Here is a 60,948-nt window from a genome sequence, read left to right as displayed (position 1 = left end):
CATAGTTTTGAGGTGCTTGGAAGTAGGTACAGAGGAGATGCCAGGGGTAAGTTTTTTTTATGCAGAGAGTGGTGAGTGCGTGGAATGGGCTGCTGGTAGCAGCGGTGGAGGTGGAAACAATAGGATCTTTTAAGAGACTCCTGGATGGCTACATGGAGCTTAGAAAAATAGAGGGCTATGTGTAAAGCCTAGGTAGTTCTAAGGTAGGGATATGTTCGGCACAGCTTTGTTGGCCAAAAGGCCTGTATTGTGCTGTATGTTTTCTATGTTTCTAAACTAATTGAAAGGAAGACACAAGAGTCCAGGAATGCAGTTTACTTTAAGTGAGGCACGCATGCATCACATGATAGTGTGATGATATATAAATTCACATATTTGTACATACAAACCATAATGAATTATTTAAATGAATGAATGCTTAATAAAACTATACACACATTTATATATACACACAAGAATATTCAAATAATACTTAAATATTAAGTACACAGCAGCCACCTAGAGCAGGCCCAGATGCAGAGTGATTTGGGGGAGAAAGAAGCACTTGGACTAATCCCCTCACCTTTGCATTGGCACCAGAACATGGGAAGCTAGGAGTGACAACCTTACATTTTCCATAAGTAACACATACAAAATACAGGGGGAATTTATCAAGTCAACCAGCATCTATAGAGGGGGAAAAAACAGTCAACAGCATCTGCAGAATCCCGTGTTTATGCTTTTCTATACATGCATGGAATAGGCCATGAGATGGTTTCCAGGTGTGAACTTAACATCAAAAACTACTGGAAATCTTGAGCTGGTCAAATAGCATCACTGGAAGCACCCCTAGCAGGACATTCCACATACCCAACACCCTCTGCATAAAAATAACCTACTTCTGATATTCCCCCCCCCCCCCCCCATACTTCAATAACTTTAAAATTGTCATCTTCTGTTAGCCATTTATGCCCTGGGAAAAATGGGGGGAAAAAATGAGGTAATGTTCATGGGTTCAATGTCCATTCAGGAATCTGATAGCAGAGGGTAAGAAGCTGTTCCTAAAATGTTGAATGTCTGTCTTCAGACTTCTGTACCTCCACCCTGATGGTGGGTTCCTTAACGATGTATGCCACATTTTTTTGAGGCATCACCTTTTAAAGATGGCCTCCATACTGGGGAGTATTTTGTCCATGATGGAGCTGGCTAAGTTTATAACTCTACTGCTTTTTCCAATCCTGTGCATTGGTTCTGCCATACCATGTCATACTATACTATATCAAGAATTTGGGTATATTTAAAGCAGAAGTTGATAGGTTCTTGATTAGTTAGGATGGCAAAGGTTACAGGGAGAAATCAGAAGAATGGGGTTGAATATCAAATCTCCCATGAGGGATTGTGGAGCAGACTCGATGGGTTGAGTGGCTTAATTCTGCTCTTATGTCTTGTGGTCAATTCTGACATAAACAAAAGGGAAATTTTTGTTGAAAAATTTTGCCTGAAACTGTTGAACTACCGGTAAACATTAAGTTGAGAAGGATGATGAGAGAGCTTGATCCTGTATTGAGACTCGATATAACAGTACACGAGACTACAGACAGGTAGTCTGCAGGAGAGAAATGAGGATTTAAAACAGCTGAACTCATTTGTGTCAACATTATGATATCCTCTCCAATGAAGCAAGCCAATATGGACTGAGAGTAGCCTTGTGGAGTAGGTCCACAGGAACCTTGAATAGGCTCTGTTCCTGTCCAGGAAATGTAACAAGACAACGACAGAACCAGATTTACTAACTCTACTGTTCCTTAACTGTAGCACGTATCGTGATGCTGGCAGTTCACAATCAAAGATCCTTCAGCTTAAAATATGTCAGCTGGTCAGGTAAGATTGGTAATAAATCATAGTAGAACGGTAAGCATGAGTGTATGTCGGAATCTCTGCAAGGACAATGCAATAATGGGAGTGAGGGAGGAGCAACAGCACTCCAACATACACCAACATACCACATTTCCCTAACACAGACATACATACACACACACTCACAAACAGAACTCTGCAAAAGTCTTAGGCATATATAAAAAAAAAATTCTGTGAAGTGAAACATGTCATCAAAATCCTTGCCAAACTTCTATAGATGTGTGGTGGAAAGTGTGCTGACTGGCTGCATTATGGCCTGGTATGGAACATCACTGCTTTTGAGTGGAAAATCCTACAAAAGTAGTGGATTCGGCCCAGTACGTCATGGGTAAAAGTCTCCCAATCATTGAGCACATCTACATGAAACATTGCTATAGAAAAGCAGCATCCATCATCAAAGATCCTCACCACCCAGGCCATGCTCTATTCTCGCTACTGTCACCAGGTAGAAGTTACAGAAGCCTCAAAACTCACACCACCAGATTCAAGAACAGTTACGTCCCCTGAATCATCAGGCTTTGTACAAAAGGGGATAATTACCCTCATTTATGGACTCTTTTTTTTACCTTGTCATTTTACACTCGGTAGGCTTATTCAGAAAGTCAGATGGCATGGGATCCAGGGAAGTTTAGCCAGATAGATTCAGAAATGGCTTGCCTGCAGAAAGCAGAGGGTCGTGGTGGAGGGAGTACATTCAGATTGGAGGGTTGTGACTAGTGACGTCCCACAAAGTTCTGGGACCTCTAATTTTTGTGATTTTTTATTTTTTTTATTTTTTAAATTAATGACCTGGATGTGGGGGTAGAAGGGTGGGTTGGCAAGTTTGCAAATGACACAAAGGTTGGTGTTATTGTGGATAGCGTAGCGGATTGTCGAAGATTGCAGAGAGACATTGATAGGATGCAGAAGTGGGCTGAGGAGTGGCAGATGGAGTTCAACCCGGAGAAGTGTGAGGTGGTACACTTTGGAAGGACAAACTCCATTTACAAAGTAAATGGCAGGATACTTAGTAGTGTGGAGGAGCAGAGGGATCTGGGGGCACACGTCAGATAGGCCTCACAGGTAGATAGGGTAGTTGAGAAACTATATGGGTGTTAGCTTTCATAAGTCAAGGGATAGAGTTTAAGAGTTGTGAGGTAATGATGCAGCTCTATAAAACTCTCGTCAAGTCACTTTTATTGTCATTTCGACCATAACTGCTGGTACAGTACATAGTAAAAGTGAGACAACATTTTTCAGGACCATGGTGTTACATGATACAGTACAAAAACTAGACTGAACTGCGTTTATATAAAAAAAACACAGAAAGCTACACTAGACTACAGACCTACACAGGACTGCATAAAGTGCACAAAAACAGTGCAGGTATTACAATAAATAATAAACAGGACAATAGGGCAAAGTGTCAGTCCAGGCTTCGGGTATTAAGGAGTCTGATAGCTCGGGGGGAAGAAACTGTTACATAGCCTGGTCATGAGAGCCTGAATGCTTCGGAGTCTTTTCCCAGACGGCAGGAGGGAGAAGAGATTGTATGAGGGGTGCATGGGGTCCTTCATAATGCTGTTTCCTTTGCGGACGCAGCGTGTAGTGTAAATGTCCGTGATGGTGGGAAGAGAGACCTTGATGATCTTCTCAGCTGACCTCACTATCCGCTGCAGGGTCTTGCAATCCGAGATGATGCAATTTCCGAACCAGGCAGTGATGCAGCTGCTCAGGATGCTCTCAATACAACTCCTATAGAATGTGATGAGGATTGGGGGTGGGAGATGGACTTTCCTCAGCCTTCGCAGAAAGTAGAGACACTGCTAGGCTTTCTTTGCTATGGAGCTGGTGTTAAGGGACCCTAATGCGTCAGGCCGCAATTGGAGTACTGTGTCCAGTTCTGGTTGCCTCATTATAGGAACGATGTGGAAGCGTTGGAAAGGGTACAGAGGAGATTTACCAGGATGCTGCCTGGTTTAGAGAGTATGCATTATGATCAGAGATTAAGATCAGAGATTTACTCTTTGGAGAGAAGGAGGATGAGAGGAGACATGATAGAGGTGTACAAGATATTAAGAGGAATAGATAGCGTGGACAGCCAGTGCCTCTTCCCCAGGGCACCACTGCTCAATACAAGAGGACATGGCTTTAAGGTAAGGGGTGGGAAGTTCAAGGGGGATATTAGAGGAAGGTTTTTTACTCAGAGTCATCGTTACGTGGAATGCACTGCCTGAGTCTGTGGCGGTGGCGGATACAATAGTGAAATTTAAGAGACTACTAGACAGGTATATGGAGGAATTTAAGGTGGGGGGTTATATGGGAGGCAGTGTTTAAGGGTTGGTACAACATTGTGGGCCGAAGGACCTGTACTGTGCTGTACTATTCTATGTTCTATTATAATTTATTGTTATTTATTTATATTTGCATTTGCTCAGTTTGGTGTCCTTTGATCCTGTTTACAGTTACAGTTCTATAGATTTGCTGAGTATGCCCACAGAAAAAGAATCTGAGTTGTATGTGGTGACATGTATGTCTGATAATAAATTTTACTTTGAATTTTGATGCTTTCAAAAATATTGGAATTAAAAGTTTCTAAATATCAAAATAATTTACTATGAAGAGCAGGAAATGCTAAAATAAATCAAATCAATACTTAATGTGACCACTCTTTGCCCTTAAAATTGCACCGATTCTCTTAGGTACACTGTTGTGCAGTTTTAAAAGAAACTCATTGAAACATTCCAAATGTTAAAAGGCCTGAACAGATTAGATAGAGCAAGGTTATTTCCCATGGTAGGGGATTCTAGGACAAGAGGGCACAACTTCAAGATTGAAGGATGTCCTTTTAGAACTGAGATGCGGAAAAATTACTTTAGTCAGAGGGTGATAAATCTGTGGGATTTGTTGCCACGAGCAGCTATGGAGGCCAAGTCATTGGGTGCATTTAAGGCAGAGGTAGATAGGTTCTTGATTAACCAGGGCATCAAAGGGTATGGGGTGAAAGCAGGGGATTGGGGATGACTGGATGAAGTGGATCAGCCCATGATTGAATGGTGGAGCAGAATCGATAGGCCGAATGGCCTTCTCTGCTCCTAAATTTTATGGTCTTATAAAATAGGCTGGGTAGTTGTTCAAAGCATCTTGGAGAATTTGCCACAGTTCTTCTGCAGACTTTGGCTGTCTTATTTGCTTCTGTCTCTCCAGGTGATCCCAGACAGCCTCGATGATGTTGAGATCAGGCCTCTGTGGGGGCATACCATCTGAAACCATATAAAAGATCTAAGGTGCCAAAGATGTTTGCACAGTACTGTACAGATTTTGGTGGGACTATATCTATGACCCTCCTACACTGTGACAGGACAGTGTCCATGGCCCCTACAACACAACACACACTGACACTCGATTTGGATTATCACCGTATTCTCTGCGGGTCTGGGCTGGGATAAAGAGATCAGTTTGCATCTCAAGACGTGTATTTTCTCACTGTTGTCTCACTGCCTTTTTCTCTTCTGCCCCTTTTCCCTCTCTTTCCCTTCACTCCCTCCCTGGTAGTTTCTGGATTTCTGAGTTCCCAGCAGAGTTTAACCTGGACAGTGGCCTGGCAGAGCAGGTTAAAGAGCTCCAGGAAACAGCGAGCCGGGAGGGACACCGGAGACACAGCCAGTTGGTGGACATCTCCCAGGTGTAAGCAAAAATGGGGCAGGTTGTGTTCTGGGAGGTCACTGGAAATGGGTGTTTGGGAAATCTTTGTTAGTAGATGAAAATATGTTTAACTGGAGTAATGGAAGTTTGCTTAAGAGGGGGCAATGCAGAAATTGATTCTTATTTAGAGACAGCGCGGAATTGGCCCTTCTAGCCCCTTTGAGCCACTCCGCCCAGCAACCCCCAATGACCCCAATTTAACTTTAAGCTAATCACAGGACAATTTACAATGACCAATTAACCTGTCCAGTACGACTTTGGACTGTGGGAGGAAACCAGATTACCTTGAGAAAACCCACATATTTCATGAGGAAGACATGGGGAAGTCCTTACGGAGGATATCGGGAGAGAACTCCAAACTGTGATAGCATCGCACTAACTGTCACGCTACCATGGTGCCCAAAAAATTGGGGGGAAAAGTTTCTGGGATTCATGAAGGAATGAAATTAGGGAGAATGTTTTCAGCTGGGAGGTGCAGAATCTAGGGAGAATACTTTTGGGGGTTGGGTACTAAATAAATTGGTGGAAGTGCATTTATTGAGAAGCAAATGCTGAGGAAATGGGGAGAATATTTCCAATGTGTGGAGGCTGATAAATCTGGTTGTTAGTGGATCTCTGTAAGGTGAGCTACTGATATAGTTGTCTCTTGTTCTGCAGTCTATATGGCTGATTTCACCACATTCAATCTCTTTGGTTGTCCTGTTACAGACCTTCATATGAGTGGAAGAGGCAGATCACACAACGCAACCATGTGACACAGAAGAAGAGGAAAATGTCCCTATTTTTTGACCATCTGGGACCTTTGGAGTTGGCCGAACACTTGACCTATCTGGAATACAGATCATTCTGTCGGATCCTGGTGAGAATCCATCTCTTTTCCAGGTCTGGAAATATTTTTTACCTGGAACAGCACATCCCGAGTGGATATGGAGGAAGTGCCATCACTTAACAGGTTACCAAGGCAAATATCATTGAGTGGTTTCATGCCACATCAATCAGTTTAACATCTCACCTGAAACACAATATTTCAGTCAGCGCAGGAGTACTTGTACTAGAAGTTTTTAAAATATCGCAGCATGGTGACAAGCTCTTCCAGCCCAATGTGTCTGCACCACCCAATTACACTCCTGGGACCAATTACCCATTAACCAGTGGAACGTGGGAGGAAACTGAGCACCCGGAGGCTACCCATGCAGTCACAAGGAGAATGTACAAACTCCTTACAAACAGCAGCGGGAATTAACCCAGGTTAGGCCAACTGTGGACACCTTCGTCCTGACAAAGGGTCTCGGCCTGAAACGTTGACTGCTCATTTCAACGGATGCTGCCCAACCTGCTGAGTTCATCCAGATTGTTTGTACATGTTTATTTGACCACAGCATCTGCAGTATACTTTGTGTTTACTATGGACACCACCGTAGCATAGCGGTTAGCATGATGCTAGTACAGTTCAGGCTGTCAGAATTCAGAGTTCAATTCTGGTATCCTCTGCAAGGAGTCCCTGTGCAATGCATGGGTTTTCTGTTTTCTCCCACAGTCCAAAAACATGCCAAGTAGATTAATTGTCCTGTGATTAAGTTTAGGGGTTAAATTGGGATTGTTGGGAGTTGCTAGGCAGTGTGGATTGAAGGGCTGAAAGAATCTATTCTGCACTGAATCTCTAAGTGAATCTATAAAATGTGGCTAACCTGTACTTTCACATACAAGTCTCTGGAGTGGGATTTTAACCAATAACTGGAATTGGATTTAAATGTATCCTGACACTGAGCCTCAGCTGAACTTAAGAAAGAAACTCCTTCTGCCCAGTTGCTTTGTTAGAATTTCCCAGCATCTACAAAAGAATCGGGGAATACAAGTCCATAATTCATCTGGGAATCTGGGAATGCAGAGGCATCTGGGAATACAGGTCCATAATTCATTGAATGTAGCGTCACAGGTGATCAGATTCAGAATCAAGTTTATTATCACCAGCATGTGTTGTGAAATTTGTAAACTTAGCAGCAGCAGTTCAATGCAGTACATAGTATAAATAAATAAATTGCCATTTACATATATTGAATAATTAAAAATTGTGCAAAAAACAGAAATAATATATACTGTATTAAAAAAGTGAGGTCGTGTTCAAGAGTTCAATACCCATTTAGGAATTGGATGACAAAGGGGAAGAAGGTGTTCCTGAATTGCTGAGTGTGTGCCTTCAGGCTTCTGTACCTCCTACCTGATGGTAACAGTGAGAAAAGAGCATGCCCTGGGTGCTGGAAGTTTATAATAATGGGCACTGCCTTTCTGAGACACCACTCCTTGAAGATGTTCTGGGTACTTTGTAGGCTAGTACCCAAGATGGAGCTGACTAAATTTACAACCCTCTGCAGCTTCTTTTGGTCCTGTACAGTAGCCCACCCTATACCAGACAGTGATGCAGCCTGTCAGAATGCTCTCCACGGTACATCTATAGAAGCTTTTGAGTGTATTTGTTGACCTACCAAATCTCTTCAAACTCCTAATGAAGTATTGTTGCTGTGTTGCATGGATAGGGTTGTAAAGAAAGCTTTTGGCACATTGGCCTTCATAAATCAAAGTACTGAGTACAAGAGATGGGATGTTATGGTGAAGTGGGATAAGGCATTGGTGAGACCTAATTTGGAGTATTGTGTGGAGTTTTGGTCACCTAGTTACAGGAAAGATGTAATTAAGATTGAAAGAGTACAGAGAAAATTTACAAGGATGCTGCCGGAACTGAAGGACCTGAGTTATAAGGAAAGATTGAATAGGTCAGACTTTATTCCTTGAAGTGTAGAAGATTGAGAAGAGATTTGTTAGAGGCATACGAAATTATGAGGGCTATAGATAGGGTAAATGTAGGCAGGCTTTTTCCACTGATGTTGGGTGGGACTACAACAAGAGGTTATGTGTTAAGGGTGAAAGGACAAAAGTTTAAGGGGAACATGAGGTGAAAGTTCTTCAGAGGGTTGTGAGAGTGTGGAAACATTGCCAGTGCAAGTGCTGCATACAAGCTCAAATTCAACGTTTAAGAGAAGTTTGGATAGGTACACAAACGGCAGGGATATGGAAGGCCATGGTCGCGGTGCAGGTCAATGGGAGTAGGCAGTTTAAATGGTTTGGTGTAGACTAGATAGGCTGAAGGGCCTGTTTCTGTCCTATAACATCTCCTTCAGTATAACAGTATAACATTTGCTCTCTAGACAGACTCCTTTGGTCCAATGATTCCAATAAAACAAGATAAGACCAAAAGTCCGTAAGATGTAGGAGCAGAAATAGGCAATTTGGCCAATTGAGTCTGCTCCGCAATTTCAACATGGCTGATCCAATTTTCCTCTCAGCCCCAATCTCCTGCCTTCTCCCCATATCCTTTCATGCCCTGACTATTCCAGAATCTATCAATCTCTGTCTTAAATATCCATATACAGCTACCTGTGGCAAAGGATTCCACAGATTCACCACTCTCTGGCTAAAGAAATTCCTCCATTTCAGTTCTAAAAGGACTCCCCTCTATTTTGAGGCTATGTCCTCTAGTCTTAGACTCTTAGACCATAGGAAGCATCCTCCACATCCACCCCATCAAGGCCTTTCACCATTCAATAGGTTTCAATGAGGTCACCCCTCATTCTTCTAAATTCTAATGAATACAGGCCCAGAGCCATCAAACACTCTTCATGTGACAAGCCATTTAATCCTGAAATCATTATCGTGAACCTCTTTTGAACTCTTGCCAGTTCCAGGATATCCTTTCAAAGCTAAGAGGCCCATACCTGCTCATAATACTCCAAGTGAGGCCTCACCAGTGCTTTATAAAGTTTCGTCCTTGCTTTTATATTCTTGTCTATTTGAGACAAGACCAAAAGACATAGAAGTCAGCCCATTGATTCTGCTCTGCCATTCCATCATGGCTGATCCTGGATCCCACTCAATCCCATACATCTGCTTTCTCGCCATATCCTTTGATGCACTGACCAATCAGGAAGTGATCAACTTCCGCCTTAAGTATACACATAGATTTGGCCTCCAGTTCAGTCTGTGGCAGAGAATTCCAAAGTCTGTGCCAAAATTGCCTTCTTTACCACAGACTCAACCTGTAAATTAGCCTGTTGGAAATCTTGCATGAGGACTCCTAAGTCCCTCTGACCTCTAATGTTTGAACATTCTCCCCATTTAGATGACAGTCCACACTATTGTTCCTTTTACCAAAATACATTATCATGCATTTCCCAACACTGTATTCCATCTGCCACTTTTTTTGTCCGTTCTTCCAATTTGTCTAAGTCCTGCTGCAATCACATTGCTTCCTATCCCTCCACCTATCTTTGCATCATTAATAAACTTTGCAACAAAGCTATCAATTTCATTATCTAAATCATTGACATACAATGTGAAAAGTGGTCCCAATTCTGACCCCTGAGGAACACCACTAGTTTCCAGCAGCCAGCCAGAAAATGCCCCTTTTATCCCCACAGCTCAAGAATGAAATTAAGATCTTTCCTGTAATGCCATAGTATTTTATCTGGTTAAGCAGCCTCATGTGTGGCAACATCAAATGCCTTCTGAAAATCCAAGTAAATGACATCCATTCTCTTTCCTCTGACCACCCTACTTGTTACTTACTCGAAAAACATCTTAACAGATTTGTCAGGCAAGATTTCCCTTTACAGAAACCATACTGACTCTGACTTTTATCATTACTCTCCAAATACCTCAAAATCTCATCCTTAATATTAGACTCCAACACGTTCCCAACTACTGAGGTTAAGCTAACTGGCCTTCCTCCCTCCTTAAAGAGTGGAGTGACATTTGCAAGCTTCCAATCCTCCAAGACCATGCCAGAATCAAATGATTCTTGAAAGATCATGACCAATGCATCCATTATCTCTTCAGCAACCTCTCTCAGGACCCTGGGATGTAATATATCTGATTCAGGTGACTTGGCCACCTTAAGATGTTTGAGTTTGCCTAGCATTTTTTCCCTTGCAACGGCACTCACATCTGTTCCCTGACACTCACAGACCTCTGGCACACTGCTTGTGTCTTCCACAGTGAAGACAGATGCAAAGTACCTATTAAGTTCATCTGCCATTTCTTTGTCCCCCATTACTACTTCACCAGTATCATTTTCCAGTGGTCAATATCAACTCTTACCTCAGTTTTACTCTTTCCAAAATGAAAAAACTTTTGGTTTCCTGCTTTTTATTATTGGCTAGTCTGCCCTCATAATTCTTTTCACTTCTTACAGTTTTTTTAGTTACCTTTTGTTGGATTTTAAAAGCTTCACAATCATCTAACTTCCTACTCACTTTTGCTGCCTTATATGCCCTTTCCTTGGCTTCTATGCAGTCCTCAATTTCTTTTGTTAACCACAGTTGCCTACCCCTGCCATTTCTTGTGCTGAACATGTTGTAGTAATAATAATAGGCATCCGTTAGTCTCGCGAGACCATGGATTTGCAACTTGGAAAGTTTCCAGGGCACAGGCCTGGGCAGGGTTGTATGGGAGACCGGCAGTTGCCCATGCTGCAAGTCTCCCCTCTCCACACCACCGATGTTGTCCAAGGGCCGATACAGCTTGGCACCAGTGTCATCGCAGAGCAATGTGTGGTGAAGTGCCTTGCTCAAGGACACAAGACGCTGCTTTAGCTGAGGCTCAAACAAGCGACCTTCAGATCACTAGACCAATGCCTTAACCACTTGGCCACATGCCAACTGAACATGTAACCTACTCTAGAAACTGCCTAGAATTTCCCTACTGCATAGCCCCCTATTTTTCTAAGCTTCATGTACCTATCTAAGAGTCTCTTAAAAGGCCCTATAGTATCCCGTCGTGTTAGTCATTTCAGCCCTGGGGAAAATGCCTCTGGCTATCCACACAATCAATGCCTGTCATCATCTTATACACCTCTATCAGGTCACCTCTCATCCTCTGTCACTCCAAGGAGAAAAGGCCAAGTTCACTCAACCTATTCTCATAAGGCACACTCTGCAATCCTAGCAACATCCTTGTATATCCTCTCTGCACTTTCTCTATAGTATCCACATCCTTCCTGTAGTGAAGTGACCAGAACTGAACATAGTACTCCAAGTGGGGTCTAACTAAGGTCTCCTATAGCTTTAATATTGCCTCATGGCTCTTGAACTCAATCCCATGGTTGATGAAGGCCACCACACCATATGGCTTCTTAACAACACTCTCAAGCTATGCAGCAATTTTGATTGTCCTATGAACAAGAACTGCAAGATCTTGCTGATCCTCCACACTGCCAAGAATCTTACCATTAATATTATGTTATTCTTATATTCTTCAATTAATATTCACTGTCCTCCATGCAGAATATGAACCATCTACACCCACCCTTCTGTGGGCAAGCCAATTCTGGATCCACAAAGCAAGGTCTCCTTGGATCCCATGCCTCCTTACTTTCTGAATGAACCTTGCATGGGAAACCTTATCAAATGCCTTACTGAAATCCATATGCACTACATTCCCTGCTCTACCTTCATCAATGTGTTTTGTTACATCCTCAAAGAATTTAATCAGGCTCGCAAGGACCTGTCCTTGACAAAGCCATGCTGACTATCCATAATCAGACTATCTCTCTAAATGCTCATAAATTCTACCTGTACCTCCTACCTGATGGTAACAGTAAGAAAAGGCCAGTCCTAGATGCTGGAGGTCCTTAATAATGGACGCTGCCTTACTGAGACACTGCTCCCTGAAGATGTCCTGGGTACTTTGTAGGTTAGTACCCAAGATGGAACTGACTAGATTTACAACCCTCTGCAGCTTGTTTCAGTCCTGTACAGTAGTTTCCCCCCGCATACCATACAGCGATGCAGCCTGTCAGTATGTATACTATATACAACTTTGAGATTTGTCTCCTTACAGGCAACCACAAAACAATTGAACCCATTAAAAAAAAGACCATCAAACACCCAACTTACAGAAAAAATCAAACTGGCCAAATAGTAGGTCGTTCTTCGCTCTTAGACCCAGGTCCAGCTGTTCAAAAAGCTCTCAGCACTGGGTTGTGCTGGCTCAATTTGGCCCTTTCCAGTTCTACCAGTGCTTAAATCTGTCAAACCTCGCTTGTTCCTTGCTTTCAGGCCCGGGCCCTCGGCCACTCGACTCTGCCTCGGCTCAGTTCTGTCACTTCAAATTGCCTCCAAGTCTGCTCCAGCGGACAAATGTGGGTTCATACCTCACTCTTAGACCCAGGCCCTGTCACATTGATTTGGACCATAAATGCCATGCTGCAACCATCGAGACTTCAATTCACACCGAGCATCTTCTTGTGGAGGGTGTAAATTATTCCTTAAATATATTGGTGAATTCTCACAGGGGCCAATATTTTACTCCCAAACCAACATTTTATTTTGAGGAGTACTGTTGCTAAGTCTTCAAGAGTGACCCAGAGCTTTTGGTTGGCTGCCCACTGTAATTTCCCACTCTGACCAAATGGGTCTGTGGCCTCCTGAACTCTTACAGTGTGGTCCACATTTGCCAGAGCATGTTGCAGTCTGCAGGGCTCAATGCTAAATTCTCCAACTTGAGGTCACTTTCTCTTTCTCTCTGTTTTTATCAGCATTGACCATTCAGTTTTGCTATTCAATCTGCATATTCTTATCCACTGGTATTGCTCCCCGGGTTAGATGAGCCATCATTACCCAGACTTCACAATATCATACTCTGTCTATTTAATGGTTTTGTTATTTCACCCTGCGGCAGACATTCTCTGTGTTCCGCCCATTGCCCTCCCACAACATGCCTGCTACCTTGCCTTCTGTCCTCAATTCTGATGGGCCTTCGACTTGAAAAGCTGACTGTACTTTTTCACAAATACTGCCTGACCTGCTGAGTTTCCTGGCACCTTCTGTTCTCCTGACAAAAGCAGATATCGGTATCTGGTCAAGAGCACACTGCTATCTATGGTAAGTTACTGTGGCCGATTTCTTTTGTTGACTTCCTGCAGTGTACAGAGAGCATATTTCACAGATGTACTTCCTTTGTTGTGAAGTGTTTGTAAGTTGGTGTACCTGGACAAGCAAGTCAGCTATTTGCAAGTTACCTTGTGTTCTATAGTCAAACACCATTTACAATCTGAAAGTTGTCAATTCACTCCTGGAAATGAGGCCAGAAGAGGTAAAATAAACCAAAAGCTGTTTCAATACCAATGAGCATTATCAATTTGTGCTGCTCCCTCGCTATCTCTGTACCAAACAAAATCCTGTTTCCTATTTTAGAAGGCATGATGAGAAAACAGTTGGACAATATTTTCTGCTTTTCCATAAGAAGTAATTTCATTTTGCCAGTTAAAAGGGACAGCCTGAACCTGTCACTGAATTTCAAGGGCCAAACTATGAGTTAACTTTGACTTCTTCCAAAATATTAATTCAATATTAAAAGTTTGTTGCTTTACAAATAGATTTTGGAGTTTTTCTACTCTACCTAACCCCTTCACTGCCATGGTGAATGCCTAAAAGAAAGGTAATCACAAGGTGGTCTGTGGTACCATATACATACTTTGATCATTTTACTTTGAACTTGATCTTTGAACTTTGAGCTCTGAACTTTCAATTTGCTGTATTCTGACTCTGGATTGCTGAGACCAGTCACACCTTAAAACAAACTGGATGAGCTGGAGGAGCAGTTGCTGGCAAATCGAAGGGAGCAAAGGTAGTTCTGAGGAGGGACGGGGAATATATGCAGCATGTGGTCCAAAGTCCTGTCTTGGGACTAGCTTGGGGCAAGGGAGTTGCATCAGCACAATCTTCAGTTTTCTGGACTCCAAGTGGACAAGGAGCATCAGCTCTTCACTTGCTGCACTCTGTATCAGGCAATATGAAGCTGCCCAGAAAACTCAAGAAAATCCAAGGTCGCTGATACCACAAAGATTTGTTTTGAGGAGGGCATGAAAGAAATGAAAATAGGTTAAGTCACAGGACTTACAAAGAACAGACAGATTATGATATGGTGGATCCACTTTGTAGGAGGAATAGGAAATCAAAAAAATACTCTGGGTGTTGGAAATCTAAAATAGAAATGGAAAATGCCAGGATGAACAGGTTAAGCAACCTCTGTGGACAGAGAAATTGTTCATTTTGCAGAAACAAAATGTCTAAAATGTCAAAAAATAAGTAACTGACACCCTTTTGGTGAATCTGTCAAAAGATAAATATCTGAGACCCCTTTGGTGAATCTGTTGAAAGTTAAATATCTGGGACCCTTTCAGTGAAATTATCACAAGATAAATATCTGGTACCCTTTTGGTGAATCTGTCATAAGATAAATGTCTGGAATCGTTTTAGTGAAGTTATCACAATATAAAAATCTGGTATCCTTTTGGTGAATCAGTTGAAAGATAAATATCTGGGAGCCTTTTGGTGAATGCACCTCTGCACTAAAAACAGCCAAAGTTGAAGATTGCATTGATAAGTCTTGCAAAGGAGCATGAGAAATTTAATTATATTCAAGACATCAGATGAACACCTTGATATGTATATTTTAACCAGTACTTGTCATCTTAATAACCTCAACTCACTAATTGATATTCCACAGTGCCATAAATTAACTTCAACACATTATTTCCAGTAAATTCATGAGGAAAAGTAAGGATTTTAATCTGTACAATATATTCCCCTTTCCTGACTCTCTACTCTCTCTCCATCCCCTATATCTGTATTGGCATAATGTATTCTTCTCATTCCTGACTGACTCTGTACTCTCTCTCCATCCCCTACACAGTTCCAGGATTATCACAGTTTTGCAAAGCACGGCTGTACCAAGGACAATCCCATCCTTGAGCGGTTCATCAGTCACTTTAACAGTGTCTCCCAGTGGGTGCAAATGATGGTTCTGAGCATGCACACTCCACAGCAGAGAGCTGAGGTCATCACCAAGTTTGTCCACATGGCCCAGGTAGGTGATGTAGGTAGGTGATGTTGGGAGGAGGTGGTCCAGCCTCACCACGATGCCCAGACAGAACTGCAGAGGTTCAGAGTGGATTTGTGTGACTCTACTGCAGGGAACATTTGTGATGTGAGAGTTTGAGTAATTTTTAACTTTGAATTCACAAAGATAAGATCCATTTGTACTGGGAAATAGGTTCTAAAGAAATACTAAAAAATAAGACGTGTGAATATGGTGGCCAGTTTCTGTGGAGTACGACTCTGTGTAAGCCATTCATTTCCATAGCTATTATGTAATCCAAAAGATAATAGATAAAGAAAGATTAGCTTTATTTTTCACATTACATCAAAACTTTGAAATATACAGTGAGATATGCTGACTCCTGCTGACAGTCCTTATGCTCTTATTGAACTGTGGAGCGGGCTCAACTGGCCAGATGCAGGTTTCTGTGCAGAGCCTTCCTCTTTCATTGGGACCTTACCCACATCTGCCATCTGGTGGAGAAGCGAAGTGAGCACCCACTTGGAGATCTCTCTGTGTAGGACACCCTTTCCATTGTGACCTGGGGTGGAGGGTGCCACACAGAGCAGTGTGAACAACAGGTTTATAAGTGGTCCATGGTCTCCAGGGCCATCTCTACATTTTTATGGCCTGGAGGAATCTGTGTTCTATGTGCTGAAAACAAGAGAGATTTCAGGTTAAATTCATACATTGATGTTTCAGGAGATGAGAACTTTGGCTGGAGACAGACATACTGTAGAACATAGACAGAAAGAGGCTTTTTGGCTGATGATATCTGTGCTGACCAGAATGCTAATTTAAACTGCACATCCTGCCTGCACCTGGTGAATATCCCTTTATTCCATCCTGTTCATGTGTCGTCTAAATACCTCTTAAACATTGCTATCAAATCTGCTTACACCACCTCCCTGTCAGCACACTTCAGACACCTACCACCTGTCTGTGAAACAAGAAATTACCATGTAGATCTCCACCCCAGACATAAAAGCTATGCCCTCTGGTATTTGACATTTCCACCCATAGAACTTAGAATAGTACAGCACATTACAGGCCCTTCGGCCCACAATGTTGTGCCGACCCTCAAACCCTGCCTCCCATATAACCCCCCACCTCAAATTCCTCCATATACCTGTCTAGTAGTCTCTTGAACTTCACTAGTGTATCTGTCTCCACCACTGACTCAGGCAGTGCATTCCACGCACCAACCACTCTCTGAGTGAAAAACCCTCCCTTAATATCCCCCTTGAACCTCCCTCCCCTTACCTTAAAGCCATGTCCTCTTGTACTGAGCAGTGGTGCCCTGGGGAAGAGGCGCTGGCTGTCCACTCTGTCTATTCGTCTTAATATCTTGTACACCTCTATCATGTCTCCTCTCATCCTCCTTCTCTCTAAAGAGTAAAGCCCTAGCCCATCATTTTATATCCATATCATATCATTTCTCAGCTTCTTGACACTCCAGAGAAAACAACCCCTCTTAATAACCTTTTATCAAGGCAACCTTTCCTTCACCCTCACCAAAGCCTCCACATCATTCCAATGACATGGTAACCAGAACACGTATACAATACTCCAAATGCTTCTAGGGTTGGGTGCATTTCAGAAAATGTCTGTGAAATGCATTCATTTTAAAACAAACAAAAAGACAGAGTGAATCGTGAATGAATGAGAGCTGGAGAAATTTTCCCAGGATGGAAATAGTTGATACCGGGGGCATCATTTTAATGCGAAAGGAAAAAGGTATGGAGGAGGCATGTCAAAGGTCATTTTTTTACAGAGTGGTGGGTGTGTAGAATGCTCCCTGCCAGGGGTGGTGGTAGAGGCAGGTAGATTAGGGACCATAAGACATAGAGTAGAATTAGGCCATCTGGCCCATCGAGTCTGTTCCAACATTCAATCTTGGCTAATTCTTTTTTTTCCCTCCTCCTCAATGCCAGTTCCTGGCCTTCTCCCCGTAACCTTTGATGCCATGTCCAGTCAAGAACCTATCCATTTTTGCCTTAAATATATCCACCAACCTGGCCTCCACAGCTGCACATGGCAACAAATTCCACAAATTCATCATCCTTTGGCTAAAGAAATTTCTCTGCATCTCTGGTTTGAAAGGGAGCCCCTCTATACTGAGGCTGTGTCCTATTGTCTTAAAGTCTAGACTCTCCTACCATGGGAAACATCCTTCCCACATCTACTCTGTCTAGACCTTTCAATACTCAAAAGTTTTCAGTGAGATCCCCCTTCATCATTTCTGAATTCCAGTGAGTGCAGACCCAGAGCCATCAAACATTCATCATATGATAACCCTTTCATTCCTGGAATCATCCTTGCGAACCTCCGCTGGACCCTCTCCAATGCCAGCACATTTTTTCTAAGATGAGGGGCCCAAAACTGCTCACAATACTCAATACCCTAGTCCTGACGAAGGGTCTCGGCCCGAAACGTCGACAGTGCTTCTCCCTAACCCTGCCTAGCTCCCTAACCCTGCCTAGCCTGCTGTGTTCTACCAGCATTTTGTGTGTGTTGTTGTTTGAATTTCCAGCATCTGCAGATTTCCTCGTGTTTGCACAATATTCAAGGTGAGCCCTCACCAATGTCTTATAAAGCCTCAGCATCACATCCTTGCACCTGGATTAGAGGGCATGTCTTATGAGGAGAGGTTGGACAAACTAAGGCTTTTCTCTGTGACATTTCAAGGAGCATGAGAGATGTCTTAACAGATGTACAAGATGATATGAGGCATCAATAGAGTGGACAGCCAGAAATTTTTCCCCCAGGGTGGAAATGGCTAATATGAGAGGGCATAATTTTCAGGTGATTAGAGGAAAGTATGAGGGTGGGATTTCAGGGGTAAGTTCTTTACAGAGTGTGGTGGGTGCATAGAACACCCTGCCAGGGGTGTTGGTAGAGCCAGATACATTAGGGACATTTAAGACTCTTAGATAGGCTCATGGATGATAGAAAAATAGATATGTGGGAGGGAAGGGTTAGATTGATCTTAGAGTGGTTTAAAAAGTCAGCACAGCATTGTGGCCTGAATGGACTTTACTGGGCTGTGGTGTTCTGTGTTCTATTTGCTATGAAAATTAAAAGAAAATACACATACAAGAGATTCTGCAGATGCTGGAAATCAGAGCAACACACACAAAATGCTGGAGGAACTCAGCAAGTCAGGCAGCATCGACAGAGAGGAATAAACAGTCAGCATTTTGGGCTGAGACTCTCATCGGGACTGGAAAGGAAGGGGAAAGAAACCAGAAGAAGAAGGTCGGTGAAGGGGGAAGGAGTGCAAGCTGGCAGGTGATAGGTAAGACTAGGTGAAGAGGAAGCCGGGTGAGGGGGTGCAGGGAGAAGCTGGGAGGTGATAGGTGGAAGAGGAAAAGTGCTGAAGAAAAAGGATTTTGATAGAAGAGGACACTGGATCATGGGAAAAAGGAAAGGACGACAGGAAACAAAAGGCAGTGATAGACAGGTGAGGAGAAGAGAAGGGATGAGGGTAACCAGAATGGGGAATACATAATGAAAAAAGGGGAAGGGAGAGAAATTACTGATAGTTAGAGAGAGATTGGTGTTCATGCCATCAGGTTGGAGGCTACCCATACAGAATATGAGGTGAGCTGAGATTAGCCTCATTATGGCAGTAGAGGCAGCCATGTTGGAATGAGAGTGGGAAATAGAATTGAAATGGGTGGCCTGTTCTGCCTGTTGTGATACGGGGGTGTTGATAAGTTTTTTGCTCCTCCCTCCCTGCAGAGACTCCTCCAACTGCAGAATTACAACACGTTGATGGCAGTCGTCGGCGGTTTGAGTCACAGCGCGATCTCCCGTCTGAAAGAGACGTACCATTATATCAGTGCTGATGTTATAAAGGTGAAAGGCAGAATTACCTACAGAACCACCACCTACATGAACAGCAGTGACCTCTCTCTAGCTTTAGTTTCAGTGTTGCTGACCTCTTTGTTTGTGATTCCAGATTTCAGATGAGCTGACTGAGCTGGTCACCACCTGTGGCAATTATGGGAATTACCGGAAGCATTTTGCAGAAGGGTCTGGTTTCAAATTTCCCATCCTTGGCGTGCACCTGAAGGATCTGCTGGCCGTTCACCTGGCACTCTCTGACTGGTCCGAGGAGGGCAGGGTCAACGTAGTCAAGATGCAGCAGCTCTATACGATTCTGAATGAGTTGGTCCAGGTGCAGGCCACGGCTCCACCCATCGAGCCAAACAAGGACCTCGTCAACCTTCTGACGGTGAGTGAGTAGTCAACATGGATCCAACGGCAGTGACGTTTACACGAGAGGAAAGGAAAGTGAGTTTTCCTGTGCTCAGTGTCCAAGCATCAGAGGACAGAGCAACAGCAATAGGGTATGCAAGATAAGATAGGATAAAACTTTATTTTTCCCACAGAAAATTATAGCTGCAAGGTTGCTCAGTCAGAAATAAATGCTTTAAAATATAAAATGTAAGCATTGAGGTACAAAAAAATACAAACCAGAAGAAGAGGGCCTTTAAAGATGGTGATCGGTTGGAGCTTAAAAGAGTTCAGAAGGAACTCAGAGTACAGATAAGGGGGGCAAAGGAGCAGTATAGGAGGAAGCTAGAACAAAAGCTGCAGAAAAAAAGCATGAAGGAGGTGTGGGATGGGATGAAGATCATCACCGGATGCGGTGCAAAGCGGGGGGCGAACATAAGTGGAGATGTGGAGAAAGCGAACCAGCTGAACAACTTCTTCAACAGGTTCGACAGCACAATCTCATCCTCACCGCAGAAATCCACACCAGGCTTACTTCCCTCACAGGAAAATAGCCTCTCACAGGAGACCTTGCCCACGCCCAGGATTACGGCTGCACAGGTGGAAGGTCAACTGAGGAAGATCTGTACCAGCAAGGCGGCTGGACCGGATGGAGTTTCCCCACGATTACTGAGGGCCTGTGCGACTGAGCTGGGAGAACCACTACAGCGCATCTTCAACATGAGCCTGGAGCAGAGAAGAGTACCCAGACAGTGGAAAACATCCTGTATTGTCCCGGTACCGAAGAAACCACAACCAAAGGAGTTGAATGACTTCAGACCTGTTGCCTTGACGTCGCACGTGATGAAGACCATGGAGCGGCTGATAATACAGAATCTGAGGCCACAAACCAGGCACGCCCAGGATCCTCTTCAGTTTGCGTATAAGGAGAAGGTGGGAGTGGAGGATGCTATCACGTATTTGCTGCACAAATCACTCTCTCACCTAGATGGGGTCAGTTGTGCTGTGAGGATTACATTCCTTGACTTCTCTAGTGCCTTTAACACCATCCAGCCCAAGATCTTAAGGCACAAACTAACGGAGATGGGAGTAGACTCTCACATGGTGGATTGGATAGTGGACTACTTGACAGATAGACCTCAATATGTGCGGTTGGGAGACTGTAGGTCTGACACGGTGGTCAGCAGCACAGGAGCGCCGCAGGGAACCGTACTCTCTCCGGTCCTGTTCACCCTGTACACATCAGACTTCCAATATAACTCGGAGTCCTGCCATGTGCAGAAGTTCGCTGATGACACGGCCATAGTGGGGTGTGTCAGGAATGGACAGGAGGAGGAGTATAGGAAACTGATACAGGACTTTGTGATATGGTGCAACTCAAACTACCTGCGTCTCAATATCACCAAGACCAAGGAGATGGTGGTGGACTTTAGGAGATCTAGGCCTCATTTGGAGCCAGTGATCATTAATGGAGAATGTGTGGAGCAGGTTAAGACCTACAAGTATCTGGGAGTACAGTTAGACGAGAAGCTAGACTGGACTGCCAACACAGATGCCTTGTGCAGGAAGGCACAGAGTCAACTGTACTTCCTTAGAAGGTTGGCGTCATTCAATGTCTGTAGTGAGATGCTGAAGATGTTCTATAGGTCAGTTGTGGAGAGCACCCTCTTCTTTGTGGTGGCGTTTTGGGGAGGAAGCATTAAGAAGAGGGACGCCTCACGTCTTAATAAGCTGGTAAGGAAGGCGGGCTCTGTCGTGGGCAAAGTACTGGAGAGTTTAACATCGGTAGCTGAGCGAAGGGCGCTGAGTAGGCTACGGTCAATTATGGAATTTAGATGCATATCATATTTTTTACTGAGTTAAGTATTGTATGTAATTAGTTTTGCTACAACAAGTGTATGGGACATTGGAAAAAAGTTGAATTTCCCAATGGGGATGAATAAAGTATCTATCTATCTATCTATCTAAAAAATAATAGTGCAAAATACAGATCTGCAATGAAACCATTTACTTATACTGTATACTTAAGGGGGAAGAGTTGTAGAGTCTTATAGCCACAGGGAGAAAGGATCTCCTTGGGTGTTCAGCGGTGCACCTTGGTAGAATCAGTCTGTGACTAACAGTGCTCCTCTGTTTGTCCAGTATGTCGTGGAGGGGTTGAAGGGGATTGTCCATAATTCTCTGTAACCTCTGCAGCATCCTCCTGTCAGACACAACCACCAGGGAATTCAGTTCCACCCCCAGAATAGAATCAGTCTTCCTGACGAGCTTATCAATCTTCTTGGTGTCAACTGCTCTCACCTTGGTGCTCCAGCAGACTACAGTGTAGAATAGAATGCTGGCCACCACTGAGTCATAGAACGTCCGCAGCAGAGTACTGCAGACATTGAATGACCGGAGCCTCCTCAGGAAGTTAGGTCGGCTCAGTCCCTTCTTACGCAGAGCCTCTGTATATTATCCAGTCCAGTTTATTATCCAGGTGAGTTCCCAGGTGTTTGTAGTCCCAGACGACTTCCACATCCGTTACCTGGATGGAAGTGGGAATGCATGGTGGTTTCACCTTCCTGAAGTCAAGATTGCAGTTGGGGGTGGGGTGGGGGGGAGATCAGGATCACAGAGGTATCAGTGATATTAAACAGGTTCACAATGATTTCCTTCACTTTGCACTCCTGTCCACTTCAGTAACTTTGCACGCTCCCTCTCAATTGGTTCAATGTGTACAGATGAGTGAAGTTGACCGCTCTGAGAGAGTGATGCATTCTTTATCTACACTCCTCACTACTGTGTTAAATTATAGCTGAACCTTCACGCAACCAGAGGATATCAATGCCAATACTTCTGACAAACAGTGCATTTCATTGTCTTTACAGGTCTCCCTTGATCAATACCACACAGATGACGAGATCTACAAACTTTCTCTGCTGAGGGAACCTCGCACTTCAAAGTCCACAGTGAGTATTGACTAAAATGCATATAACCATTTAACCATATAACAATTACAGCATGGAAACAGGCCATCTCGGCCCTTCTAGTCCGTGTCGAACGCTTACTCTCACCTAGTCCCACCTACCTGGACTCAGCCCATAACCCTCCATTCCTTTCCTGTCCATATACCTATACAATTTTTTTTTAATGACAAAATCAAACCTGCCTCTACCACTTCTACTGGAAGCTTGTTCCACTTATTGAATATTGGAATCTGTCTCCTCAATCAACATGCCCTGCAAAATCAGTAACAATGGATAATAAATTTCACATCACATGCCAGTGATAACAAACCTGATTCTCATTCTGATTCTGATACAAATCATCACAACAACCTTTGGAAGAAAGTAGTTTCTGGAGATTTTAATGGTCCTCTTCCATTTCAACAACTAGGTAGACCCTGTGTGGATACAGCAACACCTGAGCAATGTTCCACCCTGTGTGGATACAGCAACACCTGAGCAATGTTCCACCCTGTGTGGATACAGCAACACCTGGGCAATGTGCAATGTTCCACCCCGTGCTCACCAATGATATAACAATATTTGGGCAGGAAATGTACAATGTGAGAGAGCCTAACTACCCCTTGTCATTCCATTAGCTAGACCGCTACCAAGTGCCCATCACTGGAAATGTGGACAGTCACAATTAGAGTCACTAAGTAACACAGAACCGAAACATGCCCTTTCGCCCAACTCAACCATGCCAACCAAGTCTGATCTAAGCTAGAGCATGGAACAGAACAGGAACTGGCCCCTCAGCCCACAATTTTTATGGCAACCCAAATAAGTTAGTAATCAAATGGCCATGTAAACTAATCCCTTCTTCTTGCACTTTGTCCATATCCTTCCATTTTCCTCATATTCATGTGCCTATCTAAGCATCACTTACATGTCCCTAATGTATCTACAGCACCTGTACCACCACCCCAAGCAGCACATTCCAGGCACCCACCATTCGCTGTGTTTATATTAAAAAAAACCTTTCCCCTCACATCTTCTCTGAAATTACCTCCTCTCACCTTAAATGCATGCCTCTGTTATTAGACATTTCAACCCCTGGAAAGAGGCTTCTTTATCAGTGCCTCTCATAATCTTATAAACCCCTCCCCCATCAGCCTCTGCTGCTCCAGAGGAAACAACCTGATATGTAGCACGTGCCCTCTAACCCAGGCAACATTGTGGTAAACCTCTTCTGCAACCTCTCCAAAGCCACAACATCCTTCCATCCTTCCTATAGTGGAGTGACCAGAACTGTATGCAATACTCCTAATGTGGCCAAACTAGAGTTTTACAAAGTTGCAACATAACTTCCTGACTTTTGAACCCAATGCCTCACCAAATAAAGGAATTCATCTGCCCTTTTAACCACTCCATCAGCCTCTGTACCCACTCGCAGGGAGCTATGAATTTGGACCCCAAGATCCCTCTGCTCATCATCACTGTTAAGGGTCTTGCCTTTAACAGCATACTTCTCTTTACATTTTCCCGAATTTGGCCATGTCTATGGACCCCTACCATTAGCTGGACCCCAGGCTGGGATCCCCTGCTAAACCTTTAATATCTTGTGAATATCATTAACGTACCTGCCTCACCACTTCATCTGGCTGCTTGTTCCATATATGCACCATCCTCTGCATGAAGTAGTTGCCCCTCAGGTCTCTTTAAAATATTTTTCCCTCATCTTCAAGCCATGCCCTCTAGATTTTAGATCCCTTTCCCTGAGAAAAGACTGTGTGCATTGTGCCTGTCCACACCCCTCATGATTTTGTACACCTTTGTAATGCACTCTGAAGTCCTAGCCTGCCCAACCTCTCCCTATAACTCAGGCCCATGAGTCCTGGCAGCATTCTCAAAAAGTTTCCTTGCACTTTTTCCAGCTTAATGACATGTTTCCTTTAACAAGATGGCCAAAACTCCACAATGTTACTGTGAGAGCACCTTCACCACACAGACCACTATGGTTCAAGCAGCTAGCTCAGCCCCTATGAAGGGGTGATTAGAGAGGGGCAATAACTTCCAGCCATACCCACATCAGTGAATGAGAAACTAGAGTAACCATGCCACCCTCTGGGGTGAGCAAAACACCAGGATTTCACTGAAGAGATAAAATGTTCATCTCTGGGGAAAACAAACAGATTCATTTTCCAGAAACTTGTGCTTATTTCCCTTCATATGCCTTTGTTTCTAAATTATAAAATATTGGAGGGTGGAATTAAAGACACATCACTGGCAGTTCAAAATCATCAGTGGGTTTCTATAAGCTCCGGGGCATGGCTTTAGTGGTGGGACTGATGTTGGAAGCAGGAAGCAGTGATAAAGTTGGCAAATCAGCATGGAGTCCAGGATATTTCATGAACTCTAGAATGATTTGGTCACCATGAACTTCTGGATGGGTGGCAAATCAGCATAGATTAGTTTAATCATTCTATCACCACCAACTGAACACTTTTCAATCAATGCCTTTAAAAGGCATGGTTACACTCACCACCTGCTGACCTGCAGGAAACATTTTTAACTCACTGTAATGTCAACAGCAAGAATCAACAATGAGCCACATCAAAAGAGCGAGAGAGAGAGAGAGAGAGAGAGAATTCAATATGACTGAAGGAATAACAATTTGGCCAGACTTTGATTCAGGGTCATAGGTACCCGAGCTAACCCTGCAATTCTCTGTCCCAGCCATCCAGTCCGACTCCACCCAAACCCTCAGTGATCGATGAGTGGGCATCATCAGTCAAACCAAAAACTGACCCTGAATTAATTAATAAGCACATCTACAAGATGGTTGAGGTAAGAACACCTTCATACCAAGCCCGCACAATAACATTAACTGAATGTGGGAGCAGGGGTTCAAATGTTCAAGGCACAGGATTCTGGGTGATGAATTTCTTTTGCTTCCAAGGGAGGTGAGTATTGGGATTCAGAGGTAACAATTTTTAAGAGATTAAGAAGCAGTTTGTGAAAATGGATGATAGACTTCTGTTATGTGGAGAAAGTTGAGAAGCAGAGAAAATTGAGGGGTGATCGAGCGCCCAAAATGGAAGAATTCAGAAATGTTGAAGGAGGGTGTAGAGGCCAGAGGGGCTTACAGAGACAGGGACGAGGTGCAGGGGCCAAGCAGGGTTACAGAGACAGGGAGAGTGCAGGGGCCAAGGGGACATACAGAGACAGGGAGGGGTGTAGGGGCCAGAGGGGGTTACAGAGACAGGAAGGAATATAGGGTCTGGAGGGGGGGTCACAAAGATAGGGAGGGGTGTAGGGGTTGGAGGGGTTACAGGGACAGGGAGGGATGTAGGGGCCAGAGAGGGTTATGGAGATGAGATGTATAGGAACTGGAGGGGATTCCAAGGCAGGGAGGAGTGTAGGGGCTGGAGGGGGTTACAGAGACAGAAAGGAGTGTAGCAGCCAGAGGGTAGTTACAGGGATGGGGGGAATATAAGGGCTGGAGGGATATACAGGGATGGGGAGGGATATAGGGGCAGGAGGGGGGTTACAGAAACAGACAGGGGTGTAGGGACCGGAGGAAGGTTACCGAGACATGGATGTGTATAGGGACCAGAGGGGTTACAGAGACAGGGAGAGGTGTAGGGGCTGGAGAGGGTTACAGGGACAGGGGAGTGGTACGAGGACAGAGCAATTTATAGATATAAAATAGTTTGTAGGTGATGGGGAGAGAAGTGATAACAGAAATTGGAACGGGTATTGGGGATGGAAGTGATTCCAGGGATAGTGAGGGAGATAGGAAAGAATTACAGGTACAGAGAGTGTTGGAATGCTTCTTGTTTTCAGGTTGAAGGAGGTTACAAAGGGATGTAGCTGAGGAGTGATTACAAAGGGTTGTATATGATGGGTAGTGACAAATGGATGTGCCTAAGGGTTGATTACAAAGGGATGTGTCTGAAGGTTGATTACAAAGGGATGTATATGACGGGTAGTGACAAATGGATGTATCTGAGGGTTGGTTACATTTCAAAGTGTTCTTATCCGGTTTCCATTTGGTATTGTCTGATATTGTCTTTTTATCTCCTCATTTCTGTTTACTGGCTCCAGTCTGTCTTTAGGAACTTTGACGTTGACCAAGATGGCTACATCTCACAGAAAGAATTTAACATTATATCTTCTAACTTCCCCTATCTGGACAGGTTCAGTGTTCTAGATGAGAACAAGTGAGTCCTGGTTAATCTCTGTCACAGATTTGATAAGATAAATCTCCCTGCATTTTGCATTCTGTTAAGCAAAAACATTTGGTCAAGTACATTGTTAAAATTTTTCTGAAGTATATGGAGCCAAATGCAAGCAAAGTCCTGGTAGTCAACATGAGTGAGTTGGGCTTAGGGCCTGTTTCCACACTGAATATCTTATTACTAGAATCAGTGACTGGCATATCATCACTGATAAATCTCACTGGGAATTCAGGGAAAGCCTATTTCCCTAAAGAGTGAAGTAGGGAGTTTCCCTACTTCACTAAGGAACTCGCCCCCAGAGAAGATAGGTTCAATAGAAAGCTGAATACAGCAGAGGGAGAGAGAAATTGAGGGAGAGGAAGAAAGAGAGAAATTTGGGTGACTCCCACATAATGGAAGAGTTGTGTTCCTAGAAAACTGTGTGTAACATGAAGCCATGTCGTATGTGGATTGTCAAGAAATCTAGGGTGGAAAATGTGTTTATTTATTAGCTATTTTTCTCAGTAATCCCATGAACGTTATTTTTTCTCAAACTTTTGGGTAGTAAATTATGAAGTGTGTAAACGTGAATTTCCATTTCCTGAATGGCCATAACACAAGGTTCACCTTTATTCTCTTTGGGTGGAGGTTTGTGTAAAATGACTTGATTGATTCAGTTCTAGGGAACATACTTGGGCCAAAAACTTTTCTGGAGACCATACTCCCATCAGCATGAGGAAATACAGTGATGTGGAGGAGAGTCTCTAAGGCTCCAAAGGACATAAATAAGGGGCAAGTTGCTTGCAGAGTGGGATCCCTACTTCCCGATGATCTGAGAACAGTGCAGAGAGAACAGGACACAGTTGACAGAAAGCTTGATTCACCCCATAACTGAGGGGAAAGTCGTCTCTCAAACCTACAAAGGCTCCAACTCCAATTTCATTAAATGTGTGAAGCATCTACACAGTTGCTTATTGCCCTTTACTTGTCACAACAGGTCTGAGACAAGTCTGAGGCAGGAAGTTAAATGTTAAATAAGTACATTGGGGATGGGTAAAGAAAAGGAGTTTCCCTCATTCCCCTAAAGAGGTAACAGAATAAAATGCACAAGAAGAAGGAGGTCATTGAGGTAGTGAAACGTCATTGAGGTAGTATAAAAGTGAAACATTTAGCAGAATACAGAATATCAAGTCAAGTCAACTTTTATTGTCATTTTGACCATAACTGCTGGTACAGTGCATAGTAAAAATGAGACAACGTTTTTCAGGACCATGGTGTTACATGACACAAGTACAAAAAACTAGACTGAAGTACGTAATTTAAAAAAAGCACAGAGAAAGCTACACTAGACTACAGACCTACACTGGACTGCATAAAGTGCACAAAAACATTGCAGGCATTACAATAAATAATAAACAGGACAGTAGGGCAAGGTGTCAGTCCAGGCTTCGGGTATTGAGGAGTTTGATAGCTTGGGGGAAGAAACTGTTACACAGTCTGGTCGTGAGAGCCTGAATGCTTCGGAGCCTTTTCCCAGATGGCAGAAGGGAGAATGCGAATATAGACTCATAGTTACAGAGAAAGTAAATTGCAGGCAGAAAATAAGGTGCAAGGGTCATTATAAAGTGAATTGAGAGATCAAGAGTTCTCCTTTATTATTCAGGAGATCCATTCAAAAGTCTGATAAGAGTAGGATACAAGCTGTCCTTGAACCTATTGGTACATGTTCTCAAGTTTTTGAATCTTCTGCCTGATGGGAGGTGGGAAGGAGAGGGAATGACTGAGGTGGGAAAAATCTTTGATTATGCTTGCTCCTTTCCCGAGGCAGCAGGAAGTGTAGACAGAGTTCATGGTGGAGAGGATGGGTTATGTGATGGACTCGGCTCTCTGCAGTTTCTAGCAGTCTTGGGCAGAGCATTTTCAAACCCAGTTTTGTGGACTGGTGCATTAATAATTCAGCTTGATTGGAGGTCACTCAGTCTATTGAGCTTGGGTTTGCTTCACTATGGAGTCACAGTGACCCTACACTGTTAACGCTGTAGTTCAAAGAGTAGAACTGGAATAGATTTCATCTTGCTGATATAATATACACTTCAAAGATAGAAAAACCAATGCATTTTTGTAAAACACAAGAAGTATCATTTTGCGACAAGTTCTCCTAAATGCAAGAGATTCTTCAGAGATTAGAAATCCAGAGCAACATACAGAAAATGTTGGAGAAACTCAGCAAGTTAGGCAAGGAGGAGAATAAGCAAGCAATATTTTGGGTCAAAGCCCTTCATCATGACTCTAATTATCATTGTGGCATTCTGAATCTCATTACTGAAACCAGAGACAAATTACAAATAGCTGAAAACTGAAGTCAGGAAGTTAAGTGGACAAGGAGCGACAAAGGAGCATCTGAATTAACCAGTTTCATTTGTTCCAGGTATTTCCAGATCCATTTCTTCCAGGCCTTGACACTCAGGAGAGGTTAATTGGATAGAGGAGGACTTATAGTTATGGCTCCATTCAGCCTTTTGAATAGGTCTTGGTAGAGCAATTTTGTCAGTCCAGTTCCTTACAGACCACTACTTTTCTCTCAGTTAAAAACAAAACAGAAACAAAATACAAACAACCCAAGATGAACTCAGCAGGTTGGGCAGCATCCATTGAAAGAAGCAGTCAACGGATGCTGCCCAACCTGCTGAGTTCATCCAGCTTTTTTGTACGTCTTGATTTGACCACAGCATCTGCAGTGTATAAACCATATATAACCATATAACAATCACAGCACGGAAACAGGCCATTCCGGCCCTCCTAGTCCGTGCCGAACTCTTAATCTCACCTAGTCCCACCTACCCGCACTCAGCCCATAACCCTCCACTCCTTTCCTATCCATATACCTATCCAATTTTACCTTAAATGACACAACTGATCTGGCCTCTACTACTTCTACAGGAAGCTCATTCCACACAGCTATCACTCTCTGAGTAAAGAAATACCCCCTCGTGTTTCCCTTAAACTTTTGCCCCCTAACTCTCAAATCATGTCCTCTCGTTTGAATCTCCCCTACTCTCAATGGAAACAGCCTATTCACGTCAACTCTATCTATCCCTCTCAACATTTTAAATACCTCGATCAAATCCCCCCTCAACCTTCTACGCTCCAATGAATAGAGACCTAACTTGTTCAACCTTTCTCTGTAACTTAAGTGCTGAAACCCTGGTAACATCCTAGTAAATCGTCTCTGCACTCTCTCTAATTTATTGATATCTTTCCTATAATTCGGTGACCAGAACTGTACACAATATTCCAAATTTGGCCTTACCAATGCCTTGTACAATTTTAACATTACATCCCAACTTCTGTACTCAATGCTCTGATTTATAAAGGCCAGCGTTCCAAAAGCCTTCTTCACCACCCTATCTACATGAGACTCCACCTTCAGGGAACTATGCACTGTTATTCCTAGATCTCTCTGTTCCACTGCATTCCTCAATGCCCTACCATTTACCCTGTATGTTCTATTTGGATTATTCCTGCCAAAATGTAGAACCTCACACTTCTCAGCATTAAACTCCATCTGCCAACGTTCAGCCCATTCTTCTAACCGGCATAAATCTCCCTGCAAGCTTTGAAAACCCACCTCATTATCCACAACACCTCCTACCTTAGTATCATCAGCATACTTACTAATCCAATTTACCACCCCATCATCCAGATCATTTATGTATATTACAAACAACATTGGGCCCAAAACAGATCCCTGAGGCACCCCGCTAGTCACCGGCCTCCATCCCGATAAACAATTATCCACCACTACTCTCTGGCATCTCCCATCTAGCCACTGTTGAATCCATTTTATTACTCCAGCATTAATACCTAACGACTGAACCTTCTTAACTAACCTTCCATGTGGAACTTTGTCAAAGGCCTTGCTGAAGTCCATATAGACTATATCCACTGCCTTACCCTCGTCAACATTCCTCGTAACTACTTCAAAAAATTCAATAAGGTTTGTCAAACATGACCTTCCACGCACAAATCCATGCTGGCTACACCTAATCAGATCCTGTCTATCCAGATAATTATAAATACTATCTCTAAGAATACTTTCCATTAATTTACCCACCACTGATGTCAAACTGACAGGTCTATAATTGCCAGGCTTACTTCTAGAACCCTTTTTAAACAATGGAACCACATGAGCAATACGCCAATCCTCCGGCACAATCCCTGTTTCTAATGACATCTGAAAGATCTCCGTCAGAGCTCCTGCTATCTCTACACAAACTTTGTGTATATAAACAACCTACCTTGTTTTTACCAGGAGTGGGAAATTAAGAACTGGAGGACAGAGATCTAGAGTGAGAGTGAGAAATTTAATAGGATCTTGAGCGGCAAGTTTTTCACCCAGAGGGCAGTGAGCTGCCAGAGGAACTGGTTGAGGCAGGTACATTAACAACATTTTAATGGCACATGGACCAGAAAGGTTTAGAAGATATGGACAGATACATGGACAGGAAAGGTTTAGAGGGATATGGGGCAACCACGGGCAAATGAGGCTGGCTGAAGGATCTGTTTCTGTGTTGTATGACTCTATGACACATAGGTGAGAGTTTGGAGCTAAGACCGGCCAGGATCTCATGCGATAGACAAAGCAGCTTGAAGGGCAGAACGAACAGTGGATGTCAATAGACAATAGGTGCATAAGTAGACCATTCGGCCCTTCAAGCCTGCACCGCCATTTTGAGATCATGGCTGATCATCTACTATCAATACCCGGTTCCTGCCTTGTCCCCATATCCCTTGATTCCCCTATCCAATAAGATACCTATCTAGCTCCTTCTTGAAAGCATCCAGAGAATTGGCCTTCACTACCTTCCAAGGCAGTGCATTCCAGACCCCCACAACTCTCTGGGAGAAGAAGTTTTTCCTTAACTCTGTCCTAAATGACCTACCGCTTATTCTCAAACCATGCCCTCTGGTACTGGACTCTCCCAGCATCTGGAACATATTTCCTGCCTCTATCTTGTCCAATCCCTTAATAATCTTATATGTTGCAATCAGATCCCCTCTCAATCTCCTTAATTCCAGCATGTATGAGCCCAGTCTCCTAACCCCTCTGCGTAAGACAGTCCTGACATCCCAGGAATTAACCTTGTGAATCTACGCTGCACTTCCTCTACAGCCAGGATGTCCTTCCTTAACCCTGGAGACCAAAACTGTACACAATACTCCAGGTGTGGTCTCACCAGGGCCCTGTACAAATGCAAGAGGATTTCCTTGCTCTTGTACTCAATTCCCTTTGTAATAAAGGCCAACATTCTATTAGCCTTCTTCACTGCCTGCTGCACTTGCTCATTCACCTTCAGTGACTGATGAACAAGGACTCCTAGATCTCTTTGTATTTCTCCCTTACCTAACTTTACACCATTCAGATAATAATCTGCCTTCCTGTTCTTACTCCCAAAGTGAATAACCTCACACTTATTCACATTAAACGTCATCTGCCAAGTATCTGCCCACTCACCCAGCCTATCCATGTCACCCTGAATTCTCCTAACATCCTCATCACATGTCACACTGCCACCCAGCTTAGTATCATCAGCAAATTTGCTGATGTTATTCTCAATGCCTTCATCTAAATTGTTGACGTAAATTGTAAACAGATGTGGTCCCAATACCGAGCCCTGTGGCACCCCACTAGTCACCACCTGCCATTCCGGGAAACACTATTCACTGCTACCCTTTGCTTTCTATCTGCCAACCAGTTTTCTATCCATGTCAATGTCTTCCCCCCGATGCCATGAGCTTTGATTTTACCCACCAATCTCCTATGCGGGACCATATCAAGTGCCTTCTGAAAATCGAGGTACACTACATCCACTGGATCTCCCCCATCTAACTTCCTGGTTACATCCTCGAAAAACTCCAACAGATTAGTCAAGCATGATTTACCCTTGGTAAATCCATGCTGGCTCAGCCCAATCCTATCACTGCTATCTAGATATGCCACTATTTCATCCTTAATAATGGACTCTAGCATCTTCCCCACCACCGATGTCAGGCTGTTTTCTGTTTCTCTGTTTTCTCCCTCCCTCCTTTCTTAAAAAGTGGGATAACATTAGCCATTCTCCAATCCTCAGGATCTGATCCTGAATCTAAGGAACATAGGAAAATGATTACCAATGCATCTGCAATTTCTAGGGCCACCTCCTTTAGTACCCTAGGATGCAGACCATCTGGACCTGGGGATTTGTCAGCCTTCAGTCCCATCAGTCTACTCATCACCGTTTCCTTCCTAATGTCAATCTGTTTCATTTCCTCTGTTACCCTATGTCCTTGGCCCATCCATACATCTGGGAGTTTGCTTGTGTCTTCCTTAGTGTAGACAGATCTAAAGTACTTATTAAATTCTTCTGCCATTTCTGTTTCCCATAACAATTTCACCCAATTCATTCTTCAAGGGCCCAACATTGTTCTTAACTATCTTCTTTCTCTTCACATACCTAAAAAAGCTTTTGCTATCCTCCTTTATATTCCTGGGTGGCTTGCATTCGTACCTCATTTTTTTCTCCCCGTATTGCCTTTTTAGTTAAGTTCTGTTGTTCCTTAAAAACTTCCCAATCATCTGTCCTCCCACTCACCTTAGCTCTGTCATACTTCCTTTTTTTTTAATGCTATGCAATCTCTGACTTCCTTTGTCAACCACTGTGGCCCCTTTCCCCCCTTTGAATCCTTCCTTCTCCGGGGGATGAACCGATTTTGCACCTTGTGCATTATTCCCAAGAATACCTGCCATTGCTGTTCCACTGTCTTTTCTGCTAGGATATCCGTCCAGTCAACTTTGGCCAGCTCCTCCCTCATGGCTCCATAGTTTCCCCTGTTCAACTGCAACACTGACACCTCTGAGCTGCCCTTATCCTTCTCAAATTGCAGATAAAAACTTATCATATTATGATCACTACCTCCTAATGGCTCCTTTACTGCAAGATCTTTTATCAAATCCTGTTCATTACATAACACTAAATCCAGAATAGTCTTGTCCCTGGTCGGCTCTCGTACAAGCTGTTCCAAGAATGCATCCCGTAGGCACTCTGCAAACTCCCTATCCTGGGGTCCAGCACCAACCTGATTCTCCCAGTTCACCTGCATGTTGAAATCCCCCATAACTACTGCGACATTACCTTTGCCACATGCCAATGTTAACTCCCTATTCAACTTGCACCCAATATCCATGCTACTGTTTGGTGGCCTGTAGACAACACCCATTAGGGTCCTTTTGCCCTTACTGTTCCTCAGTTCTATCCACACCGACTCTACTTCTCCTGACCCTATGTCCCCCCTTGCAAAGGACTGAATCTCATTCCTCACCAACAGGGCCACCCCACCCCCTCTGCCCACATTTCTGTCCCTACGATAGCACGTATACCCTTGTACATTCATTTCCCAGGTCTGATCTCCCTGCAGCCATGTCACCATTATCCCAACAACATCATAGTTACCCATTCGCACCTGCTGTTCTAGTGATGGGAGGTAGTTCATGAGAAACTGACAGCCTTGTTAATAATCTTGTGTCTATTGCAACTCTTCTCTAATGATTCTCAGATTTCTCTGTTTGTTTTCCAGAGATGGTCAGATCAGCAGAGATGAAATGATTACGTACTTCAAGCAAGCTAACTCACTTCTCAACTGCAAGATGGGATTCATTCATAACTTCATGGAGACCACGTACTTGAAACCCACCTTCTGTGATCACTGCAAGAGCTTTGTATGTGTAGTTGCATTGCATGAGTTTTAGGGCGTTTTGCAATGTGTTGAGGGAGCTGAGGGAGGAGAGGATAAGTTTCTCAGGGTTGGGGAAACCCTGCTCTTTGTACTAAAGGTGAAGTTCCAGAGTGAGAGATGGGAGTCATGGTTAACTCCATCTAACCCTGAGGAGTGATCCTCAGCAACCGTCCTTATTTCTTAACCAGTGGTTAATTTTTTTTGATGTCATTAAGCTGAGACTGTGCTACGAGTAACACACTGTACAGACTCAGGTGTACATTACACAGAGTGCCCTCTGTCACATTGATACACTTTCATTTCCTCCCACAGATCTGGGGTTTATACAAACAAGGCTACAAGTGTAAAGGTGAGTAGATACCCAGGACGGATTAATCGAGCCAAGCCGAAGGTATTATCTGATACAATGATCTGGGCCCTCACCTCTTCTGGCATTAGTTACCCCAATTCATCAGTCTCCTGGTCTCAGGTTTAAAGTTTCCCCTTCACTGTCTATAAGGGTTTGTACTTCTCACCTTGACCACATGAGTTTCCTCCAGGTGCTTCAGTTTCCTCTCTTGGTTCAAAGGTATACCGGCTGGTAGGTTAATTGGTCATTGTAAACTATCCCGTGATTAGGCTAGTGTTAAAACAAGGGAAGCTGGACTGTACATCTCGAAGGGCCAAAAGGTTCTGTTCTGTGCTGTATCTCAATAAATAAATTAATAAAGAAAAAATAACAGAAACATAGAAAACCTACAGCACAATACAAACCCTTCAGCCCACAAAGTTGTCCCAAACATGTCTTTACCTTACCTAGGCTTACCCATAGCCCTCTATTTTTCTAAGCTCAAGGTAGCCATCTAGGAGTCTCTTAAAAGACCCTATTGTATCCACCTCCACCACCGCCACCGGCAGCCCATTCCATGCACTCACCACTCTCTGCGTTTTTAAAAAAAAAACTTACCCCTGACATCTCCTCTGCACTTACTTCCAAGAACCTTAAAACTGTGCCCTCTTGTGCTAGCCATTTCAGCCCTGAGAAAAAGCCTCTGACTATCCACACGATTAATGCCTCTCATCATCTTATACACCTCTATCAAGTCACCTTTCATCCTCTGTCGCTCCAAGGAGAAAAGGCCAAGTTCACTCAGCCTATTCTTATAAGGCATGCTCCCCAATCCAGGCAACATCCTTGTAAATCTCCTCCGCACACTTTCTATGGTTTCCACATTCTTCCTGTAGAGAGGCAACCAGAATTGAGCACAGTACTCCAAGTGGGGTCCTGTACAGCTGTAACATTATCTCTTGGCTCTTAAACTCAATCCCACGGTTGATGAAGGCCAATGCTCCGTATGCCTTCTTAACCACAGAGTCAACCTGCATAGCAGCTTTGAGTGCCCTATGGACTCAGACCCCAAGATCCCACTGAAACTCCACACTGCCAAGAGTCTTACCATTAATACTATATTCTGCCATCATATTTGATCTACCAAAATGAACCATCTCACACATCTGGGTTAAACTCCATCTACCACTTCTCAGACCAGTTTTACATCCTATCAAAATCCCGCTGTAATTTCTGACAGCCTCCACACTATCCACAACACTCCCAACCTTTGTGTCATCAGCAAATTTACTAACCCATCCTTCTACTTCCTCATCCAGGTCATTTATAAAAATCACAAAGAGTAGGGGTTCCCAGAACAGATCACTGGGGTACACCACTAGTCACTGGCCTCCATGCAGAATATGACCCACCTACAACCACACTTTGCCTTCTATGGGCAAGCCAGTTCTGGATCCACAAAGCAATGTTCCCTTGGATCCCATGCCTCCTTACTTGCTCAATAATCACTGAGATGGTTTGATGGCCCTTAGCAGGAGCGATTCCAGCTCTCACCCATGCTCGGTGTTGAGCAGTAGTTCCCAGCTTCACTCATGGAAACCCATCTCTAATTCCCAGACACTCTCTCCTGTTCCCAGCCTTCCTGACCAAATTTTTCTCCATCCACCCTGTCAGCTTTCTTTAATATTCCAGAAGCTCCCATTTAATTACCCCTAACCTTTGAAATTCCAGTGAATGGTATCTCTATTTGTAAGTGAACCCAAGCCTCTACCTTCAAGAACAATCTCTCCTCCCTACGATGTGGGGCCAGAGCTGTTCTCAGTTTTTTTGAACATAGTTTGACGTAGTGAGAATTTATTCTCTTTGATATTTTGTCTTCACCATTTTCATTCACAGCCTGTGGAATCAGCTGTCACAAACAGTGTAAGAGCCTCCTGGTGAAGGAGTGTCGTAAACGCACCAAGAGTATTAGCCTGGACAGTCCGGGTCCCACACTCAGGAGATCTTTCAGCGTTCCTGCCACAACCTCAGCTCCTAATTCTGAAGGTGAGGCAGCCTCTGGTTGGCCATGCATCAATGGGACCTTGGGAGCTCAAACAGTAAATGAAAAGTTTTTAAAAATGCAGACTCTAGACATCTGAAAAAGTATAAAATGTTGGAAACTTTTAACAGTCTGGTACAATCTGTGAAAAGGGAAGGTGTATACAATTCTTCCAGGTGAGGCAACACTTCGCCTGCAAATCTGCTGGGATCATCTATTGTGTTTAGTGCCTCCTCTGCATTGGTGAGACCCATCGTGAATTGGGGGAACATTTTGTCTTGTACCTCTGTTCCATCTGTCAAAAGTTGAACTTTCTGGTGGCCAAACATTTTAATTCTGATTCTCATTCCTGTAATGACATGTTGGTCAATGGCTTCCTCTTGTGCTGAGATGAGGCCATCCTCAGGGTGGTGGAGCAACACCTTATATTCCATCTGGGCTGGGTAGCCTCCAACTGCTGATGGTATGACTCATTTTCTCCTTCTGATAAAAAAAAAATCCTTTCCCCACTCTCTTCTTCTACTCTCAAATCTGGCCTCTTGCCTCTTACCTACCTATCACCAGCCCCCAGTACCCCTCCTCCTTCTTCCCTTTCTCCTAAGTTTTCCCTCATGCTCCCCTTAAATATTTTCACCTTTTCCCTTTAACTATAACCTCTAATTCTCGTTTCACCCAACCTTAGTGGAAAAAGTCTGCTTGCATTTACCCTATCTATACTCATAATTTTGTATACTTCTATCAAATCTCCCCTCAACCTTCTAAGCTCCAAGAAATAAAGTCCTAGACTATTCAGTTTTTCCCTAACTCAGGTTCTCAAGTAATATCCTTGTAAACTTTCCCTGCACTTTTTTAATATTATCGATATCTTTCCTGTAGGTAGGTGAACAGAACTGTATGCAGTACTCCAAACCGGCTTCACCAAAGTCTTATACAGCTTCAACATAACATTCCAACTCTCGCGCTGATGTGTGAGTTTGTTAAGATTGTGTTAAGGGGCTAGTCATCACCTTGGGTCAATGGAGTTGCTAACTGAAGAGTGACCCTCCCCATCTTACTTCACCAGCCCAACCCCCCCACAATGGACCCTGGAATGGAGTCAGAACACAGAACAGTACAAGTTCAGATGCCCCACACTATTTGACCTACTGCTCTTCACTTGCCCAGATACTGGGAGTGTGATGACATGTAAGGGAAGAACAGATTTACATTTAAGTACCAGTTCTCTTTTCCTCAAGTGATCCAAAAGCACTCTGCAGTCAACAAAATATACACAAGAAAATAGCAGAAACGTAGGCCACTCGGCCACACTAACCTGTCCCACCATCCTATGTGATCATTGCTGTTCTGTCTTGTGCATCATTCCCTTCTCTGTTCCAGTTCTCTAACTCTCAGAAATCCCTCATGGTGTTTCCCATAGTGGGAGAGTCTAGGACAAGAGGGCACAGCCTCGGGATAGGGGGACGCCCTTTCAAAACAGAGATGCGGAGTAATTTCTTTAGCCAAAGGGTGGTGAATTTGTGGGATTTATTGCCACATGCAGCTGTGGAGGCCAACTCATTGGGTATATTTAAGGCAGAGATTGATAGGTTCTTGATTGGACATGGCATCAAAGATTATGGGGAGAAGGCCAGGAAATAGGGTTGAGGAGGAGAAAAAAAAAAGGACAACCATGATTGAATGGCGGAGCAGACTCAATGGGTCAGATGGCCTAATTCTGCTCCTATGTCTTATGGTCTCATGGTTGAAAAATGCATCGAACTCCTCATTAAACATCTTATGACTGAGCTTGTACATCCCTTGAGGTAAGGAATTCCAGCGATTCACCACCCGCCACATAACAAAGTTCCTAAGAATCTCAGTTTGAAATGACCATCCCCTAATCTTGTCCTTTGCCCCTTGTTTAAGCTCTCCCACTACTGGAAACATCTCGCCCTCTATCCTGCCCATGACCCTCAGTATATGCTCCGAGAAGAACACCCCCCATTCTTTTCAATTCAAAGAATATTGGTAGAATTTCTCATGGGGCAGCACAGCAATGTATTGGTTAGATAAGACTTTACATTGCCATCTGTAAGATGGTTCAATTAGGGTTCAATTCCTGCTGCCAACTGTAAGGATTTTGTACATTCTCCCCTTGACTGCATGGGTTTCCTTCCTGGGAGTCCTGATGAAAGGTCAAGGTCCAAAACATCGACTCGTTATTCTTCTCCATACATGCTGTCTGATCTGCTGAGTTCCTCCAGCATTTTGCATTTCTTGCTCTGAATTTCCAGCATTTGCAAGATCTTTTGTGTTAATAGCAACACTGTAGCTAGGAAGGAGGTGTAAAACAAGCTGGATTAAAGAAAGATAATGGGCGGTGTCTAATGTTTTTTGCAGTCCTTCAGGAAGAGGTTGAGAGTCTGGAAGACGATGTACAGGACATCCATCTGTGAACAACACCCAATATCTGGTAGGTGCTCTGTTACATTAGGCATCAACAAATTACAAACAGTGGCAAGGAAAGATAAACATCTTTATGTAACACGCCATCTGTTAGAGGAACACAGTGAGTCTAGCAGCTCCAGAAATTCCTCCAGTAGATTGTTTGCTGCTCCAGATTCCAGCATCTGCAATTTCGTGTGTCTACATCCCCAAGTATCTTTTCACTAATTTCAGATATCTCAAAATGCAGCCAATTGCTTTAACACAGGGGATTCCAACCTTTTTTGGGACTGTTGCATTGGTCTGAGCACTTGGAGAGTGAGACAGGACACTATTCCCTCTGTCTAATCCAGCCCCACAGAGTATGTGATGAGATAATGTAGACAAGGGGTTCTCAACCTATAGTCCACAAACTATATGCTTAATGGTATTGATCCAGAGTATAAAAATGGTGGGAACACTTGTTGTAGAGGGAGTTCCCTCTGTCCAATCTTTGCCACGGAGTATGTGACAGGATAGTGTAGAGGGAGTTCCCTCTGTCTAATCCTTGCCTACAGTTTATGTGACAGGATAGTGTAGAGGAAATTCCCTCTGTTTAATCTTTGCCATGGAGTATGTGACAGGATAGTTTAGGGGGAATTCCCAATCTAATCCATGCCCACAGAGTAGATGAAGTTCCCTCTGTTTAATTCTCCTTGGAGCAACAGAGGATGAGAGGTGACCTGATAGCGGTGTATAAGACGATGAGAGGCATTGATCATGTGGATAGGCAGAGGCTTTTTCCCAGGGCTGAAATGGCTGCCACAAGAGGGCACAGGTTTAAGGTGCTTCGGAGTAGGTGCGGAGGAGATGTCAGTGGTAAGTTTTTTTATTATGCAGAGAGTGGTGAGTGCATGGAATGGGCTGCCAGCAATGGTGGTGAAGGCGGATACGATAGGGTCTTTTAGATAGGTACATGGAGCTTAGAAAAATAGAGGGCTAGTAATTTCTAAGGTAGGGACGTGTCAGCACAACTTTTTGGGCCAAAGGGCCTGTATTGTGCTATAGGTTTTCTGTGTTTCTAATCCATACTCATGGAGTATGTGACAGGATAGTGTAGAGGGAGTTCCCTCTGTCTAATCTTTGCTACAGAGTATGTGACAGGATAGTGTATAGGGGGTATTCCCAATCTAATCCATGCCCACAGAGTATGTGATGGGACAGAGTAGATGGAGTTCCCTCTTTCTAATCCATGCCCATGGAGTATGTGACAGGATAGTGTAAAGGGAATTCCCTCAATCTATTCCATTCCCACGTAATATGTGACGGTGTAGGTTTTTGCAGATAAAATGATGTGAGACGTTGTGCATTTAAGAAAAACCATGACAACTCAATTAATGCACTCCAAACACTGAACACAAACTGCGGTAAAAGTAATATATGTAATTATGTCATCACGTTGAACCATCCCTTAAAGTGAGATCTAACTCAATGTCGGTGGTTGTGAATTATGTGCATTTACACCAATTACATTACTAAAACCGGCATTGTGAGCCTGTCCGGAGCTTGAACAAGCCACCCAGCTCAGGTCCTATGTTCCATGGGTAAAGGAACAGCAGAGCCCTTTGGCTTGTGTAGAGGTTATGTCGTGATGGCAGGGGGGTCATGGTAGCAGAATCCTCTAAATCTTGGTAGGCCAGTTTAATGCTATCTACCAAAATACATTCCGGTTTACCCTTATCTGTGATAGAAAGACTTTTCTCTCCATTACAAAATGCAGAATGGACCTTCATAAGGGGATCTAAGGGGATGTAGGTGTGCATCATGGCAGACAAAAACAAATGAGGTGGAATATGGTCAACAGGAGCTCAAGAATGCTGTAGGTCCTGATGAAAAGTAGGAATAGGTGCATCAGTTGCAATGGCGCGGTAGGGTCACATTGGAAAGTGCTTGTTTGGTATCATCACATGCCCTGGTCATCTCCACTGACCAGTCAAGCACATGATTAGGGGTATTGTCTTCAAATGCACTATACAGTGGGGAGCATGTTTAGCAGCTCACAGAATGAAGCAGTGATAGAAATTCACCATGCCTAAAAACTCCTGTAATTTTTTAGTAGTGCGGGGCGATGGGAAATTCATAACAGCAGCTACTTTTGTTGGGGAGGGGTTTTGCACCTACTGCGAGATGTGGTGGCCAAGAAAGTTAGTGGCTAACTGGCACTTAGCAGGGTTAATAATCAACCTATGTTGGCTTGAAAAGTGTATTCAGAGGTGAGATACATATTTGGATCTGGACCCACTGGCAGCAAGTATGTCGTCCAGGTAAACAGAAAGAAATTCTAAGTCTTAATACAGAGTCCGTCAGCCGCTATGAAGTTTGTGCTACACTTTTCAGCTGAACCAGCATGTGCAGAAACTCAAAGAAGCCACAGTCATTTTGGGAATGTCTGCCAATCACCAAGGCACCTGATGGTAGGCCTTAACTAGATTAACTTGGAATAATTAACTTATTGGCTAAACATGCCAAAAAGTCTTGAATGTGTGGGACTAAGTAACAATCGGTGATAGTGACCTCATTAAGGCATTAGTAATCGCCACGGGGAGCAACCACCATCAAACTTAAGGACTTTATGGAGGCCCAAAGCCTAGGGACTATTCAACTATTCAACTGACTATGCAATGTCAAGACTTTCCATGTTGGCAAATTTAGCCTTCAAGGTTTCCAGCTTTTCTGGGTCTAGTCTACATGTGTGGGCATGGACTTACAGGCCAGTTGTAGAAATGTGGTGCTTGACCCTATGTTTTGTGACTGTAGTGGAGAATGTGGGTTTGATGACTACCGGCATGCACCCAGCAGTCGAGTAAACTCACATGCAGTGGTGCATGTGCTTGATAGAGTTGTTATGAGGAACTTACTAGGGAAGCAGGGTAGAAGGCCCATCAGTGCCTTTACTTCCTGAGAAAGCTGAAGAAATTTGGCCTGTCCCCTAAAACCCTCACTAATTTTTATAGGTGCACCATAGAAAGCATTCTTCTAGGGTGCCTCACAACCTGGTATGGAAGTTGTCCTGTCCAAGACCGGAAGAAGCTGCAGTAGATCGTGAACATAGCCCAGCACATCACACAAACCAATCTTCCATCCTTGGACTCACTTTACACCACATGCTGTCAGAGCAGTGCTGCCAGGATAATCGAGGACAAGACCCACCCAGCCAACACACTTTTTGTCCCACTTCCCTCCGGGAGAAGGTTCAGGAGCATGAAGATTCATACAGCAGGATTTGGGAACAGCTTCTTTCCAACTGTGATAAGACTGCTGAACAAATCCTGACCCGGATCTGGTCCGTACCTACCAAATATCTGGACTTGACTTGCACTACCTTACTTTCCCTTTTCTATTTTCTAATTATGATTTATAATTTAAATTTTTATTATATTTACTTCAATTTGTACTTCAGGGAGCGCGAAGCACAGAAACAAATATCACTGTGATGATTGTACGCTCTAGTATCAAATGTTTGGTGACAAAGTAATGACCCAAAATCCTTGACATCCACTATCGGGCATTTCTTAAAATCAACTAATAGTCCTTGGGGACATAGGAAATCTGCACCGAGCAGAGGTCATTAGAAAATAGGTGCAGGAGTAGGCCATTTGGCCCTTCGAGCTAGCACCACCATTCACTGTGATCATGGCTGATCATCCACAATCAGTACCCCGTCCCTGCCTTCTCCCCATATCCCTTGACTCCGCTATCTTTAGCAGCTCTATCTAGCTCTCCCTTGAAAGCATCCAGAGAATTGGCCTCCACTGCTTTCTGAAGCAGAGCATTCCACAGATCCACAACTCTCTGGGTGAAAAAGTTTTTCCTCAACTCCATTCTAAATGGCCATTCTTAAACTGTGGCCTCTGGTTCTGGACTCCCCCAACGTTGGAAACATGTTTTCTGCCTCTAGCGTGTCCAATCCCTTAATAATCTTATATGTTTCAATTAGATGCCCTCTCATCCTTCTAGATTCCAGTGTATACAAGCCCAGTCGCTCCAACCTTTCAACATATGACAGTCTCGCCATCCCGGGAATTAACTTCATGAACCTACGCTGCACTCCCTCAATAGCAAGAATGTCCTTCCTCAAATTTGGAGACCAAAACTGAACACAATACTCCAGGTGTGGTCTCACCAGGGCCCTGTACAACTGCAGAAGGACCTCTTTGCTTCTATACTCAACTCCCCTTGTTATGAAGGCCAACATGCCATTAGCTTTCTTCACTGCCTGCTGTACCTGCATGCTTACTTTCAGTGACTGATGAACAAGGACACCTGGATCTCATTGTACTTCCCCTTTTCCTAACTTGACACCATTCAGATAGTAATCTGCCTTCCTGTTCTTGCCACCAAAGTGGATAACCTCACACATATCCACATTAAATTGCATCTGACATGCATCTGCCCACTCACCCAACCTGTTCAAGTCACCCTGCATTCTCATAACATCCTCCTCACATTTCACATTGCCACCCAGCTTTGTGTCATCTGCAAATTTGCTAATGTTACTTTTAATCCCTTCATCTAAATCATTAATGTATATTGTAAATAGCTGCGGTCCCAGCACCGAGCCTTGCAGTACCCCACTAGTCACTGCCTGCCATTCTGAAAGGGACCCATTAATCCCTACTCTTTGGTTCCTGTCTGCCAACCAATTTTCTATCCATGTCAGTACCCTACCCCCAATACCATGTGTTCTAATTTTGCTCACTAGTCTCCTATGTGGGACCTTATCAAAGGCTTTCTGAAAGTCTAGGTACACTACATCCACTGGCATTCCCTTGTCCATTTTCATAGTTGCATCCTCAAAAAATTCCAGAAGATTAGTCAAGCATGATTTTCCCTTCGTAAATCAATGATTACCAAGCATCCACGATTTCTAGAGCCACTTCCTTACGTACCCTGGGATGCAGACCATCAGGCCCTGGGGATTATCAGCCTTCAGTCCAATCAGTCTACTCAACACCATTTTCTGCCTAATGTGAATTTCCTTCAGTTCCTCCGTTATCCTAGGTCCTCTGGCCACTATTACATCTGGGAGATTGTTTGTGTTTTCCCTAGTGAAGACAAGATCCAAAGTACCTGTTCAACCTGTCTGCCATTTCCTTGTTCCCCATAATAAATTCACCCGTTTCTATCTTCAAGGGCCCAACTTTGGTCTTAACTTATTTTTTGCTCTTCACATTGTTACGAAAACCCCGTAACCAGGTAACTTACCAGCAAAGATAGATGGATCAGCTGAGTCGGATGCTACTATTTTCAAACGTTTTATTCAATAAGGGCACAAACGTATGGTTAATACAAAACATTCAAATCGTCAACTCAATCTAAAACACCGGTGTAATAATAATCAATCAGAAATAAGCTCTTTCGTTGTCTAGGGTATAATACTGAGTCCAATTGGAAATATAAAGAGTCACTCTGAAGTCTGCAGGCTTTTCTCTTTTGGTTTCACGTGTTGGAGAGAGAGAGAGATTGTTAGGAAAAGATAACACTTGCCGTTGTCTTTATGAATCAAATCCTCAGCCTCAGGGGAGCGATCTTCCCCGTTGTTAGTTAAAAGCGATCTTCCGTTGGTTCCAGCCACAAACCCCGCATTCGGAATTTAACGCACGTGGCTTATTTCAAAATGGCTTCCCGTTCCCATGGGAAGCGGTATCGTGCTTCTTGGTGTCTCCTTGGTGCGTCTGAGGGTCGTCCTCTTTCAGACCCTTCTTTATACTGCCTCACGGGATCTCAGGTGTCAATCAGGTTGCAGGTGATGCAACCTCTCTCTCTCAACCAGCCCACTTTGCCCGAGGGCTTTACAATGTCCCTGCGAGTTGGCACGTCTGCAGTTCCCAGGTGTCTCCTGAGAACAATGCCACAGTCACCAGCTTTTGTCCCAGTGGAATGTCTTTCCATTTCCTGTGTCCATTCAGCCTGTCTCTCTCTCTCTCTTTTGGGTCATTGACCCCCCTTTTCTAGGGCTCTTGCAATTCTCACAAAGGAGGGGGCTGGTATCATAACACCTCCCCTCTTAAAAAGGTTTTTACCAGCGGTTAAAACCCAGAGTGGTACAGTCTTACAGAAATTTTGAATCTAATACAGAGTAATACAGTTATACATTCAAGTCAGCATCTAAACAGTTAACAAGTACAGTGCCCCTTTCCTTTAATACCTTAACCTCATGTGCCCTACTAACGCCTGGTAGCATCAAACTTCAGCTCAATAACCACCTTATTTATTTGCTTTCTTCGGCAACATAACTAAGGAGGTGTGATCTTAGCTTACATACATCTACAAAGGTTCATGCAAAAGACAAATTTTTATGCTACTTTCAAACTTAACAGTCAAGCTTCCATGGGTGTTGTCTTTATTATTCACATACTTTGTCAAAATCCCTTAAAACCGGCTTCTGCTATTTTAAAAATCGCGCCCCTATTAACCCTCGCCTTTTTTCCGGTTAATTCCCTCGTGGCGATCTTGGGCACCCTGGCGAAATAAGCTTTCGCCCGCTCCTTTCATAGGAGTTATTTTATCAACGTGTTCCAAACTTAGACCACCCAATTCCTTAATTTTAGGCCATTTGTCGTTTTTCTCTTCAGGACCCGTCATGCTATTAGTTTCCAATTTAAGATCCGCAAGCGATCTCGCTTTGTTCAGACAGCATTTCAAATTCTGCCTTTTCACAGCACCCTCTTGAATAACAATAGCGTGTGGGGCACCTTTACATTCCAAATCAACCTGTAATTGATTCGCAGGCACCGTGTTACCAAGCCATTGTCTCTGCAGCCTGGTTGCTGCTTCTGACATCAATTCAGACATTAAATTTTCTTCCTTTGATTTGGGAATTACAGATTTCCCGTCTCCCTCCACAACAACAGTTATCTCCCCATTCGTAAACTCCACATTAACTCTGAAGACCCCCTTCTGTACAACCCTCTGGGAACTCACACTTCCCAAGGTTAACCCCTTTTTCCCCGAACCAGGTCTATCTGACTCACGAGGACGGCCGCCCCGTCCCCCTGAATCAAACACCTCAGACTTCCCCTGAGCTCTGTTACCAGGTTCAGCACCACGTGCGCCCCCATCTTGGACACACTCAAACGGGACATTGGCCCCTTCCAGGCTTTCAATACCCGTACCTTTTTCAAATTCTAACGTCCCCCGATCCTTCCAGCTACTCTCTAGGCAGCCCCCCGTTGGGGAAGGCGCAACCCTGCGAGCTGAAACAACCTCCTCGGCCATTTCAGCTGACTTCTCCACAGCAAGGGTACCCTTCCTCTCTAAGACTGCCCTCATTTCACTCTCGGGACCATCGAGAACATCTTTAGGACTCTCAACTTCTCCAAACAATTCTGCCAAACCAGACAGATCAACCACGTCCAACTCTGGACGTTTTAACAGCTTTATCCGTTTCTCATCTTTATTTCCTACCTCTAGGACCTTTCTCTTCACTAAGGGGAGGGCTATCTCCTTACCCTTACCCCATTTTACTTTACTACCTTCCGTTTTACCACCCTCTGAACCCTCGTGGTGTAGGGTCGGTAAAAACGTCTGGGCCAATTTCAAACTGCGCGCGGTCCCAGTCGCCGCTCTCGACAGGCTGCGAGTGACCGCGCATGCGCGATAGCTCGGGGACTCCATGGGCGGGGCCTCAACTATCAGGGCGGTTCCCATCTTCCCACCCGCGAGGTCATTACCCAACAGGAGGTCCACGCCCTCCCCCGGTAACTCCGGCAGGACTCCTAGCTCCACAGGTCCCGACACCAACTCGCAATCGAGAAAGACCCTATGCAAAGGCACGACCGTGATCTGGTTCCCGATTCCTCTCAGGGCAACCTCCCCCGTCCGAGGGCCGAAATTTAACACATTACGGCTAATTAACGATAGTTCCGCCCCCGTGTCTCTCCAAATTCGTACAGGGATGGGGGGGTCCCCTTCCCTCAAAGACACGGTTCCTTCGGAACTAAATGTCTCCCGCCCCTCCGGTACTCCATCTACCTGGGGCCCTCTTGTTAACGTCCTGATTACCACTGAACGCCCGATAGGGATCGCTGCTCTCTCCCTCTCTGGCTCCTTTCTCAGAGCAAAGCACTTTGATGCAATATGTCCCACCTTTCCACAATTAAAACAGTTTAAACCAGGAGATCTCCAGGTTTCCTGTCTGTTATCCTCACTTTTTGTGCTAGCTCCCGGTGGAGTCTCTCCCTTAGCCGGCGGACTGTCCCTACCATTCCGACGGTCTCTCGGGTAACTTTGTGGCGAGGAAAACTTTGTCTTGTGGGTTAGGGCATATTCATCTGCGAGCCTAGCCATCTCTGAGATGGACTGATTCGTCCTCTCACTTAAATACATTCGGATCTCTTCCGGAACGCAACTTTTAAATTCCTCAATCAAAACTAGCTCCCTGAGACGCCCATAGTCCTCGGCCACCTTTTCAGCTGTGCACCAACGATTCAAGAGCACACCCTTCTCATGGGCTAGCTCGGTATACGTTTGATTCCACCCTCTTTTTAAATTTCGGAACCTTTGTCTATACGCCTCAGGTACTAACTCGTAACCTCGGAGAATGGCCTCCTTTACTTGATCATAATTCCCGTCCCTTTCTGTGGGCAGCGCGGCATATACCCGCTGTGCTTTTCCTCGTAACACACTTTGTAACAACGCCACCCATTGCTCTCTGGGCCACTGCTGATTCTCTGCCACCTTTTCAAAGAGCAAGAAATAACTATCAACATCCGTCTCCTCGAACGGGGGGACCAACCTCAACGCCCGACTAATATCAAACCCCTCTTTCTCTCCCCCTTGAGTTCTTCGCTCTTGTTTCCGCCTGTCCAGCTCCAATTCATAGTTCCTCTGTTTCTCTCTCTCTTCTGCTTCTAGCTGCTTTAGTTTGAACACCTGCTCTCTTTCCCTCTCGGCTCTCTCGGCTTCTCTCTCTGCAGCCTTCTGAGCTGCGTCTATTTCTAGCTGCTTTATTTTAAACTCATGTTCCATCCTTGCTTTCTCCAACTCTGCCTGATTTGTCCCACTCACTAATCTCCTTTCGGGAATATTTTCCAAATCCTCAGCTGTAAACACCTTCTTCCCAACGTAATGCTGTTGTATGACCCTTAGCACTTCCTGCTTTTTCATTGCTGGCTTCACCGCTGTGAGGTCTAAGGCCTGCGCCAAACTTACTAAGTCTGATTTTGTAGCCTTCCCTAGCGCCTCTACCGTCGGGTTTCTCCTAAATTCCGACACATCCATCTTTGCTGGTTTCCCGTCTGACTACCTGCGTAACCAGATTTAAGTTTGGACTTACAGCCCGATTCACTGACCTCCCCCCTTTTTGGTGTCAAATCCCGGACGAGCCCCCACTTGTTACGAAAACCCCGTAACCAGGTAACTTACCAGCAAAGATAGATGGATCAGCTGAGTCGGATGCTACTATTTTCAAACGTTTTATTCAATAAGGGCACAAACGTATGGTTAATACAAAACATTCAAATCGTCAACTCAATCTAAAACACCGGTGTAATAATAATCAATCAGAAATAAGCTCTTTCGTTGTCTAGGGTATAATACTGAGTCCAATTGGAAATATAAAGAGTCACTCTGAAGTCTGCAGGCTTTTCTCTTTTGGTTTCACGTGTTGGAGAGAGAGAGAGATTGTTAGGAAAAGATAACACTTGCCGTTGTCTTTATGAATCAAATCCTCAGCCTCAGGGGAGCGATCTTCCCCGTTGTTAGTTAAAAGCGATCTTCCGTTGGTTCCAGCCACAAACCCCGCATTCGGAATTTAACGCACGTGGCTTATTTCAAAATGGCTTCCCGTTCCCATGGGAAGCGGTATCGTGCTTCTTGGTGTCTCCTTGGTGCGTCTGAGGGTCGTCCTCTTTCAGACCCTTCTTTATACTGCCTCACGGGATCTCAGGTGTCAATCAGGTTGCAGGTGATGCAACCTCTCTCTCTCAACCAGCCCACTTTGCCCGAGGGCTTTACAATGTCCCTGCGAGTTGGCACGTCTGCAGTTCCCAGGTGTCTCCTGAGAACAATGCCACAGTCACCAGCTTTTGTCCCAGTGGAATGTCTTTCCATTTCCTGTGTCCATTCAGCCTGTCTCTCTCTCTCTCTTTTGGGTCATTGACCCCCCTTTTCTAGGGCTCTTGCAATTCTCACAAAGGAGGGGGCTGGTATCATAACAACATACCTAAAGAAGCTTTTACTATCCTCCTTTTTATTCTTGGCTAGCTTACCTTTGTACTTCATCTTTTCTCCCCGTATTGCCTTTTTAGTTATCTTCTGTTGCTCTTTAAAAGTTTCCCAATCCTCTGGCTTCCTGCTCATCTTTGCTATGTTATACTTCTCTTTTATTTTTAAACTAACCTTGACTTCCCTTGTTAGCCACGGTCACCCCTTACTCCCCTTAGAATCCTTCTTCCTCTTTGGAATCAACTGATCCTGCACCTTCTGTATCACCAAGAAATATCTGCCATTGTTGTTCCGCTGTCATCCCTGCTATGGGATCCTTCCAGTCAACTTTGGCCAGCTCCTCCCTCATGGCTCCATAGTCCCCTTTGTTCAACTGTAATACTGACACTCCAGATTTTCCCTTCTCCCTTTCAAATTTTAGATTCAAAGATATTATGGTCACTACCTCCGAATGGCTCCTTTACCTCGAGTTCCCTTATCATTCTCTCTGGTTGCCTTCTCCCTGGTAGGCTCCCTCTGCATTCATGACTCTATTCATGACTCTACATCTCCTGATTCTATGTCACCCCTTGCAAGGGACCGAATTTCATTCCTCACTAGCAGAGCTACTCCACTCCCTCTACCCACCTGTCTGTCCTTTCGATAGGACGTATATCCTTGAATATTCATTTCCCAGCCCTGGTCCTCTTGCAGCCATGTCTCTGTTATTCCTACAACATCATACTTGCCAATTTCCAACTGAGTCACAAGCTCATCCACTTTATTTCTTATACTTCTGCACTCATATATAAGACTTTTAATCCATTACTCCCCTTACCTTTCACATCGATTCCTATTGCACTTGGCCATACTCTCCGATCCCTCGCTGAGCTTTCTGCCCCACTTGTCTTTCTTCTTTTCTTATTCTCTCTTTCCTTTTAACTCCATCCTTATATTTTCAGTTCATTTCCTACTCCCCCCCCCCCCCCCCACACCCCTCTAGTTCAAAAACACCCATGTAGCAGTGACAAACCTGCCTGCCAGAATGCTGGTCCCCTGCCTGTTAAGGTGCAACCTGTCCCTTTTGTACAGTTCATCCTTACCTCAAAACAGATCCCAGTGGTGTAAGAATGCTTCCCGCACCAGCTCCTCAGCCACACATTCAGATCCCCTATCTCCCTGTTCCTGCCCTCACCAGCACGAGGAACTGGAAGCAAACTGGAGATAACCACCCTGGAGGTCCTGCTTTTCAGCCTTCTTCCGCGTTCTCTGAAGTCATGCTGCAGAATTTTCCTCTTCTTCCCGACGTCATTTGTGCCGACGTGCACTACCACTTCCGGCTGTTTACCTTCACTCTTGAGGATGCTCTGCAATCAGTCCATGACATCCTGGATCCTGGCTCCAGAGAGGCAACACACCATCCTTAAATCCCACCTTTTGCCCCTTTCTGTACCTCTCACTATGGAGTCCCCTACTACCACGGCTCTGCCTGACATCTGTCTCCTCGGCTTTGCTTCAGCGCCAATTTTTGACTCTCAGACCTGTCTACTCAGGGTAAACCTGTTTTCAAGAGGTACATTCCCCAGGATCTCCTGTACTCCAAGTATCCATCCCTTCCTCATTGTCGCCCCCCCCCCCTTTTCTCTTCTGGTATCTTTGGTGTAATAATCTCCCTGTAGATCCTGTCCAGAAAACTCTCATTTTCTTGAATGAACCTGAGGTCATCCAGTTGCTTCTCCAGTGCCCCAGCACGGTCCTTCAGGAGCTGGACCTGGACACACTTTACACAGTTGTAGCAGCCAGAGGCACCATCAGTGTCCCTGACCTCCCACATCAGGCAAGCATCACACTGAATCAGTTTACCTGTTATTTCTTCACCACTTCTCACCCTCTCCAACTGTGGCGTAGTCTCCTCCCTCAGCCTCCTTGCTGAAGAGTCCCGAGCCAAAGACTCACACTTTTCTCACAAAGCACTTCCCTCAACAAGGCCGCTCCCCTAGAGCAAACCTTGCTTATATTGGCTGATAAATTGACTATGTAATTCGGTTCACATGCCGCACCTCTGCCGACCTTGAAGGTATGTGTTGCAGGCTGGTCCCGACCAGTTTTTAAATCAACCGCTCCTTCTCAGCCAATCCCCGCACTCACTCTTTCACTTGCTGCATCCCTTCCAACCTTGAAGGTCTAGGTAATCTAGCCAGGACGAAGTCCCACATGTAACATTGTCCACTGAAGCAGAGCGTCAACCATCACGTCCCTCAGGTCTGAATCCTACTGTTGCTGGCAGTCTCCAGCAAAGTTTCATCACTCTTTGCCTTCTCAGCAATTGGCAATGCTGGCAGCACACTCACTTGAGCACACGTATCACACTGGAAGTGTCCATAAAGTAGACATCTCTGGCAGCTGGAACCCACGGTGTTCACAGACCTCTGATGTCCCAATGCACAGGCTTTTTCGAAGCTTCCTGCATTAGTACCAAAGTGAGTGTAGTAAAAACACAGGCCTGGCATCATCTGTTTCGTAGCCATAGTGTCCTTATGTTGGGCTCTTTGCTGAGCGGGTTTATTGAGGCAGGGAAAGGGGCAAGAATGATGCACCACCTCCTAACTGAGTGTAGACTATCAGCCATTTTAGCAAGCTCCCTATAGTCCATTACGGGTGCATTAGTGAAGGCTATGCAAACCTGATCAGGTATTCACTACATGAAAAGTTCTTTAAGAATAAAACAAGGTTAGAGATTTCCCAGCAACGCACACAAAATGCTGGTGGAACACAGCAGACCAGCATCTATAGGAAGAAGTACAGTTGGTGTTTCAGGCCAAGACACTTCATCAGGACTAACTGAAAGAAAAGATAGTAAGAGATATGTAAGTGGGAGGGGGAAGGGGAAATCTGAAATCTGGGAGAGGATAAAGCTGGAAAGTTGATTGGCAAAAGGGATACACAGCTGGAGAAGGGAAAGGATCATGGGAGAAGAGAGATAGATAAATAAATAAATAATAACAATAAATTTAAAAATAAATAAATAAATTGATTGAATAAGGGATGGGGTAAGAGGGGGAGGAGGGTGATTAATGGAAGTTAGAGAAATCAATGTTCATGCCATCAGGTTGGAGGCTACCCAGACAGAATATCAGGTGTTGTTCCTCCAACCTCAGAGTGGCTTCATCTTGACAGTAGAGGAGGCCATGGATAGACATATCAGAATGGGAATGGGATGTGGAATTAAAATGTGTGGCCACTGGGAGGCCTTGCTCTCTCTGGCAGACAGAACATAGGTGTTCAGTGAAACGGTCTCCCAGTTGCAGACACTATCCTGTCACATATATTCCATGGACATGGATTAGGCAGGGAACTCTCTCTATACTATCCCATCACATTCTCCAGGGATGTGGATTAGACAGAGGGAATTCCCTCTATCTAATCCACATCCATGGAGTATCTGATGGGACAGTATAGAGAGAGTTCCCTCTGTCTAATCCATGTCCATGGAATATATGACAAGATAGTGTAGAGGGAGTTCCCATGCTGATTGTGCACTGGAAATGTTTCATGGACACTACAGACAGTGTGACGAGATGGTGCTTCTTCATATTTCCCCAGATATTTTTTCTCAGATCTCACCTCATGTCTTTTGCTTCTTTTTGTAGGCTCAAACCATCATCCCAGCTGCAAGGTGTGACACTGTTGAATGGAACCAATGACTGTTCCACATATTTGACTCAGACGTGAATGACCACATGGCCTGCTTCTGTCTTTATAACCTGCAAGCACATTTTGTACATCTCCCTTCAACGTGTCTCCATTGGCTTTTACTTACTTGATCAATCACCATGCATCAAATGCTGTTGTTATTGGCAGACCTCGGTGGCAGTGGCCAGCAGTTGCCTGATCGATTACCATTGGAACCACACATGATGGAAACTGCTTTAGAACGGGGTATGGGGTTAACTGGATTCTCAAGAAAGACCCCGTTCACCATTGCTATTTATTCTATGTAACTCCCACAAATTGCTCATCTGTTTTGGTAGTTTGTCTTCACATTTGTATAACAGTCCAAATAAAATGGCAGCCATTACCATAGTGATGAGCTTTGCTTTGTGTGCCTGCTGTATGTCTGTCTGTTGGCAGAGTGTCTGTGGAGAGCATTTTGTGCCCAGTGACCATAACTAGAGCATAACAGCATAGTACAGGCCCTTCAGCCCACAATGTTGTGCTGACCTTTTAACCAATATCAATCTAAACCTTCAATTTTCTATCATCTACAGTATGTGCTTATCAAAGAGTTCTTAAACGTCCCTAATGTATCTGCCTCTACCACCATCCCTGGCAGGACACTCTGTTTAAAGAATTTAACTATGTCATCTTCCCTATACTTTCCTCTAATCACCTTAAAATTATGTCCCCTTGTATTAGCCATTTTGCCCCTGGGAAAAAGTCATAGTCATAGAATATTACAGCAAAGAAATAGGCCCTTCAGCCCATCTAGTCCCATTGACTTGCACCTGGACCATAGCCCTCCATATCTACTAGTCAACAAGTCCAAGCAGAATATTCTATAACTAACTCTACCTTCTATGGGCAAACCACTTCTGAATCCACATAGCCAAATTTCCCAGGATCCCATGTCTCCTGACCTTCTGAATGAGACTACCATGGGGAGCCTTATCAAATACCTTACTAAAATCCATTGTGATATGATTTGTCACATCCTCAAAAAATTCAGTCAGGCTCATGAGGCATGAGTATGCTCACAAAGCCATGCTGACTATCCCTAATCGGACTATGCTTCTCCGAATATTTGTAAATTCTGTCACTAAGAACCCACTCTAATAATTTCCCCCCACTATAATCCCCAGGGTTAGCCTGTCTGCCTTTCTTGAAAAAAGTAATCGCATTTTCCACCCTCCAATCATCTGGTACTACTCCCATAGCCAATAAGGAAGCAAAGATCATTGCCAAAGGTGCGGCAATCTCTTCTCTTGCTTCCCATACCAAGCTGGGCTATATCCCATCTAGCCCTGGGGACTTACCTATCCTAATGTTATTCAAAAGTTATAGAACATTCTCTTTCTTAACATCAACATATTCCAGCATATCTGCCAATTTCACATTGCCCTCACTGGTGAATAAATAAGAACATAAGACCATAAGACATACGAGCAGAATTAGCCCATTTGGCCCATCGAGTCTGCTCCACCATTCAACCATGGGCTTATCCAATTCTTCCAGTCATCCCCACTCCCCTGCTTTCATCCCATACCCTTTGATGGCCTGGCTAATACTGAAGCAAAGTATTCATTGAGGGTCTCCCCATTCAACGGGAAAAAGTGCAGAGCAGATTTACAAGGATGTTGTCAGGATGGAAGCTATGGAGCAAGACTGAAGAGGTTTGGGTAAATCTCATTTGAACATCGGAGATTGAGGTCGACAAATGTGTACATTCCTTTTCCCAGGGTTGGGGAATCAAGAATTCGGGGGCATGTGTTTAGACCATAAGATCATAAGTCGTAGGAGCAGAAGTAGGCCATCTGACCCATTGCATCTTCTCCACCATTCAAACATCAATTTTTTTCTATCTCCTCCTCAACCCCTGTTCCTGGCCTTCTCCCTGTAACCTTTGATGCCATGTCCAATCAAGAACCTACCAATCTCTGTCTTAAATACACCCAATAACCTGACCCCCACTGCTACATGTGGCAACAAATTCCATAAATTCAACACCATTGGGCTAAAGATGAGAGGGGAAAGAGTTAATACAGAGGGACAACTTCTTCACCCACCCTAAGGGTGGTCCATATATGGAACGAGCTGCCAGAGGAAGTGATTGAGGTAAGTACATTAACAACATTTAAAAGATTCTTGGACAGGTACATGGATAGGAAAGATTCAGAGGGATATGGACAGGTACATGGGTAGGAAAGGTTCAAAGGGATATGGACAGGTGGATAGGAAAGGTTCAGAGGAATGTGGATAGGTACATGGATAGGAAAGGTTTAGAGGGATACAGATAGGAAAGGTTTAGAGGAATATGGACAGGTACATGGATAGGAAAGGTTCAGAGGGATATGGACAGGTACATGGATAGGAAAGGTTCAGAGGGATATGGAGAGGTACATGGACAGGAAAGGTTCAGAGGGATATGGACAGGTACATGGATAGGAAAGGTTTAGAGCAGGGGCTCCCAACCTTTTTTATGCCGTGAACCAATACCATTAACTGAGGGGTCAGTGAATCCCATGTTGGGAACCCCTGATTTTGAGGGCCATGGGCCAAACAGGGGCAAATGGGACTAACTATAGGAAGCATTATAGGAATTACAGGAAGGATGTGGAAGCTATGAAGAGGGTGCAGAGGAGATTTACCAGGATGTTGCCTGGATTGGAGAACAAGCCATATGAAGCAAGGTTAGCAGAGCTGGGACTTTTCTCTTTGGAGCATAGAAGAATGAGAGGGGACTTGATAAGAGGTCTACAAGATTATGAGAGGCATGGATAGGGTGGATAGTCAGTACCTGTTTCCCAGGACACCAACAGCAAACACCAGAGGGCATATGTACAAAATTAAGGGTGGGAAATTTAGGGGACCCAACAGGGGTAAGTTTTTTTTTAACACAGAGGGTTGTGAGTGCCTGGAATGACTTGCCAGGGATGGTGGTGGAGGCTAAAACATTAGGGGTATTTAAGAGCCTCTTGGACAGGTACATGGATGAAAGAAAAATAGAGGGTTATGGGGTAGTGTGGGTTTAGTACTTTTTTAAAGGATTATATGGGTCAGCACAACATGGAGGGCTGAAGGGCCTGTACTGTGCTGTAGTGTTGTATGTTCTAACTCAGATGGGAATCAGTTGGACCAAGGTGCATGGTTTCAAGTTGTGTAACTTGATCATATAGATGGTGAAGAAGGCTGGTGATAAACATCTCCAGTTGGGCAGCAACTTTTAAAAAAAGTGTGCATTTTGGATCAAAACCTGGATGTGCCTTTAGGTATTAAATAGATGATACCTTGATGTTAGTGGCGAATGAGTACATTTTGAATTCACACCGTACATAAGTCCAAATAACTATGCTAATAAACACTGAATAACTTTTAATTTGCAGTGATAATGAACACCTGAAATTTCTATGGGGCTTCACAATATTGCATCATTGAAATGGATCACGAAATGTGATCCACAATGCTCATGTAGGAACTGAGTTGTCAACCAACCCAACTCTGCACAGAGGAGATATAGCAGAAGCTTCAATTGTTGTCAGCCATGGTTTACATTGCTGCCACCAGAATGGAAAATGTCAAGCGAGTCTGCTCAGTAAATAGAGCAGCGACTGGATGAAACTGTGCTCAGTGCTCAGAGAATGCCACTGCCCTGACCTGTTGTTGGAGGCAGCTTCACATCGAGGAAGGTGCAAGAGCTCCTTTTAATGGACTGGGCATCACCAAAAGTCTCAGGTAAGGTTATCGCTCCAGGAAGCAAATGCAAAGTGTAGGCAACACTCATCCCACCCCCACCCTTGGGCATCTTGTATGACATCAAGTTAACAAATTTCACATCACAAGCTGGTGATAATAAAACTGATTCTGATTCTGACATCCTACTGCCATTTTGAAACTTGTCCTGTTGGTCCCCTCCTCAGCATCTCTACTTGAGCAGTGATTCCCAATAAGAGAAATGATTTGAGGGGCCCCTGCCTAGAAAAGAATTAACATCTGTATATTCTTCTTGCATGCTTCTTCTATTTTGGATCAAAACACTTCACTTGGATCTGCCTTTCGATATCAAGCAGTAGTAAATCAAGGCAACTGGACTTGCTGTGTTGTCTAGAAGACATTTTGCCACTCACTCAAGAGGCTTCTGATCCATGGAGGGTAGTTATCTAGCTTATAAACTCTGCATTGTTAAAAGGTATAGCACTCACATGAGTGTCATTAGGGTCTAACCCTAACCCACTCACATAAGAGTCGTAGAGGTAATGAGAGGGTCATTAGTCTTATCTTTGCATGAATGGAGGTGTTAAATAGTGTACCGGGATGGAGATGTTAGGACTGCATAAGAAGCAGCTAATTGGTGGTTTTGTACCCTACCCCGTCTGTCCAGATTGACAGAGATGGCTTCTTTAACCACTCTTTCAAACCACCTGTCCAAAATGTTATCATCAAAGGAGGGTCCCTTGTCCTTTAGGTGCAGATATACAGCCAAGTCTTCAGCTGAGGTGTAAGCCCTCCTATGGTGGGCCATCCTTTTGTTAAGTGGTTGTTTTGTCTCGCTGATAAACAGATCTGTAGAGTTCTCATTGCATTGGATAGCATATACAATATTGCTCTGTTTATGTTTGTGTGTAGAATCCTTGGGGTGAACGAGTTTCAATAGGTTTCAATGAAACTCCCCCCTCATTCTTCTGAATTCCAGCGAGTACATGCCCAGAGCCATCAAATGAACCTCGTATGATAAGCCTTTCAATCCCAGAGTCATTTTCATGAACCTTCTTTGAACCCTCTCGGCACATCCTTTTGTAGATAAAGGGCCCAAAACTGCTCACAATCCTCCAAGTGAGGTCTCACCAGTGCCTTATAAAGCCTTAACATTATATCCTTGCTTTTATATTCTAACCCTCTTGAAATGACTGCTAACATAGCCTTTGCCTTCCTCACCACCTAATCAATCTGCAAATCAACCCTTGGGGAATCCTGCATAGAAACCCTACAGCACAATACAGGAACTTCAGCCCACAAAGCTGTGCCGAATATGTCCTTAAATTAGAACTACCCAGGCTTACCCACAGCCCTCTATTTTTCTAAGCTCAACATATCCATCCAGGAGTCTCTTACCACCGCTGCTGGCAGCCCATTCCACGCACTCACCACTCTCTGCGTAAAAAACTTACTCCTGACATCTCCTCTGTACCTACTTCCAAACACCTTAAAACTATGCCCTCTCATGCTAGCCATTTCAGCCCTAGGAATAAGCCTCTGACTATCCACATGATCAATGCCTCTCATTATCTTGTACACCTCTATGAGGTCACCTCTCATCCTCCATCGCTCCAAGGAGAAAAGGCTGAGTTCACTCAACGTATTCTCATAAGACATACTCTACAGTCCAGGCAACATCCTTGTATATCTCCTCTGCTCCCTTTCTATGGTTTCCACATCCTTTCCGTAGTGAGGTGACCAGAACTGAGCACAGTACTCCAAGTGGGGTCTGACAAGGGTCCTATATAGCTGCAACATTACCTCTCGGCTCTTCAAGTCAAGTCAGGTCAAGTCACTTTTTATTGTCAGTTCGGCCATAAATTGTTGGCATAGAACACAGGTAAAACGAAACAATGTTCCTCCAGGACCATGGTGCTACATGAAACAACACAAAGTTACACTAGACTATGTGAGACAACTCAAGGCTACACTAGACTATGTAAAACACAAAAACTACACTGGACTAGAGATCTACACAGGACTACATAAATTGCACAATAATAAATAAACAAACAATACAATAAGCACAGTAGAGGACAAATTTCAATATAATAATAATAATGCGTGGGGTCCTTCTCAATGCTGTTAGCTTTGCAGGTGCAGCGTTGGTGTAAATGTCTGTAATGGCGGGAAGAGAGACCCTGATGATTTTCTCAGCTGACCTCACTATCCGCTGCAGAGTCTTGCAATCTGGGACAGTGCAATTCCTGAACCGGGCAGTGATGGCCGGCGTCCAAGATGGCGGCGCGACACAGTTTGCAGCAGCCACTCTGGAGCTGATATCTGTTATTTGTTAAGCGGGATGCCGTGCACAATCCTAATCTGATGAAAAACGTACGTGGGAGCACGGAGGAACATCTGGAAATCTCCAGGAAGGCCTTCTTTGTTGCTGCTGCTGCTGTGAGGTCCGGGTCTCTGCTGAGAAGACCAGGCCCCCAGTCCTCGGGGCCGCGTTGCCGGTGGCGGGGGCGTCGTAGTGCACTCGGCAGAGGATGGTGCTTGGAGAAGCTGTGCCAGAGGGGATGGTCGGAGGCTCAGAGGTTCGTTGCACTCAGAGTCCGCTGCGGACGGGGTGCTTTCATTGTGTACTGCGTCTGTGAGGCACAGTCCAGCAGCGCCGTGGAAGCCCATTGCAGGGATATTTCCTTCTGCTGCCTGAGTGGGATGACAAGTCCTGAGGACTTGTGGAAACTGTATGGTGGTTTCTTTTGAACTTTTAGGGTCTTTTAACATCTTTGGACTATTTTTACTGTGCCCATGGTCTGTTTTTTTTCAATTATGCTATTATTTGCACTGTTGTAACTATGTGGTTTTGTGCAGGTCTTGTAGATTTAGTTTTTGGTTTGTTTGGTGCTAGAGTTGGTCTCCTGACATGATGTGTCAGGGTAGTCTTGTTTTGACTGGTGGATTTGGAGCTCCTTTCCAGGAAACGCAATAAGATGGTAGCGCAATATTAATACGCAGCAGCCTCTCTGGACTCTGGTTTGGGGATTGCTAAACTTTATATGGATATTCTGGTGTAGTCTGTTTTGTCACGTGCTTTTGTGATATCATTCTGGAGGAACGTTGTCTCATTTTTAACTGCATTGCATTTGTGGTTTCTAAATGACAATAAACTGAAACTGAACTGAACTGAACTGATGCAGCTGCTCAGGATGCTCTCGATACATCCTCTGTAGAATGTGGTGAGGATGGGGGATGGGAGATGGACTTTTCTCAGCCTTCACAGAAAGCAGAAACGCTGCTGGGCTTTCTTGCCTATGGAGCTGGTGTTGAGGGACCAGGTGAGATTCTCCACCAGGTGAACACCAAGAAATTTGGTGCTCTTAAACTCAATACCACAATTGATGAAGACCAATGCACCATATGCCTTCTTAAACACAAAGTCAACCTACATAGCAGCTTTAAGTGTCTTATGGACTTGGACCCCAAGATCCCTCTGATTCTCCACACTGCCAAGAGTCTTGTGATTAATGCTATATTCTGCCATTATATTTGACCTACCAAAATGAACCACATCACACTTCTCTGGGTTGAACTCCATTTGCCACTTCTCAGCCCAGTTTTGCATTCTATCAATGTCCTGCTGTACCTCTGACAGCCCTCCACACTATCCACAACACCTCAACCTTTGTGTTATCAGCAAATTTACTAACCCACCCACCCCCACTTCCTCATCCAGGTCATTTATAAAAATCACAAAGAGTAGGGGTCCCAGAATAGATCGCTGAGGTCACCAGCCTCCATGCAGAATATGACTTGTCTACAACCACTCTTTACCTTCTGTGGGCAAGCCAGTCTGGATCCACAAAGCAATGTCCC

General features: G+C 44.2%; 1 protein-coding gene across 1 annotated transcript; it reads left to right on the top strand.

The window, feature by feature from the left end:
• The first annotated feature begins 1,803 nt into the window (after nt 1-1,803).
• LOC140717690 (RAS guanyl-releasing protein 2) lies at nt 1,804-53,739 on the top strand. Its single transcript, XM_073031336.1, has 14 exons — nt 1,804-1,860; nt 5,431-5,562; nt 6,289-6,439; nt 15,328-15,501; nt 19,258-19,374; nt 19,478-19,753; nt 22,626-22,706; nt 25,422-25,532; nt 26,793-26,908; nt 34,520-34,661; nt 34,991-35,027; nt 36,903-37,052; nt 39,427-39,499; nt 53,307-53,739. The coding sequence occupies exons 3-13, from the start codon at nt 6,353-6,355 to the stop codon at nt 39,480-39,482; spliced, it is 1,347 nt and encodes a 448-aa protein (XP_072887437.1). The 5' UTR covers nt 1,804-1,860; nt 5,431-5,562; nt 6,289-6,352; the 3' UTR covers nt 39,483-39,499; nt 53,307-53,739.
• The last annotated feature ends 7,209 nt before the right edge of the window (nt 53,740-60,948 follow it).

Source organism: Hemitrygon akajei, chromosome 28 (assembly GCF_048418815.1).
Source record: "Hemitrygon akajei chromosome 28, sHemAka1.3, whole genome shotgun sequence".
Lineage (NCBI taxonomy): Eukaryota > Metazoa > Chordata > Chondrichthyes > Myliobatiformes > Dasyatidae > Hemitrygon > Hemitrygon akajei.
This window is presented reverse-complemented; position numbering and strand designations above follow the sequence as displayed.

Excerpts from the sequence above, each read along its gene's own strand:
- LOC140717690 (XM_073031336.1), top strand. The coding sequence starts at position 6,353 with ATGTCCCTATTTTTTGACCATCTGGGACCTTTGGAGTTGGCCGAACAC. Across the intron at positions 19,754-22,625 it reads ACCTCGTCAACCTTCTGACG|GTCTCCCTTGATCAATACCA; the intron begins GTGAGTGAGTAG and ends TTGTCTTTACAG. Across the intron at positions 37,053-39,426 it reads CTCAGCTCCTAATTCTGAAG|TCCTTCAGGAAGAGGTTGAG; the intron begins GTGAGGCAGCCT and ends TGTTTTTTGCAG.